The 56,240-nt window shown below is 37.0% G+C and overlaps 5 protein-coding genes across 8 annotated transcripts; 3 read left to right on the top strand and 2 right to left on the bottom strand.

Annotated features, from left to right (window-relative positions):
* Nucleotides 1-6,214: 6,214 nt before the first annotated feature.
* Nucleotides 6,215-7,229, top strand: LOC103440113 (probable F-box protein At1g44080). Its single transcript, XM_008378786.1, has 2 exons — nt 6,215-6,407; nt 6,559-7,229. The coding sequence occupies exons 1-2, from the start codon at nt 6,215-6,217 to the stop codon at nt 7,227-7,229; spliced, it is 864 nt and encodes a 287-aa protein (XP_008377008.1).
* A 1,899-nt stretch (nt 7,230-9,128) lies between these two features.
* LOC103439721 (probable transcriptional regulator SLK2) lies at nt 9,129-15,108 on the top strand. 4 transcript variants are annotated; one of them, XM_008378311.4, is made up of 11 exons: nt 9,129-9,254; nt 9,899-10,001; nt 10,156-11,168; nt 11,350-11,481; nt 11,675-11,723; nt 12,085-12,299; nt 12,388-12,456; nt 12,922-13,022; nt 13,121-13,214; nt 13,324-13,393; nt 13,946-15,108. In XM_008378311.4, the coding sequence occupies exons 3-11, from the start codon at nt 10,209-10,211 to the stop codon at nt 14,833-14,835; spliced, it is 2,580 nt and encodes an 859-aa protein (XP_008376533.1). In that variant the 5' UTR covers nt 9,129-9,254; nt 9,899-10,001; nt 10,156-10,208; the 3' UTR covers nt 14,836-15,108. The 4 variants fall into 4 exon arrangements, with proteins under 4 accessions (XP_008376533.1, XP_008376534.1, XP_008376532.1 ...); XM_008378312.4 differs by having other exon boundaries at nt 9,899-10,018; XM_008378310.4 differs by lacking the exon at nt 9,899-10,001 and having other exon boundaries at nt 9,132-9,254.
* Nucleotides 15,109-16,320: 1,212 nt separating this feature from the next.
* Nucleotides 16,321-18,325, bottom strand: LOC103439720 (dihydrodipicolinate reductase-like protein CRR1, chloroplastic). The gene is made up of 9 exons (XM_008378308.4): nt 18,084-18,325; nt 17,876-17,998; nt 17,723-17,797; nt 17,567-17,632; nt 17,380-17,475; nt 17,139-17,255; nt 16,834-16,926; nt 16,555-16,743; nt 16,321-16,441 (listed from the first exon to the last, which is right to left on the bottom strand). The coding sequence occupies exons 1-9, from the start codon at nt 18,195-18,197 to the stop codon at nt 16,409-16,411; spliced, it is 906 nt and encodes a 301-aa protein (XP_008376530.1). The 5' UTR covers nt 18,198-18,325; the 3' UTR covers nt 16,321-16,408.
* Nucleotides 18,326-32,525: 14,200 nt separating this feature from the next.
* On the top strand, nt 32,526-34,838 carry LOC103439719 (BAG family molecular chaperone regulator 1-like). Its single transcript, XM_008378307.4, has 4 exons — nt 32,526-33,407; nt 33,559-33,815; nt 33,902-34,048; nt 34,149-34,838. Exons 1-4 carry the CDS (start codon nt 33,170-33,172, stop codon nt 34,521-34,523), a joined length of 1,017 nt encoding a protein of 338 aa, XP_008376529.1. The 5' UTR covers nt 32,526-33,169; the 3' UTR covers nt 34,524-34,838.
* Nucleotides 34,839-37,990: 3,152 nt separating this feature from the next.
* On the bottom strand, nt 37,991-38,607 carry LOC103440111 (uncharacterized). Its single transcript, XM_008378785.1, has 2 exons — nt 38,319-38,607; nt 37,991-38,220 (listed from the first exon to the last, which is right to left on the bottom strand). The coding sequence occupies exons 1-2, from the start codon at nt 38,605-38,607 to the stop codon at nt 37,991-37,993; spliced, it is 519 nt and encodes a 172-aa protein (XP_008377007.1).
* Nucleotides 38,608-56,240: the final 17,633 nt, after the last annotated feature.

Here is a 56,240-nt window from a genome sequence, read left to right as displayed (position 1 = left end):
AAGAGAATGCTCTCTCATTTGCATCAACCATATGCAAATCGAACCGTTGTTCTTGACTCTTTAAGATTGCAACTACTTCCTGCAATTCCACAGTCTCTAAGCACTTTGTATTTTCTATAACCAAACAGATAGAATCATAAGGTTTGCTAAGACTTATCAGGACCTTCTGCACTAGTCTCTCATTCGACAAAGATTCACCAAATGTTCTCATCTGATTTATTAGATCATTCAACCGTGTAAGATAGCTAGACAAAGACTCATCATCTCGCATCCTAGCATATTCAAATTCTCTTCTAAGATTCTGCAATTTCACAGATCGTACCTGATCACCACCATGATACTCTCCATACAACAAATCCCATGCCATCTTCGCTGACTCGGCATTGGCGATTCGAGGGAAGATTTGATCCGAGACTGCATTCTGAATGATTCCCAAAGCCTTTGCGTCTTGCATCAACACAGCTGACATTTCTTCATCTCCATCATCCTCCGACGATCCTTCAGACTTCTTCTTCTTCGGATCCGACGTTTTAACTCCTTTCTCCACCAGATTCCACAACCCATGTGATTTGAAGATTGTCACCATTTTGATTCTCCAGAACTCGTAGTTCTCACCGGAGAAGATTGGAGTCCTCACTTCCGAGCCTCCAGATCCAGACATGGTTTTGATCTGAATCGACAACCTTCACAGAGTTTCAAGAGAGCTTCGATTGAGCTCGACAACTTCACAGATTTACGCCCAGATTGTTAAATCCAACCAGGCTCTGAGGCCATGTTAGTGTTTCTGAATTTTAAGAGATTTAAACTTAAGAAAGGAAGCTTAACTAAGAGCAAAAACAAACCGAAGAACACAATGGAAGATGAATAGTTTTCTTCTACTCTCTGTCAAATTGCAGAGGAATATCTTTCTATGTTAATGAAAAAACACGAAGCACATGCTTTTACATAACTGATGGCCTAGCACTTGGGACCACACATACACTACATTTCATCCTAGACACACATCTTTCTAATCTCATGGATCACTCAACACATGGCACTCATGGCCTTTTTACAAAACTAGACATTTACACTTTGCCTCATTTGCACAAGTGAATACACCAATTCAAAACAGAAACTTATTCTAAAAAACTTTTCAGCTCAAATACTTATAATTCAACACTCCCATCCCATATTTTTTCTTTGCGTGAATCAAGATTTTCTAACTTGGATTTGGTTTCCCGACTTGCTTTCATTTGTTTATCTTTCATCCCCATGATTAATTGTTAAAAGCTGGTGATGAATATAAACTCTGTACTTTCAGGAGGTCCCCATTTTCAGAGAAGTGAAAGCATCGATAGGAAGTCATACTTACGCTTATCAGCACTGCTCATGTCGTTCTCTTCCAACAATATTTGCATGTCGGGATCATCGATTATGGATGGGTCTTCTGCAGTGCAACTAAATTCTCAACATCCCCAGAACTCTAAAAAAGTTAAGCTAAAATCAATGACACAAGAACCAACGGCAGCAAGGGGAATTGAGTGCTACATACCCACGTTCCAAACTGGCCAAGTTTCCCTTCCCATTGGACCGATCATAGATGATGTTAATAGCATGAAAGACTTGCTGGACTTCTGCAGGAGAACAAAGTTGGGCCAATTGGTAGGCCTCCTCTTTTCCCATATATTTTTTAACTCTATGTTTTGCTGCTTTGCATGCATGCTTGATTGTGTTATTAGTAGCGTCCTCTGGCATTATTTGCTTGGCCAGCACTATCTTAGACAGCTTCTTAAGGCATGATTATACTACTGAATTGTGACGCTATTTTATCATCGTGTGGAAAGAAGCTTCAGTTTTGTAGCTAAATATGCTTCTTGAGTATTGTGCCTTTAGTTTTTATTGAGTTAACGTTTTAATTGTGACGCTATTTTATCTCTTGTTAAGTTAGAAGTTTAAATCCGATAGTTGGCCTCTTTTTGTCTCAGTTGCATTTTGGATATCTGAACTTGTTGTGCAGACTGTTTTCCTAATGATTTATCTTCTTGGTGAACTTGTGTTGATAATTGCAGAGAGCATGAAGTCTATCCTTGACATGCCTCTGCAGCCAAGCTCCAGATGCAAAAGATGCAGGAAATGGATCAATTAGCAAGTTCTCAGGGATTGCCTTGCCCACCGACACGAACACTCTCAATAAGCTACGGGTATTGCATCATGGACTGAATAACCAAAAGAACAACCACAATCAGATGGTGAGTCGTGGAACTATGAGCTATTGAGTTCCTTGTTTAATGCACTTAATTGGGCTTCTTTTTCTTTTTTTGTTCAATCCCTTCTCAGCTGGGATAATAAACATGGCTTCCTTTCTTTGAGAAATATGTATTGTTTAGACGTTCTTAATTATTATCCCTTATGTTACCCTTCTTGAATATGTCTTACTTTTTTGAACATGTCTTACTTAGTACAATTATCTTAATTAGTCTAGGTCTTTAAGATTAAATCACTAGAGGAGAGAAAGAGCGAGGAAAGTTTTACTGATCACAATCAATAAGTGGAGAATGACATCTCAGATTTTACTTTAATGATTTTAAGCATTGTTGCAGCAAGTCCCAACAAACATAAAAAGGGGTTAGTTAATCAGAACCTTGAACACTTCACTAGGGAGGGAGGGAAAGAGAAAGGAAAACTTAGGTGAAGAAATTTAATAGATAGAAAGTGACTTTGTTTATTACCTCTTGGCTGATTTCACTATATTGGTAAACAGATAAAGATCTTTCAAAAACCTTGAACACTTCACTGGACGACGGAGGGAGAGAGAGAAAGGAAAACTTAGATGAAGAAATTTAATAGATATAAAATGACTTTGTTTATTACCTCTTGGTTGAGTTCACTATATTGGTAAAAAGACAAAGATCTCTCATAAACCTTGAACACTTCACTGGACAGAGGGAAAAAGAGAGAGAAAGGAAAGCTTAGGTTAAGAAATTTAATAGATAGAAAGTGACTTTATTTATAACGTCTTGGCTGATTTCACTATATTGGTAAAAAGATAAAGATCTCTCAGAAACCTTAAACACTTCCTTAGACGATGGAGGGAGAGAGATAAAGGAAAGCTTAGGTGAAGAAATTTAATAGATAGAAAGTGACTTTATTTATTACTTCTTGGTTGATTTCACTATATTGGTAAAAAGATAAAGATCTCTTAGAAACCTTAAATACTTCACTAGACGACGGAGGGAGAGAGAGAGAAAGGAAATCTTCGGTGAAGAAATTTAATAGATAGAAAGTGACTTTGTTTATTAGCTCTTTGCTGATTTCACTATATTGGTAAAAAGATAAAGATCTCTCAGAAACCTTAAACACTTCACTAGACGGAGGGAGGGAGAGAGAAAGAAATGAAATCTTAGGTGAAGAAATTTAATAGATAAAAAGTGACTTTATTTATTACATCTTGGCTAATTTCACTATATTGGTAAAAAAATAAAAATCTCTCAGAAACCTTGAACACTTCACTGGATTGAGGGAGAGAGAGAAAGGAAAGCTTAGGTGAAGAAATTTAATAGATAGAAAGTGATTTTATTTATTACATCTTGGCTGATTTCACTATATTGGTAAAAATATAAAGATCTCTTAGAAACTTTGAACACTTCACTAAACGGAGGGAAAGAGAGAAAGGAAAACTTAGGTGAAGAAATTTAATAGATAGAAAGTGACTTTTTTATTACCTGTTGACTGATTTCACTATATTAGTAAAAATATAAAGATCTCTCAGAAATCTTGAACACTTCATTAGACGGAGGGGGAGAGAGAGAAAAAGAAATGAAATCTTATGTGATGAAATTTAATAGATAGAAAATGACTTTATTTATTACCTCTTGGTTGATTTCATTATCTTGGTAAAAAGATAAAGATTTCTCAGAAACTTTGAACACTTCACTTGACGGAGGGAGAGAGAGAAAGGAAAGCTTAGGTAAAGAAATTTAATAGATAGAAAGTGACTTTTTTTATTACCTTTTGACTTATTTCACTATATTGGTAAAATGATAAAGATCTCTCAGAAACCTTGAACATTTCACTAGACGGAGGGAGAGAGAGAGAGAAAGAAAGGAAATCTTATGTGAAGAAATTTAATAAATAGAAAATGACTTTGTTTATTAGCTCTTAGCTGATTTCACTATATTGGTAAAAAGAGAAAGATCTCTCAGAAACCTTGAACACTTCACTGGACGGAGGGAGAGGGAGAAAGAAAGAAAGTAAATTTTAGGTGAAGAAATTTAATAGATAGAAAATGATAGAAAATGACTTTGTTTATTACCTCTTGGCTGATTTCACTATCTTGGTAAAAAGATAAAGATCTCTCAAAAACCTTGAACACTTTACTGGACGAAGGGAGAGAGAAAGAGAAAGGAAAGCTTAGGTGAAAAAATTTAATAGATACAAAGTGACTTTGTTGATTACTTCTTGGCTGATTTCACTATATTGGTAAAAAGATAAAGATCTCTCAGAAACCTTGAACATTTCACTAGATGGAGGGAGAGAGAGAAAGAAATGAAATCTTAGGTGAATAAATTTAATAGATTGAAAGTGACTTTGTTTATTATCTCTTGGCTGATTCACTATATTGGTAAAAAAAATAAAGATTTCTTAGAAACCTTGAACACTTCACTAGACGAATGGAGAGAGAGAGAAAGAAAGGAAATCTTAGGTGAAGAAATTTAATAGATCGAAAATGACTTTGTTTATTACCTCTTAGCTGATTTCACTATATTGGTAAAAAGATAAAGATCTTTCAGAAACCTTGAACACTTCACTGGACGGAAGGAGAGAAAAATTTTATTTGAACTCATATAACCTTATTACACCCAACTTAAATTTTAAATGTTAATTGTCTTTTTTATCTTATTGCATAATTACTATTATTATTAAGTACAAGATGAAATTAATAATAAAACTAAAAGTTATCAATAAACCCATACTCAATAATCAAACTCTATCATCACTTAATCTTTATCATACGTTCATTTTGACTAATGGATGATGATTTTGAAGTTCTGAATCCTTCAACTAAGATATAAATCGATTTATCCACGTTTTTTTCATTTGATTTTAATTTTTTTTAGAGTTTAAAAGTATATTGCTTGCAAAGAAAGTCTTTGTTAGCCCGTTAATAAATTTCTTTATAGGACTCATATAACTCTTCCAAAAGGCATTGGGAATTCAATACTGCCACCAACCGAAACATAAAAATAATGAAGCTAAAACGCTAGTTGATAGCTGGGCTTATACATAACAAAACAAACAAGGTAAAAACAACTGAAGTGAAGAAATGTACTTTTTGAAGTTCTTGAAGGCAGCAGTGTCATCCATCAACCAATGCGAAAGGATTCATCTCCAAAAGTGAAGTCCAAATCTGGAACATATTTATAATTAGCAAAATTGTTCTTACTTCTAACAACTTGAAATACAACAAATACGGCTATGATAAAGTCCTTGAGTTCTGCTTTGATATATATTCAAGAATAATTTAAACCGATGAACATGAACTCAACAGATAGCATATGATTGATGCATTAAGCAAATATGGTTTTTGCGTGGCACTAAAATAGAAGAAGATTGGGACATTGATGATAACGATTATCATTCGTGGCACTAAAATAGAAGAAGATTGGGACATTGATGATAACGATTATCATTCGTCCTATACCGATGAGAATAATGTATATCATTGTGACTATATTTTCGACTCTAGCGAGAAAAAAGAGAAAAAGATCACCATCCTGCATGGGCACTTTCTTCCTAAGAAATATTGGAGTAAAAGGTTCACACACTTAAGAATCAGATATGAAAATAGTTTCAAAAACAAAGTTGTCTCCAACTGATTTTGGGTTTATTTTCTAAATGGGTGTAAAGATAAATTTATATATTAGATTGGGTTCGTGAGGGTAGTTTACGTAGATATTTGGGGTTTAAAGAGATATTGATAGTTTAATTGAAATTAATATGGGTGTAGTGAATTAGTTGAGTGTAGAAAAATGTTATATGAGTTTAAATAAAATTTCCCTTCGTCTTTTGTATGAATTTACCTGGTTTCGTCAAATTAGCGAGAGAAAAATGTGAACGTTAGTATTTCTCATACTCATCTCACCTCATATTTCTCATACTTAATCTTATACTCACATTTTGATTTGGATCAATTAAAAGATGTTAGATGTTCTTGTTTTCTAAAGCCAAAACTATGGCTTCGGTAGTTTGGCAGAATTTGCGTAAGCACCTTTTAGATTCCGTCTTTGAGAGATTGGAGTCGCCAGAAGATTATTTGCGTTTCAGCATTGTTTTTAAGTGGTTGTATTCAGTAGCAAAGCATAACTACTATGAACGCGCTAAGGTGACAACTCCAGTGCTCTTGATGATTCAGACTGCAAAAAGAGGCACATGGTCGTTGTGCGATGCCATGCAGAATAAGGTCCTTGATTTTCACGTACAGGTTCCGAACGTGCGATAATTCTGCGACTCTTCGAAGGGATGGTTGATATACGTGGACAAGGATTCTGTAGTAACCCTGGTTAATCCATTCTTTAGGGTTAATTAAAGGGACGAGAAAGAAAGAAAATTCCATCATTCGCCTTCCTCCACTCATCGGCGGTGTTCCACCATTGAAGAATTGGGATTCGTCTATCAGCTACTATTTTGCCTACAAGGCTATACTTTCAGCAGACCCTGTATTATGTGCAGACAATTACATTGTCGTGGTGATATGCGAGGTATACTGTCAATTGGCTTTTATTAGACCTGGTAAAGATACAACATGGACCTTTGTTGCCGATAGTCGGCATATAATTGAAGATGTTGTTCCAGTTGAAGATGAGTTTTACGGCGTTGATCAAAGCAGCCGCAATCTTGTGGCTTTTGATACTACTGCTCAGTACAAGTGCAATGTAATATTGGATCTAGGCTACACGGACGGAGCGCCAGCCAAGAAATACCTTGTGGATTTAAATGAGACAAGATTTTTAATGGTTGAAAGGTATGGGAATGTTATGGATGGGAGACGGATGACTTATCAATTCAGAATTTTTGAACTCAAGCATCACAAGTGTGAGCGGACTGAAATATACGACTTGGGTGATGTTGCTCTCTTCGTTGGTGATAACTCTTCGATAGCTTTGGCGGCTTCGAAATATTCAGGATGTCAGCCCAACTGCATATACTTCAACCATGATTACATGAGTCAAGACCTTTCCAACCCTTGAAATCACATGATTTTGGTGTGTATAACGTCAAGGATCAAAGCTTATCGCAACCTTACCCAGAAGATATTACGACCCTAATGCACATCACCAATCGACCTACAATTTGGATTGAGCGACCTTTTAAGCTCTGAAAGGGCTTTATCTAATTTGTTTCTCATGTTTGCCATATTATCTTCCTCCCGTCCACTGTATCTTAAGTCATGTTCTAGTCCTAAAAATGTCGCTGCATTTTTCTTTTCCTATTGTGGCTGTTGGCTCCGTCAATTTTAATGAGAAATGATATTCTTTTTTCTTTTTTCCTAATGAAATATGGTTATTCAATTTATGGAGAATCAACCAAAACGAGAAACGTAAAAATTTGTTCCAAAAATATTCTCAACTTGTGCTTCCGGTTTCAAATCTATTCAACATATACAATTTTGACGGAGGGTTCAAATTTTGCTTATACTATAACAAGTGATGTACTAGCTTGTTTTTCAAATAAAGATGAGTTCGTTACTATTACAGTATCAAAACATTTGTACCAACTTTTAGTACGAAAAAAAATCTAGTATCGTTGTCATATACTACCAAATATCTTTGGTTTAGTACGATTATCGTAGTATTATAGTTTGGCACAAAATCAATATGATATGGTATAATAATGGTACAGTACGGTAGAATGACAAAAAATTTCACACCTTCGAAACTCATAAAAAATTTCTCCTTATATCGGATTGGGCATATTCTATAACCAATGATTAGATAATAAGAACAAGTAAAGTTTGTTTGGCCGATATTAGGTGCGAGTCTCGACTTTGTTGGGCCTTTAAAAAAGGACACCGCACCTATACTGTTTGGTTTCATTATTTTTGCAATTACCATGATGTTGTGTAACGTTACTCAGTACTACGGTCTAGTAGTATTCATCTTCACTAGGAAGTAAGAAATCTTAGGTTTGAATATTGTGGATTGCGAATTCGATACCAAATTAGGCTTCCTACTATGTGGCTTAACCGAACTTCTCATTTCCTTAGTGTAAAAATATCAATGTATTAAAAAAATGATGTTGTGCAACAGAAACATCATCTTGAAACATCCTAAGATTTTTTGACACAAAAAAAAAAAAAATCCTAAGATTCTTCATCGCATGTATTTCTGTCCCCGGGGTTAAATTAGTCAAGCACAATTTTTAACGATTTTTTTTTTTTTTTTTTGGAAGAGCAATTTTTAACGAAATTAATCAGAACATAAGCCACACGAGGCCTTGTTCTATTGTGCGTGTCAGCCACACGTGGCAGAATCAGACGTTCTGTCTCTATCCGTTGAGAAATTTTTTATTATGATGGGAACACAGGTGGTACACCATATGTTTTTATGTAAGTTGTGAGAAATTTTATTTTTTAAGTTATTAAATTTTTAACACATATATCTCACAATTTATATAGCGATACGTGGTATATCATCCCGTGTGACGGTCACACTAAAAAATATCTAACATCCGTTAACCCAATATGGTAAAATCCCACACGACTAGAAACGGAAAGATCCACCCAATTCGATTCGCACACGTGTCCCCAATTCTTCAATTATCCTTTCGAATTGTCGCATTTGCCCTCGTTTCCGTTACCGAGAAGGACAAAGATCGTAGACAAACTCACGTACAACCGGGTGCACCGCATCGAAGCTCAACAGGCTAATCCAGGTAATATCCTCATTGCATCATATGCAACCTAGAAAACAACCAGTTGGGTTGCACCACGTGTCTTAATCCTCGGGTTGACATCGCCCGATCTCTCACCGACTACAATTCTCAACCGATCACGAAACACGTGTTCCTTGATTCACCGAGCGTAGCCGGTGATGTAGGGCAGGACACCGATGCAGCCGGTCACTACTCCTCTGCAATTCCCGCTAGGTATATAAACAGCGTCCCTCCGACTGCTTTCCTCTCTCTATCTCTCTCTAAAATTTCTCTGCAAATTTCGGGTTTTTGTTTCCAAATTAAGGCAGCGTTGCGGATTTTTACAGCTCCCGATTCCTGAGGTCCGTAGGTGCCGTGCATTTATCTAATTCGATTACTTGTTCAATTTTTTGGTTTGATTTTTGCTGCTAGTTCAGATTAATTAATTTGGTTAATTAAATTATGCTCTGATCGATCTCTGGACTGGAAAAAGCTCACTGATTTTTTGTTCTACTTAGTCTTCGAAATTTCGTTTTTGCTGCTCGATCTTCTGTTTTTCTGCTTAATTACGAGTTTTACTAGTTTAATTTTGTTCAAAATTTGAGCTGGAGCTGCTTTAAGTTCGATCTTTAGTCTGTAATTATCAGTTTAATTGATAAAGATTGAGCTAAATGTTTGATTGTTTCAATTGTGTTTTGGTAATTTTCGGTTCGGTTGAACTGGGTTGGGTTTAGATCATCTAGAAATTGCTGGGTTCGGGGCTGATAAGCTTATGTCATTGTTTCATGGGTAGCTTGGTTGGAAATTAGGGTTTTTGTGGGGCTCACTAAAAAATCAACATTTTGGAACCCCAGGGGGCTTTAGTTTGGGTTGGATTTCGTGTTTCTTGCTTGTTGTAAGTGTTTAATTTACTTATCTGGATGGTATTGGTTTGGAATTTAGTTTGGTTTATGTTTTTAGTTCTTGTTCTACTGCTGATAGTGTTGTTTCCTCTTGTTTATCTTAGATCCCATAAGAAATTGTTGAAAGGTCATACAGAAAATAAATATTGTGCACCTTTTTGGGTCGCATATTTATTGGATAACTGGTGAAATTAGTGACACAGTGAGGTGAGGGTTCTGAAATTGTATGTATTTGTATTGTTGACCCTGCCCGTATTGTATTTTTGAGATTTTTTTTTTTTTAAGAGGAGTTCCTTGTTTATTTTGTTTTTGTATCTATTGAGTGGGCTGAGCATATTAATTATTGTAAAAATATTGTCAGGCCTGGCTCTGGAGAGCTACTTAGACTCTGGCCACCAAAGTGCGGTGCCTCCTATGGTGCCTTCTCGTGTGGCTGGAGGATTAGCTCAGTCTTCACCAAGTTCTGGAATTTTCTTCCAAGGGGATGGGCAGTCTCAGCTTGCAGTTAACTCACACTTGAGCTCATCTTTTGGGAACTCTTCTAATTCCTTTCTTGGAACTGGGCGTTCAAATCTCAGACCGGTTTCTGGGGACATGAATAATGCAGTTTTGAGTGGTGTGGCGAACTCAGGTCCGAGTGTTGGCGCAAGTTCTTTGGTCACAGATGCAAACTCTGTATTTTCTGGAGGTCCCCATTTGCAAAGAAGTGCAAGCATCAATAACGAGTCATACATGCGCTTACCAGCATCGCCCATGTCATTCTCTTCCAACAATATTAGCATGTCAGGGTCATCAATTATGGATGGGTCTTCTGTAGTGCAACAGAATTCTCAGCATGACCAGAATTCTCAACAAATGCAGCAGAATCAGCAGCACCAAAACCAACGGCAGCAAGGGGCTTCAAGTGCTACTTCTTTACCAACGTCCCAAACTGGCCAGGTTTCCCTTCCCATGGGAGCGCGAGTACCTGGAACTTTTATTCAGGATCCAAACAATTTGTCCCATGTCCAGAAAAAACCCCGTCTGGATATCAAGCAGGAAGATATTCTGCAGCAGCAAGTGATACAACAGTTACTGCAAAGACAGGATCCAATGCAATTCCAAGGCCGGAATCCCCAGTTACAAGCCATACTTCACCAGCAGAGATTACGGCAACAGCAACAGCAACAGATTTTGCAGTCAATGCCTCAACTGCAGAGAGCCCAGTTGCAGCAGCAGCAACAGCAACAACAGCAACAACAACAGCAGCAGTTGAGACAACAGCAATTTCAACAACCAATGCAGCCAGTATCTTCCATTAAGCGTCCCTATGATGGTGGTGTATGTGCTCGTAGGCTGATGCAATATTTATATCATCAGCGGCAACGGCCTGCTGTGAGTTCCCTTGTTTATGCACTTCATTGTGCTGTTTCTTTTCTCTCTTCAGTTCCATTTCAACTGGGTTTGTAGATATGCTTTTCTTTTCGTTACAAATATCTTATTTAGACGTTTCTATCCTTTTGAGTATCTATCCGTCAGCGTTGTTTATCTAATGATGTGTGAATTTTGTTGACAGGACAATAGTATTGCTTATTGGAGGAAGTTTGTTACAGAGTATTACTCTCCTCGTGCTAAGAAAAGATGGTGCTTGTCATTATATGATAATGTTGGCCATCACGCACTTGGTGTTTTCCCTCAGGCTGCTATGGTTAGTATACGTGTTAATTAACTCTTCTGTCCAGTTATTTAAATTGTTTCTCATATAATCATAAGTGACTGTGTCCCTACAATTGATACTCCTATTTTTATAACTTCATAGTTCATTTGTGTTTATATTATCTGCCTGATTGAACATATGTCAACGGTTCGTACATGTGAATATTTGCTTTCTTTTTGGTCAGGACGCGTGGCAATGCGACATTTGTGGTTCTAAATCTGGAAGGGGTTTTGGTAAGAAAATCTGAAGCTTTATTGATTTGTGCTTTGTTAAGGGTTACAACTTACAACACTAGACCAACGGTCTTGAGGGGACAATTAGTTTTTGCTTTTTATTTGTCTTAAGGTGCTTCTTTCTCCAAGTTTTATGCTTTTTCCGCATAGTTGGACATTACCATCATTTTATTTTGAGGTTTCTACCCTCTAATGCCCCTTACAGTCTATCATTTTTTTTATCAATAGTCTGCTGATAAACTTTTTTGTGCCAAAGTAACTTAGAAATATATAGAAATCTCTGTGGCGTTACCTCCAATGTTTGATATATTTATATTTGGTAAACTGAATCTAACCAACTAGTTCCTTTTCATGGTTACAGAGGCAACATTTGAAGTGCTTCCTAGACTTAATGAAATCAAATTTGGCAGTGGAGTCATCGATGAGCTTTTATTCTTGGACTTGCCACGTGAAGGTAGATTTCCTTCTGGTGTGATGATGTTGGAGTATGGGAAAGCAGTTCAAGAGAGTGTATATGAGCAACTTCGTGTTGTTCGGGAGGGTCAGCTTCGTATCATATTTACGCAAGATTTAAAGGTAAGAGAACAAATTCTCAATTTTGGCTTTTAGTTTTTGTGCCTTGGAAAATAACCTGCTTCTAACCTTCTACTTTATGCTTTACCAGATATTGTCTTGGGAATTCTGTGCAAGACGACATGAAGAACTTCTTCCTCGTAGGTTGGTTGCTCCACAGGTACTGGTTTATATGTGCCTTAATTTAAGTTTTCCTCTTATTTGGTTGGTTGACTTATGCATTACCTTACCTCTCAGTTTTAAGTTCGGTAATTGTGAGAATATGATGACTGGTAGTGATATCCAGTGATTTAATTGATTAATTCATGTGTTATGAGAAATGTGCAATTCTGGAACCTAGAAAGACAGTTTAACTCTTAGACTGTTATGTTTGTATAAAGGTTTCTTGGGAATCTACTAAGACACGTTAAATTGGTTGTACTGGTGTTATTCCTTGATCTGATTGTTTTCCAGTGAGCCATCTTAGTTTGATTTTAGTAGTAGTGCTAACATTCCTAATATCTTTGTGGTCTTTTGGTCAGTGATTCAATTTAATTAAACAGACCAAAATTTTAGCAGAAAATAAAAGTAGGTTAAATTGGGCAGACTTTATCCCTTGCACTTATGAAGCATACTTTTTCTCCAGGTGAATCAGTTGGTTCAAGTTGCTCAGAAATGCCAAAGCACAATAGCTGAAAGTGGATCTGATGGGATTTCTCAGCAGGATCTCCAAACAAACAGCAATATGTGAGTTTATGAATCTATCAGTGAACTGCTTTTGTTGAATTATTGGGTATTAGACTTCGATTCTGAAGGGCTGCACTGATGTTGATTGCTTTCTCCAGGGTGCTGACAGCTGGACGGCAGCTCGCAAAGAGTTTGGAGTTGCAGTCGTTGAATGACTTAGGTTTTTCTAAGAGATATGTGAGGTGTTTGCAGGTATATGCTATTGCATTTATGGACATGATTTTTGACCTAAGAAGTAAATTTAAGTTATATTCTCTTATTCCGAGTTCTGTCTTAGTTGCTGACTCTGTACTTTTGACAGATCTCAGAGGTTGTCAATAGCATGAAGGACTTGGTTGACTTCTGCAGGGAGAACAAAGTTGGGCCAATTGGTAAGTTTCCCTTTTTCCCATATTGTTATTTTCTAACTCTATGCTGCTGCTTTGCATGGATAGTTGATTGTTAGTACCATCTTCTGACTTACATCCCATCACCACCTTTAGACAGCTTCTTAAACAAACCATGACATGATTACCCAACTGATCTCCTACTTGCTACTGTTTGTATCTTTAACGAGTCATTCACGGAGTAAAGCATTATCTTGTGGAAGCTTCAGTTTTGGGCTAATATGCATCGAATATTATGGCTGATTGTATTCATGGAGATGCAGCCTCTAACATTCTCCTGTCACTGGACCTGTCTGCTCCTACCTATTTTTCCTGTAGGAAGTAGTTTCGTCATTGTTTCTTTAGTTCAGTATGGCCTTTATTTTTTTAATTCAAGTCAATCTTTAATGCGGTGAAGAATTGGGTACTTGGCTTGTTTTTTGTTTTCTCGGTTGTTTCTCATCCATCCATTGATGCATATTAAATTATCTAGCAACTATTGTGACACAGTTTTTATAATGATTTGTTTTCTTGGTGAACTTATGTTGACAATTGCAGAGGGCTTGAAGGTTTATCCTCGGCATGCCACCGCAGCCAAGCTCCAGATGCAAAAGATGCAGGAAATGGAGCAGTTAGCAAGTGCTCAGGGTTTGCCCACTGACAGGAACACACTCAATAAGCTAATGGCATTGCATCCTGGACTGAATAACCAAATGAACAACCACCATCAGATGGTCAGTCGTGGAGCTATGAGTGGTTCAGCGCAAGCCGCTTACCAGAATCTGCTTTTGAGACAGAACTCTATGAATTCAAATGCAAACTCTCTTCAACAGGAGGCATCTTCTTCCTTCAATAATTCCAACCACAGCCCATCATCAACATTCCAAGGTGCCGCCGCATTGATACCGGGATCCATGCAGAACTTACCTGGTAGTGCCTTGTCAAGTCCCCATCTACCCTCACGACAGCCACAGCAGCTGCAGCAGCGGTCACTTAGTTCCAATAGCTTGCTACAACAAACTCATTCAACTGGCTCCCAGGGTAACCAGGCCTTGCAGCAACAGATGATCCAGCAACTGCTACAGGAGATGTCCAATAACAGCGGGGGAGGAGGACAACAATCTCTTCCCAGTCCAAGTGCAAATGGGAGTGTTGGGAGGAATGGAGTGAGTTTTGGAGGCAACAATCCAGCGGCAGCACCATCCACCTCCAATGTGTCTGGTAGTCACGGCCCTGCTCCAAGCAGGAATAACAGCTTCAAAGCCACTGCAAACAGCGACAATTCCACAGGTGGTGGTGGTAACAACACATACAACCAAAGAGCCCCGGATTTACCCTCAAACCTTCACTTGCAAGAGGATCTGGTACAAGACATTGCCCGTGAATTCACAGAGAACGGCTTTTTTAACAGCAGTCTTGATGATAACATGTATGGCTGGAAGGCGTGACGGTAACATAATTTGGCCTAAATTGGCTCCCATTGGGTATGTGACCGGCATTTATCTTTGTACAGGACAATTTAAAAGCTGTTTTCTTAACCCCCCCCCCCTCTTTTTCGCTTTGGTCTCATTATCGTTGTGACATTGTGCAACTTGTACTTTAGTAGTTCAGTTGAGTAGGAATTTTAGTGTTTCTTGAGGGTTTTATGTGTCTCCATGTCTTGCAAGTGTAATCTATTGGATTCAAAAGAAGTCTGAGAAGAGCTTTAAATTTCCCAGTTATATGATCTTTTACATGTTTTTCTTCTCGTTTCTCAAGTCTTCCGCCATTTACGTTATGCTGAAGCGGTTTTTCCAGTGTATTCGTTGACCCGTCACATTGTGCTACATCACTCCAGTAGACCGAATTGGTATTACTTTTAGTCACCCGTATGATCCTATTCAATGCATAATTTGGTGAACTTTGACGTGATGTCAAAAGATAGGATGATAACTTATATGAAAAAGATTCACTGTTTATGTGTTAGCGTCTTTACATGACATTATATTATTGATTTAGATCATCACTTAGCAAAGAGAATATGAAAAAGACAATTATACGCGTTATTTTGGGGAAGCCGTTCACATTTAAACACGAAAGAATATGGAAAAGACAAATGCACACTACTTTGCTTCAAATGTAAACATGTTATCTGACCCGCTTACCCACTAAATTAAGATGCCAAACACAACAAATTGCATGCTTTTGGTTAGGGTTGCTTCTCCAAATAAGATTTTTCAATGCGCTGGGATCGCGGAGCGGTTCACCATACGTTATTATATAAGTGAATTTTTTATTTTTATTTTAGGTACCCTCAACTTAAATAATGACATATAGGATATATGCCGGTCTTCAAGGTACAGTGAAAAATCTCTCCAAATATTAATTATTATATGTATGTATGTCGTTCTCTCGACTTGTTAGGGGTTATGAACACCGAGTCCAAGCAGAGACCACCTTTGGTGTGTGTACAATCAACCTGGACCTTTGAAAATTTGATCTTGATTGGCATTTTAGGCTTGTCGACAACAAAATCACCCCCATGGTAATTAACCCAGCTGCCTTGTTCATGCAAATAACATTCCGATAAAGCGTGCTGGCCGTCCGACGTCGATAACTGGAATCGGACAGGTTTGATGTGCCATCCGTGGGCTTGATCAACAGTGCATACTCGCTGGCCAAATCATTTTGGACAAGTTTTGCCTAGCTGAAGTCGGAAGTAGAGGCTGTAGCTCGATGGCAGCTTTGACTCCCATACAAAATCAGCTGGTCATTTTACCCTTTCACGTATTGGGCATTGCCTCGTGGTACTACGGTATCACACTATAACATCTCCGTCGTTCCAACTAGTTTTTATTTTTCTTGTCGATTTTGGCTAGTTTATAACATCTCCGTTAGTTGTTCATGCTGACAGTCCTGATTTCTATGAGCAATGGAGCATAACGCAATAAAGATAGTTAACAAAATCGATCTTCATTCTTTTCTAAGTTACAAGGGAGTCGAAAGTATGTGGTTGAGTTTAACATCAACGAGACCGAAGGTTCATAAAAATTTCTCCAAGCCATACACCAGGTTCTGCAGTAAAGAAACGAAGACAGAAGAGATATTAATCGGTATTGGTTGAAGCAGGATATGTACTTGAAAAATTTTAAGAGATGCGATGCGATAGAAATGTATAAATTGGTTACCTTAATGCGCACAATCTTTCTGATTGCTAAGAGGAGGCCTGGCATGAGACATTGCACATCTGTGATGTCATGTTTCAAAGAGTAAACCTCTCCGAGACGAGAAAAATGAACTGTTGTGCTAGCCGGGAGCCCGGGAAGGACTAAGCTATGCACTCGAACTCCGTCGTCTCCCAGAACTTGGCCCCTTGCCTTATGCACGTACGATAAAAATATAGTAATGAGTTCCAGTCCATGGGATAAAACTAGAACCGATAGACAAAAAATTGTACTTGAGCTTACTCGAACATCGGTTGAAATATCTTCTCTGTTGTAGATTTGGCCAAGGTTAGACAGATTGTTGGCTATTTGGGTTGCATCTGATGATGGAAAATCCTGTTTCCCAAAGGCAACTTTAGCATATTATTTTCATGTGTAGGATATCTAGGCTTCTGATGTTACATATTCAAGGGCAAACAGCTATCGGCACATTAAGATATATACATATGTCATATGTTACGGGTTATATAGGGCATACAATTATGTGGTTTCATACATATAAGATAGTGAGAGTTTGCCATTTTTTACGGATGAGGAACCAAATTTACCATTGCAGATGCTCTTGATTCCACAATTTCTACATTGTTGTAGTGGAAGGATGCTGAAATTGCAGCTTGTTGGAGGAGTATTGATCCAATTGACAGAGTCGGCGCAACAAGACAACCCTAAACACAGTTGCAGCTACATATCAGTGAGAAATGAATGGTTTAATTCTGTGATAAAGAAGGAAGAAAAGCAAAAGAACTTCTGAAAACTTATTGTATGAAGTACATCTCACCCTGTGCTCACCATGCTGGCTTTGTCACATAACGCAGATAATGCTGATACTGTATCTAATTTAATTTTCGGCACATAAACGACACTTCTCATGCCAAATGCTGTTGCCTGCTAGTGGAGAAATAATCGATCAAATTCGAAAGCAGAATCAGGGTTTTTAATGTATCAAGTATACTACTTGAATGTGGTTGAACATTACCTGTTTAACATTGTCATAGACTTTCGAAGGCTCAGTGAAATCAACAACTACTCCCAATGCTTTAGACTGCCAATTTTTACACAAGATTGAGAAGCATCGACAAAATAATCACACGGGTGTATATGCTTATTAATATTCAACCGTTGAGTTTGTTACCTGTGAAATGGAACCTAAGACCATCGTGAGATCGTTTGTTATCGGTATTTCCAGAGGCTCTTCCATGTCACACACCTAATTTTGTTACAAGGAAAGATCAAATATCCTCATATGTTTAAAAAGTACAATGTAGTAAGAAATGAATGAAAATACCTTTCCAATATCTTCTCCTACTAGATAATTGTCCACTGCACCAGCCACCTCCATTCCTCTAGCTCTGGTCACGGCAACTACAGCCGCCCTTCCAATTTCCTTCGCTGCTCCGTTTATAATTACCTATTTCAAGACATTGAGATCAGGTATTAGCAAAAAAACTTCATTTAATTTTCAATATAATCCAGATTAATATATAATTAAACACCTTGATGTTGTTTTGCGACGGCTGCATTGAGCAAAAGATGGAGGGTTTTGCTTTGGCATGTCTATAATTCTTGCAGACCATAGGGTGATGAAATTTGCAGCTCAGTGCTGCCATGGCTATTTTCTCAGTTCAGCAATTCCCACAGTAAAAGATAAGGATTTTGGCCTAGCCATTTTCTTTGGTTTCAAAGATAAGGTCTTATGTTTTGTTGGATTGGTTTTGTCTGGAGGGAAATGTGTGACAAAAATTGCCACATTGACAGGTATGCATGTTTCGATTTGTGCTTTTTTTTTGGGCCATGCATGTTTGCGCATGTGTCTCTGGAACCAAGCAACATTTTATTTTTTTTGGTTTCCACATGCTTCCGTTTTTATTTGCACATTTGCTGTATATTTGTCAAATTCTTTCCCCCTATTATTTATGGGGAATATTTTTGCTTGTGACCTTATTTATCACAATTTGATGAGTTTAAATATCAAAATTTGTACATAAATCTTAAAATTTAAATTCATCCGTAATAAATATGAGTGGTAAGCATTACCCACCACTTGAGGGCAGTGAGCAAAAATACACCCATTATTATGTGTGCTGAGTTTTCCCAATTGCTCTCACTAGCTTATGATGAATATATTGGATGGGGAGTGCTGACCTGTAATAAACTAAGAATGCAACCATAGGGTCAATGATGTCACTATACAGTAATTTTCAAACAGACTTATAAATTTGTAGGTTGAGTTGATTTGATTAACTTGAATACAACAATTAAGCAATAAGCTTTTACATGTTTTATTATTAATTTACATGTTATACTATAAACAGAAGACAATGGTGATATTTTATGAATTTAAGATTTTTTTAATAAATAAATAAAAATATATTATAACATTATTAAATTAACAACAATACTTAACAGTATGACAGTTTTACAAAAATTTACATTGCTTTGCATGTTGGTTTTCTTAAAAATATTAACCTAGACTTCCTAATTAATTTCTTGGCGTAGGATTAACTTATTAAGTTCTATTGATATTTACTAGAAATTCTTGTGATCCACTCCCACTGTAATAGATTAAAGAAAAAAAATGGCTCATTTGGTAATTCCAACCAGTAACTAAAGATAGTGACAGGTAATTCTTTCTTTTTTATTTTTTTACATTTTTATGAGATATTTTAAAGTTTTGACTTTTTAACTAGAAATTAACACGTAGAATTGAGTTGGGACGTGTGGATCAAAGATCCATCATAATTAACTTAATATTCAACCCAATTAAACAAAGAAGCAAATGATTATTATCCTAAAGGAGGTCTAATGAGGGACACAAGGCCATTGCCTAATTACACTTTCATTCTTCATTGATGATGTTCCTTAAAAAAAGATGACATTATACCAACATGATTATCTCCCACTTTACACTTTTTTATTTCATAACATAAAAAAAGTCAAATAAAATTATAGTTTAGTAGTATTTATTTTCACTTATAAATTACGAATGAGATATTTTAAGGTAATCCTAGAGAAACTAAATGTGTAGACTAAATTTTGTAAGCTAAATGACATGGAAGTTGATAATTGAATTATTACTTAAGTATTGTTCAACGTGCTTATTTCTTATTGGTGACACGTCATTTAATTTGCAAGTTTAGTCTACAAATTAATCTACATAACATTACACGAGATTTTAAGTTCAACTTTCATGAATAGTGAATTTGATACTAAATATTGTGGATGACTAACCTATCATATGGCTTGACCCAAATCTCAAACTTGTGTAAATATATCATTAAATTAAGAAAACACCCCCAAAAAAATGAGAATGTAGTCTTGAATTTTGAGGTGTTAGAATTTGATAGCTCACCACAAAACTTAACTTTCACGTCGTCAAAATCAGGCCAATATGAAAATTAGTCAAAACTGGCAACTCATTGCGTGTAGCATATCCAACAATATTAGCAAAAATTTAACTTTTTCTTTTCTCCTAACTAAATTTAGCTAGTTACTGTTTACAAAGTTAAACTAACTAATCATTTAGCTAGCATGTTGAAACTTGATTCATCTGCATTCTTTTGTTAAAGTAACCAAAAAACCCCATTTAACTAGACTTTTGGAGATGCTCAGTTGGCATGCAGGTAGGAGAGATTGCATTCTGTAGCAAGCATTTTAGGGCATGCCAATGCCAGCCTTTTTGCTTGCTTGCGAGTGAGGTGCGAATCCAGTGCCCCATCATTTTCCAACACAATGCCATTAAAGATGTTTCGAGCAGTCAATATAGAACAAGCCTGGCATTCAATTGTTTTATTTCTCAGTTGTTGGATTTTCGTTTTCAAATTAAGGCCTAACTAACCATTAAAGAGACCTTCCACCATCCTTCGATTTCCTAAAATCCTCTCTCTTCATATATAACACAATTAGGGATCAGATGCTCTTTCTTCATACAAAAACTATGTTTTTATATTTTAAAAAATGAACCCTTTAGTTAGTAGTACGAGAAATTTTTCAGTGGAACTATGGCGTACATCACATGTAATTATATGACTGGAGGAATTTTTTTTTTAAATGTCCCTTTAATTTATGTATCCCTCCGTGTCCAAAACACATTAAAAAAAATCTCTCAGGTAATAGGGTTTAAGAAAAATGGAACTGCACTTAAAACGTAAGATTTACTTTAACTTCTCGTATTGGTAGGGTTTTATGAAACCCAAATCATTCCAGTTAGTAAAAATGATGAGAGTTTAGACTTTAGACACATGCACTTTCCAGGTGCCTCCATCCAATTTGGAACACCACCAACCTAGGGTTTCATGCGAGACCTAATTTGGGCAGTTTGTTGCTGCTTGCACCTAGGTGTTTGAGTATGTCTTTTCGTGTCTTCATATTGAAGCTCTTGCGGCTCGTGAGGGGCTATTATTGTCAAACCATATGGGTCTACAAAATTTTATTCTTGACAACGATTCACTCTAAGATTATTTTAGCATTGCAAAAGGGTCCTACCAAAACGTCTCTGATCGGACGCACTGTGAAAGACTCGAAGGCCTTGCTGTTTGATATCATTGAAGCTACTGCTGCCCATGCATTGCCAGATTACGAGGCTGCTCACCGTCTCGCATGCTATACTTATTGGAGAATAAAGAGAGATGTGTTTGTATGAATAATAAGTTAGTTACGATGTAGGCTCTTGAGGTTCTGTAGCTGTTTATGCATTCTTATTTGTTTAATAATATGCGTACTCTGATATTCAACTATACCATTTCTTGTTCAATTGTGAGTGTGGTTTGAGGAATCTACTGACGTCCTCTTGATGTCTTGTTATCAGATTGTAGCGTTTAAGTTTGCTTTATCTTTTCTCAATGAATCTATGTTGTTGCTTTAAAAATGATTACTTGCTATATCATCCGAGCCACAGATTTATACAGGTCGAAATATATATATAGCTACTTAATATGTTGCAAAAAGTAATTAATTACATAAATAATAAATAATAAGTTTGTCGTTAAGTAGAATATTAAAGTAATGAATTGCATAAATAATAAATAATAAATTTAATAACTAGAGATTTACTGTCACTTCACGCTGATGTAAATTAAACACTCTTAGAGCAACTCCACCCTTGGAGCCCTCCCCCCTGACAATCCACTATTCAATCCCTTAATACAGTAATTGCCATTTGCATATCCACCCTTAGAACCCTCACCCCTGGCAATTGGTACTAAAATATTAATATTTTTTTCTCACCCAATCCATAAATTTTTTTTTTCCCTAATTTTGACCGGTCCCCCCCTCTCTCTCTCTCTCTCTCTCTCTCTCTCTCTCTCTCTCTCTCTCTCTCTCTCTCTCTCTCTCTCTCTCTCTCACAGCAGCAGCCATGGAAGCTTCACCAGCTCTGTCGCACATAGGCTTGGCAGGCCTCGCTGTCATAGGGCAAAATCTCGCCCTTAACATCGCCGAGAAAGGGTTTCCGATCTCCGTCTACAACCTTCGCGATTTTGTGCTCTCCATCGAACGGCCCAGATCCGTTATTATCCTCATCAAAGCTAGAGGGGAAGGAGGACGAAGAGGGGAAGGAGGACGAGGAGGAAGGAGGACGTAGAGAACACCGAGCGCATGCACCGATACCGCACATCAGCCATACATCACACAGCCCTCAGGCTCTCGGGCTGGCAATCCCCGTCGGGCCTATCGCTCGGGCCTGACCTGTCCCTCAAGCTCGCATATGCTGGAGCCCTATCCCCCAGCCGTCGGGCCCTTTCTCCTCGCCTGTCCCCCGAGCAACTTCACCCTTGGAGCCATCCCCCCAGGCAATTCACTATTCAATCCACCATGTGAACAGTAACTGCCCTAATGAACAGTAACTGCATTTTGCATCTCCACCCTTGCACTTGAATAGCCCTGACAATAGGCAATAAAATATTATTATTTTTTTTTTACAAAATAATACTAAATAAATTTATTTGTAATTTCGGATAAGATATTTTAATCGTTCTCGTTGCGCCACGTGTCATTTACCCAAAACGACTATTATTGGTCATAGATTTCGATAAGATTTTTATCCAGTGTCATCGTGCCACGTGTCGTTATCTTTTCAGAATATTTGAGGATAGATTTCGATCAAATTTTAAATCGTTCTCGTTGCGCCATGTGTCATTATCCGAAAATATAATTATTGGTGATGAATTTCAATAAGATTTTTATCCAATGCCGTCGTGTCACGTGTCGTTATCTTTTTAGAATCTTTTAGGATAGATTTCGATGAGATTTTTAACGAATGACGGCATGCCACGTGGCACTATCTACAACCTAATCATTTCAGAATCCTCCATATAATCCATCATCCATCCTGTTAAATCTTACACCAATTTTCTCAATATCTCTATCATTATTCATAGTTGCTACTTACAATGTCTTCTTCTTCAAGCATGATGTGGGAAATCGATCAAAAAGAGGAAGAATTGTTTAACCAATCTAAAGGAATGTTCAATCTCCATATAGCCCAAAATGAGAAGGAAGAGAATGAGGAGCGGAGAATGAGAGATGACGAAGCAAGAATGGCCAGAGACTCACCTTCTCGTCGAGTCATCCAAGCTGTGGGTCAAATATGCAGGCCCACCCGTTCTAGAAACCTTGATAGAAGCATGCAACAATGAGGTGAGGAGCTGTTGGACGATTATTTTGTCCATAATAGTGCATTTCCTGATACGTATTTCAGACATCATTTTAGAATGGAACGACATTTGTTTAACAAAATCATGATTGCTGTTTGCAACCATGATTCTTACTTTGTGCAAAAGAAGGATGCTTGTGGTGTTATGGGTCTCATTCCCAAGCAAAAAATTACTGCTGCGTTGCGGATGCTTGCGTATGGAGCATCTACAAACCAAGTGGATGAGATAGCGAGGATGGGGAAATCAACCATTCTTAAGTCCCTGATGAGGTTTTGCGGAGCAATCAAATTTATCTACACCGCAGAATACCTCCAGAAACCTACTCACATGGACTTGGAAAGGCTTCTGAAGAAGGCCCAGATGCGAGGTTTTCCTGGGATGATTGGGAGCATTGATTGTATGCATTAGACGTGGAAAAATTGTCTAAGTGCATGGCAAGACGCTTAGGGAGACAGAAAATGAGCAAAAAGTATCATTTTGGAGATGGTGGCATCCTTTGATACATGGATTTGGCACGCCTTTTTCGAGGTTTCGGGAGCTCAAAATGATCTCAACGTCCTTGCCCAATCCCCAGTGTTCAACGATGTCCTGCAAGGAAAGGCACCAAAAGTCACGTATGAGGTCAACGGACGTATGTATGACGGGTCATACTACCTAGCTGACGACATTTACCCAAGGTGGTCAACATTTGTCAAAACAGTGCCACGTCCGTGAAGTGCAAAGGAAAAACACTTTGCAAGGTGTCAAGAGGGGTGCATGAAGGATGTAGAGCGTTGTTTCGGTATCCTTCAAGCTCGCTGGGCGATCGTCAGGGGTGCTGCCAGATTGTTTGATGTAGAGTCGCTTCGATCCATCATGATGACGTGCATCATTCTTCACAATATGATTGTGGAAAATGAGTACGATTTTGAAGCCATTGATGAATATGAGTTAGACACGATGAACAATTCAAGAACACGTATATATTGTGCTCATGATGCCACCGATGAGCCCGTGCAACATGAGCCATTAGAAAGGGATGTACGTTACAATAAAAGGGTCATTCAACGATATATTGCATTTCAAAGGCCAGACATGCACAATGCCAGGCAAAATGACTTGATAGAGCACCAATGGATAATTGAAACAAGCTGAAGATAATTAAGTTCATTTAGTGAGGTTTTTTTTATTTGGTATGTTTATGTAATTTTATTTGGTGTTTTTTATTTTAGTTCATTTAGTGAGGTTTTTATTATTTGGTGTGTTTATGTAATTTTATTTGGTGTGTTTTATTTTAGTGAGGTTTTTATTATTTGGTGTGTTTATGTAATTTTATTTGGTACGTTTTATTTGGTGTTCAATACATTGGAAACAACATAAAATACTCAATTAAATAAATAATAAATTACAACCCAAGGTGATTGGAAAACTATGGGCTCCGATTACAAAAAGTACTATATTCATCATCACTTAACCAATTTTTCCTGCTAGGACCATCTCCTCTTGCTCTCACTTCTCTTGCACGCCTCCTACGCACCACATCCTCTTTCTCCGACTTCCAAAAATATTTAGAATTTGGAGACTTCCCTTCTAAAGGTGTGTTCATAATCTCACGATCTCGTTGAGCCATTCTTTCTTCTCTAACCAGTTCCCTTTCTTGCCTAAGTAGCTCTCTTTCTCTCTGATTAGCTTGAAATTCTCTCTCCATAGCTGCAGCTTTTGCCTCCTCTCTAGCCTTATCAGCCTCAAATTTCGCCATTTCTCGCGCTAAAGTCAATTCACCACGGCGAATAAGTTCTTCCATGTACTTTGCATAATCATGCTTGGAAGCACTTCCATTTCTCTTTGAAGCCTTCTTACCTTAAGGCCTAATTGGATAACGGGTCGAACCCGACGCTTGTTCAAGGATGGGCGTTTCGGGCACTTCTTTTGCATCATCTTCATGCGAGTCATTATCAGGTGTAGAGTATAGCGGGGTGCTGTTCATGACAACTTCTGGACCGACAGGCACAACTTTGAATTTAGGACAATCTTTGACAATGTTCCAACATTCCCACCGGTTGAATGATTTATTTTTGCTTTTGGTTTTGGCACCATACCAAGCTTGTGCTTGAATTAGCTACACAATGGGGGAGAAGAAGTAATTATAATCAAAGTAGGTAACAAATAAATAATACAAACAAATAAATATAATTAAAGTAGGTAACAAATAAATAATACAAACAAAAAATTATAATCAAAGTATGTAACAAATAAATAATACAAACAAATCATTATAACTAAAGTAGGTAACAAATAAATAATACAAACAAAAAATTATAATTAAAGTAGGAAACAAATAAATAATACAAACAAAAAATTATAATCAAAGTATGTAACAAATAAATAATACAAACAAATAATTATAATTAAAGTATGTAACAAATAAATAATACAAACAAATAATTACAATGTAAATTTGGGTATAGTACAAACAAATAAATAATATATTGTTACTTGATCCGTGTAATTTTCCCCACTTTGAAGATTACTACTTGCTTGTGTCAAGGCGTCTCTCCAAACACTAAACGATTGGCTAAGTAATTTCCAACGACTAGACATCGATTCTTTGGTTCTACTCCCACCCATTTTTTCAAGATAATTGGTATGAATAAGACTCCACATTTCTCGTAACTGCATCTGTGACATCCCACATCGCCCAGGGGAGTGATCCTTAAATGTATATTCCCATCTCTACCTAGCACGAGGCCTTTTGGGAGCTCACTGGTTTCGGGTTCCGTAGGAACTCCGAAGTTAAGCGAGAAGGAGGCCAGAGCACTTCCAGGATGGGTGACCCACTGAGAAGTTGCTCGTGAGTTCCCAAAAATAAAACCGTGAGGGAATGGTAAGCCCAAAACGGACAATATCGTGCTACGGTGGTGGAATGGGCCCGGGATGTGATGGACCCAGACCGGGATGTGACAATTGGTATCAGAGCCAATCCCTGGCCGGAAGTGTGCCGACGATGACGTCAGGCCCATAAGGGGGGTGGATTGTGACATCCCACATCGCCCAAGGGAGTGATCCTTAAATGTATATTCCCATCTCTACCTAGCACGAGGCATTTTGAGAGCTCACTGGCTTCGAGTTCCGTAGGAACTCCGAAGTTAAGCGAGAATGAGGCCAGAGCACTTCCAGGATGGGTGACCCACTGGGAAGTTGCTCGTGAGTTCCCAAAAACAAAACCGTGAGGGAATGGTAAGCCCAAAGCGGACAATATCGTGCTACGGTGGTGGAATGGGCCCGGGATGTGGTGGACCCGGGCCGGGATGTGACAACATCTCATTACCCGTACGCGAACTATGAGTAACTTCAACCCAGCTAATACACAATACAACATCTTTAAGAAGCGTCCAACCTGCATCAGTAGTCATTTTGTTGAAAAAAATTGGATTGAAGCTTTGAGAGAAAGATAGGAATGTGGTTGAAAGTAGTTGAGGAAATATGAAATTGTGGTGTAAAGTAGATGATAATGAGAAGGTATTTATAGAAAAGTAGAAACATTTTTTTTTAATTTTCAGATATTTTTTTGGATTTTTTACAATTTTTAAATTTTTTTTATTCAAATAATTAATCTCTACCGTTGGATTTAAAAAAAAATTGAATTCCAACACTCCAGATTGTGCCACGTGTCACAACGGTAACTTTTCTTAATTTTAAAACTATTTTTCTTTTATTTATAAGGCATATTAACATCGACCGTTGATCTCATATCGAACGGTTGATATTAAATAAGATTTTTTTTTATGTTTTTTTCCGTTGAGATCCAACGGTCCAAATTAAAGAGCCGTTGAGATCGAATGGACCGTGGGAAGCCACGTGGCTTCCCAACGGTAACTTTTCTGTCTGAAAAGTATACTGACTTTTCTGAAAACTGGTCGGGCGACGCACCCCCACACGCGAGTGGGTGCACACGCCTGACAGAAAAAAAATAAAAAAAGGATTAGACGCCAGGGTTGGCGTCAGCCTGGCGTCACACCCATTCGGGGGCTCGGGCTGTCAGCTCGTCACAGGCCTGGAGCTCAGGCCTCACCTCCTCTTGGGCTCCTTCAAGGCTGGAGCAAGTTCACAGGGCCTCGGGCCCTTTCCTCTCCCATGTCCCTCGAGCAATGTCTATGGGTGGACTTGCTCTTAGAATTAATAGTTTGATAACCATTTTGAATCTATAAGCTGACCAACTATTTCCTCAAGAAGATCCAAATATGGCCTCCCCATCTATCGAATTCTTCTAGGGTTGGTGTCACATCCCGGCTCGGGCCCTTACCACATCCGGCATCGACTCCGCCATAGCACGATATTGTCCGCTTTGAGCCCCGACCACGTCCTCATGGTTTTGTTTTTAGGAATTCACACGAGAACTTCCGAGTGAATCACCCATCTTGGGATTGCTCTCGCGCGAACTTACTTAACTTCGGAGTTTCGATGGAACCCGAAGCCAATGAGCTCCCAAAAGGCCAATGAGCTTCCAAAAGGCATCGTGCTAGGTAGAGATGAGAATATATATATAAGACTTACAGGATTCACTCCCGTGGACGATGTGGGATCTTACAGTTGGCTTCTGGTTACACATGTAACTGGGTGTTCTATGCTTTTAACTTTTTTATTAACATTTATCACTATTTAGGGTAGGTTTATGTTCTTTTGCCTTTGTCCCTACTATTTGTCTATCTGGTCAACTGTCAAGATAAACCCTCTTTTAATTTACTTATTAAATTATAAGGTAGAACGTATCAACACTCCAAACATAAATGGTTATGTTATTGATATTTTCAAATGTTGTAAGATAGTACAAACGATAGCCAAAGAAGCATTCAAACTCAAACATAAAAATTAAGAACAAGAGTATAATCTTAGTTAAATATTCACAACTTGAAATAATTACGGAGCACATAAAAGACAAAAAGTAAAGAATACCCCACGAAAACAAATTCTCATCATAAAATAAAAACTTCGACATATCCTAATGGAGAAATATTTTATGCTCAAATCTCACTCAATTATATTCTTCTTATGTTAAAATTTCTCAAATCAGTGGACATAAAATCTTTTTCTAACGAAGCCATGCACGTTAAAAATATAATTAACTCTTGTTTTAAAACACACACAAGCAACAATAACAAGAACAAGAAGTCTGTGTCTGTCTGGATGTCACGTGCCTCACAAGTTAACATCAGACCCACAGAAAGTCTATAGAACCACCGCGAGGCAGTGCAAAGGCAGTCCCCGACGGGCGATGACCCAAATTCTATACACCAAATGGTCGGTATCCAGTCCCCAATCAAGGACAAGACTATGAATTAAAATTGAGTTTATTTATATTAAAAATACTCATTGGAAAGTTTATTCATATTAAAAATACTCCTTATTGGATGCTACTTCCAAAACAAAAAAAATATAAAGAAAATTACAATAATTCAACTAATTATTATTTGTTTTAATTAGGATGGATGGTGTGGAAGAGTTTATGAGTATGTTGTGCGATTGTTGCATGGTACTAAAACTCAAGGAAATTTTTTTACAGGATGACAATAAGACCAATAATATTTTATGGCACATAATGTTAGGGGATCAAAAAGCAAGACATGGAGAAACCGATTGTATCCAAAATAAGAATGCTTTAATTGATGTGTGGGCACACGAGAAATGATAAGATTAAGAATGAGAATATCTGAGGTAAAGTAGAAGTGGCCGCTATTGAAGATAAGATGATAGAAAATCGGTTAAGATAGTTTGAACACGTGAACTGAAGGCCTACAGATGCTCCAGTTAAAATATGCGACTACGAGATGAAGACTCATGGCAAAAGAAGTAGATGAAGACTTGGGAAGAGACTACTATAAAAAAAGATATGATGTGCTTGAAGCTAACGAAAGATTTGACGCAAAACTGAGTAGATTTGAGATTCATATAACTGGCCTTACATAATAGAATAAGGTTTTGATAAAATAATAATAATAATAAATAAATAAATAAATAAAAACATAACATGATATCATAGGGTGCGTTTGGTACGTGGGACGGGACGGGACGGAACGGGACGAGGCGTTCCGTCCCGCGTTTGGTGCGTCAAAAATGGGTGGAACGGGCTGTTCCACGGGACAGATTTTGGGTGTTTTTGCGTCCCACCTCCTCCCCCTGGAACGGGTTTGTTCCATGTCTGTGGAACACAATGTTTTACCATTTTAAGACAAATATACCCCATGTCTTTTTCAAAAATTACACCTTCGTTCCGTCCCGTCCCGTCCCGTTCCGTCCCGTCTGCGTACCAAACGCACCCATAAGGCACAGTTGTTGTTTTTTGTTTTGGCTTTTTTATTTTTTATTTTTTTATTTTTTTGTTGTGCAGGGGCCGACAGATTAGTTAATGAGAGAGTTTTCAATCAGAAAAAAAAAGAGGAACAAAATTTAAGATAATCGTGTAATTAGAGGGAGGTAATATGTCGTAGGTTGCACCGTCCCCATCAAGCCACGCATGCGTAGACTCCCAACTTTAACAAATCGCACGATTCAGACTTGGCTTCGACTCTTTGTATGGCTTACAGTTCGCAACGTGTCAGATGACCCCCTCGTGTTGGCTTGCATGTAGGGGAGTGTCGGTGAGACGGTGGCATTTCATTGTGGCGTAAATTGTTTATTTTTTTTGAAGGTTTTTGTTGTGGTCTATTTTATCCAAGTTTAGGATGGCCGGCGGCAAGAAGAATAGAGAAAGATATGTGTTTGTAGAATTGTAAGGGAATATGTGTGTTGTTATCCCTTCTACATTGTGTCTTTATGTATAGTAGTAAAAGAAGAGAAGAATTCCTTCTTCCCTAAAGAATACAAGATACAATAGGAAATAATAATTAGAATCAAATCTAATCTAGAATTTATACATTTACACTTAAACTAGGAATGTTTACAACAATTTTACTATTTTTGAAACTTTTAAAATACAAAACATTTGCTCTTTAGTATTATGATTAATGATTTTTTTTTTTACTTGTGAGTGAGAAATTTTAGATTTAATTATCGTCAATGACGTATTTAAACCAAATTATTGTGGCCCATAATGAGACTCATCTCATTTTCACTCTCTTGATATATATAGTATCGTTGTTAAAAGAAATATACAACATTTAATATCCAACTTCTAGAAGAAAAATTTAGAAAAAGACTTTGACCTGGTCCGGTTTATTATTTTATGGTGATTATTCTTGTTCATTTTCTTCTAAAGTTATGTGGAATTAGGTGTTTTATTGGTTTCAAAATTAAAAATGGCAAAAGAGATGCCCAAAGACTATTATATATGAAATTATATATCACTCTGGGTTTCTCTATTTGCGTAATTAGTCATGTGTATTTGAGTTGTTCTCACAAGTTCTCATATGAATTTGTTTTAGCTTTTACTCTGCTTAAAACTAGTTAACTCAAATAACACTAGCAACAATTAAATTATATTTGTAATCAACTAAAGATTTTTCCAAGAAATGCCCCGAAATCTTTGTTTAATAACCTAAAATCACGTCTGGGTTGAAATCCAAGTAAAATATGACAAAGGAACCAATATCAATATTTACACATCCTACTTCACACGGATTTTTCATTAAAAAGGTTGTACCCAGTGCACAAGGCTCCCGCTTTACGCAGGGTCTGGGAGAGGTGAATGTCGGCTAGCCTTACCCCCATTTATGGAGAAGCTGCTCCCAAGTTTCGAACCCGAGACCTACCGCTCATGGGCGAAGGCACACGGATTTTTCATTCATGGAAAAAAAAATATGGAGATGTAAAAGGTAATTTACGTGTTGTGGAAAATGCATGCTAAGGTTATATATCTTGATTGATACCATAATTAGGAGCATGACCCAACCTAGTTATGAAATGAGCATGATCCAAGCTAGTTATAGTGCTATGAAAGCAATCTATACTCCGAAAATCGTAAACTAGTACCCTAAACTTCCGTTTGTTCGGATAAACTATCTTATACTGGACTAGCTATATAAATTAAACTGAACTGACTTAGTTTGGACTCATCAATATAAAAATTATGCAATATTTGATGCATTGTCGAACAAAGTCACAAATTACTATTTATTTTTCCTTTTTAAATTATTTTACCTTTAAAAACATATTAAAAAACCTCAATCCCTCCCCCTGCCAGCCACCACGATCACTTCTCTCTCACACAAATCACAACCACCTATGAAAAGGAAAGGGGTTTTTGTGGCTTAATTAGAGGAATTCTAATCCATTACATTAACAATCTGAAGATGATTAAAAAACTCATGGCTTTCTAAAGCAAATCACACCTGAGTTGTAGAGAAATTGAAACCCAAAATACAAATACCCATTTTGCGATGATAGTGAGATAGGTAACGATGAGCTTCGATTTGAACACGAGCTCCAAAAATACTATATCGTAAAGCTGCACGATTTCCTCTATGTTGGCGGGTGGTAGAAACACGAAGACGTCGGAGACAGAGAAAAAAATTCGTTTAGATTCTGGTCCAACTCAAAAATTGACTAATTTGGTGATTGGAGAATGGGAGCCACAAATGCCGCTGATGTGCGAAGGGGAAGGAGAAGGTGGGATTTGAGGGCTCGTTAGCAATCCTACGGTGACCAACAAGATTGTTAGCACCGTGTCAACGACGTTCTTAGTTCGTGCAAGTCCTGTTTAATCTCATAAAACGTTAGTTCAGAAAAACAAAAACATATTTCAAAGGGGAATTGTTATTAGCATTCTAAAAATCTTATTTGACATTCTAAACTTTCTATAATTAGAAAGAAAAATACACGAAGTGTAGAATATGATTTTTAGAATGCTAATAATAATTCCCTTTCATAATTCCACAACCAAAAATACAAAAATAAATAAACGTAAAGGTTGAAACACGTGTGCTGCAACCCTTAATTACTACCCACCCACGGTTTAACCCCAAAGTTAGCGCCGACCCTCCAAGTTAATCTTCTACTTGTTGACCTCAAACCCACCGTAATTAGCAACACAATGATTACGTCGCCATTTAATTCCCAAAGTACCCCGATCCAGACACGTGTCGAAACATAAAACAAGGTACGACTATTTTTTTATCCGAAGTGCGCAGGTACAGGAACACAACCCAGTTCGCTGTACGACCCAAATTTCGTTGCCGTGTTTTATTTTTACAGGAACTTTGGCGGCTTTTTTCACTTTCTTTTTTCGTATTTATTTTCTTACATTTATTTTTGTAAAATAAATTAAGTAAATTATTATTTACGCATAATTATATGTGCCTATGATTTGATCATATATACATGCAGATGTAGAATAATGTGGTTCCAATTCCAACAGCTCAGTAGGCTAGCTGGCTTCCCACTTGTTTCTTTTACTCTTTTTATTTTTTTATTTATTTTTCCTCCTCTTCCTCTTCCTCTTCCTCCTCCGCGAGTTCTCCAGAACAAGGAGAAAAAAAAAGGAGAACCAAAATTATCAGATTGTTAGGTTCTGATTTCGCATTGATTTTCCCGGCACCACTTTGGGAAATCTCGGGGTTCAGCTTACTTGGTTCATTTTGTTTTCTCGGGAAAATTACTGTTTTTTTTTTCCGGGAGAAATTTCTCCTGTGTTTGAGTTTAGTCTGCATTTTTTGGCCGAAGATCCGGGTCCTGGTGGGTTCTGTGTCGGACCCGGTTCAGTAAACCTTTCCTTGTTTCTATCTTCTAGCGCAAGGCTTGAACTTTAGAGGTGAATGACTTGTTGGGTTTATTTCTTTCTCAAGACGCCATTAAAGCTGTGGCTTTTCAGCGGTTGGTGTGACGCTTCTGGGGTCAGAGCCTGAGAATTCTGAAACAAGGGTTTTGTTCTACAAGCCTTTCTCTCAATTGGGTTGTTTCTAATTTTGTGAAGCAGATAAAAATCTGAGAGATCTTTCGTGGAAAATTAGAGAGTAAAAATGATGAGGATGAAGACGAAGACTACAGGGGTGTCACTGGCCGAGTTGAATGGAAGGTCAGGCGGCGGCGGAGCTGACTCGGGGCAGGGAGAGTGGGAGCTCAGACCGGGAGGAATGCTGGTTCAGAAACGGAATCCGGACTCTGATCGGAACTCGGTGCCTCCACCGACAATTCGGGTTCGGGTCAAATATGGGTCAATTTACCATGAAATCAGCATCAGCGCTCAATCTTCTTTTGGTAAATTTTATTCTCAATTTGCGCTTCTAAAATGGTATTTTTAGCATCATTCAAATTACACTTTGGAATTGGAATTGGAATTGAGAAATTTATGTTTGAGTGGTTGTTAATTACTTATGGTGTGTAAAATTGTGTAATTTTTGTTGTGCAGGGGATTTGAAGAAAATGTTGGTTGGACCGACTGGTTTGCACCATCAAGATCAGAAATTGATATTCAAAGACAAGGAGAGGGACTCGAAGGCTTTTCTCGACATGTCTGGGGTGAAGGACCGGTCGAAGATGGTGTTAGTTGAGGACCCTATTAGCCAAGAAAAGCGATACCTTGAGATGCGACGCAATGCCAAGATGGAAAAGGCTTCGAAGTCCATCTCCGAAATCAGCTTGGAAGTAGACAGGCTTGCTGGCCAGGTATTGTTAAAGAAGTGTATGCAAAGATTTTGTGTAATTTAGAATTTTGTGTTTTGGAAATTGAAATTTGGCTTTGGGAACTCTAGGTGTCGGCTCTTGAATCAATTATCAGTAAAGGTAAAAAAGTTGCAGAGCAAGATGTGCTTGTTCTGATTGATCAGTTGATGAACCAGTTGCTTAAATTAGACGGAATCATGGGAGACGGTGATGTGAAACTACAGAGGAAAATGCAGGTAATTTCGATTACTAGTCATGTTAGTGATCACATTCCATGGATTTTGCTCCACAATTTGAAGCACAACTTTAAAATGCGATCACAAATTTGTTTTGAAGGTAAAACGCGTGCAGAAGTATGTCGAAACTCTAGATGTATTGAAAGTTAAAAACTCCTTGCCTAGCAGCAACGGAAGTCAGATTCCAAAGCAAGTTCAGCAGAGGCATTCAAATGGTCATTCCAATGGGAATGGACATAGACTAGCACCGATTCAAGAGCATCAACCAAGGCGTTCAGTTGGCTATTCACCTACGCATAATCAGCAACTGCAACAGCAAGAACAACCGTCAGGGCAGTCGGCATCAGGGCCGGTAGTTGTGACCACACAGTGGGAGACATTCGATTCTGCCCCGGCATTGATCCCAGCCTCTTCGACATCCAAGGCCGCCAATCAATCTCCCTACCCTAGGTTTAATTGGGAATCGTTTGAGTAAGCCGCCATATACCATGTATTGTTTGTGTGTGGATGTGTTTTGATATGGTCGTCTCCGATGGGTTTGCTATATCTTGTACATTCTTTTCTGTACTTAGAAAATGTTTTCAACCCCTTTTAATCTGCCATTCAGGTCATCAGAAATAAATGGGGTTTACTACAATAGGGATTTATTATCAGTATGTTCTTTCTCGAATTCTGTTGTCCTCGAATTCGTTTTCCATTTTCTGTGGTTCTGGTTTTTCTTATACTCCATAAATTTGGCTCTCTGTATATTTGTTACTAGAGGAATTTAGTGTCCAAACTTTCAGATGTAGATCTCTGTCTCTTAATCCAATGATTTAAATTTGTGTCTCTCACAAGTCACAACTCACTCTCCCTCCCCATCCCTTAATGGCGGAGAAACTAACCTACACTTCTGATGCTGTGATTGGTTTGAGATACTAAACACGGGGAACGAAGTTCTTTTTCCCTAACAAGGCCCAAAAGCATTTAAGATACTTCCTACGAGAAACAGTAGTTATGTGTTTCTTGCATGAAGCAAGAAAATGCTTTTTCAAAATTCACTTGCCAGTTTATCAAGAATTGATTTCAAAAGCATTTTCATCAAAAACTCTTTCAGCCTTTTAAAAATACTTCCAAACGAATCCTACCACTATCGATTGCTTCCAAACGAAGCTAATGCAGAAGCTCCACTTTAACTACACCACAGCCACTCCTGCAACTAAAATGAAAACCAAGAATTCAATGATGATGGATGAGTTAAAAAATAATTCAATATATTGTCGGTCACTTTCCAGTGGATTCTCTTTGTTTTGCTTTTGGTGTCGGAAAAGGATCGTCGCTGGATCAATTTATTGGGAATCTTAAAGATTTCGTGCTCATGATCATTTCACCATTTATCGTACATTGTGTAGTCATAAATTATTTTAAAATTAAGATTTAAAATTAAATATAAATAATAGTTAACGAAAATTGATTGCACGATCGAGGGATTTCTAGAATTCCTATAAAAAGGATTCAGCGAAGATCATTTTCCTTTGGTGTCAACCCCTGTCGATTCACTTTAGTTGCAAGTCGTACAAAAGGAGAAGTGGTTGCAATTTGGCAGTACTACATATCATGGAATTAACATAAACGTTTCCAAGAGAACTCTGGGATGCAATTGTCCAAGTAGAACAATAATTGCTCACTAATAATGTATCTAATCAACTGTAAACTATTAACCAGACACGAGATAAGCCAGTTGACTAAAGCAGTATGCATGCTTCCTTCACTCGTGTCCAAAGGATCACTTGATAACAACGAAAAGAATCACTTGGCCAAGTTGATAAGAGGGCACATGCTTCATTCATTTCGTATAAATTCTAGAAGCAATTTTGTCTATGACTCATCTGAATGAATGAACAAAACAACATGCATGTATTCGACGCTCAGGCTTTTACCAGAACACAGTTGGCATCAAGCAGAACAATTCCCTTACCCGAATTTTGAAGGCATCAATCGAGTAGTGGAAGAAACGCATTGAGGCTTTTGTGGGAGCCCAAAATGACTCCTCCACTAAATAAGTCATTAGCACACCAAACATGAGGAGTGGAGCTACAATCAAGCAACATAAAACCCACTCCATTGAACATGGAGAAATAGAAGGTGAGTGGAACTTGGAGCCCAAGACTTGAATGCCTATAAAAGGGCAATAATCCCATCAACATGGGGGAGAGAGGTATGAGATCGTTTTATATTTTACAAGCATCTTGAACCATGACTAACTTGAGCGTCGGAGTGTTTTCTTGCAGGTCTTCCTCCTCTCTTATTGATAGTGAGCGAAGATGATATCTAAAGCTTCTCAACATGATTATAAGATTTACTTGTTAGAGGATTGGAGGAACCGAAATTTTCCGCTCCAACAGTTTCTCAGTTGATTTGGTTGGCATCGTTTGTAACGGAGGGGGAGGGAGAGAGCGTTTCGGATCTTGTGGGAGGAAGGAGGCTGAATGAATGTAAAACGTGGAAGGCATAGGCATGGGTTTCTATCATTTTCTGCGGAGGAAACAGTAACTGACATATTTCAGAGTTCAAATTCTTCCAAAAGTTGGGTTCCCATAAGTTCTTGGACTCCTTCGGCTGTGTGTGTTTGGGCTCAAGAAGGAAATTTTACGTGTTAATCTGCCAACTAGAAGACAGAAGTCATTAAAAAGAGTCTGTATTGGTTATGGCCTAGTCCATATTGATCGGCAAATTGGCCTTGGAAACATGGGCCTCAACTGAAAATGATGACACTGCCTCCAATAGTCCAACCAAGCTCGTTTGAGAATGTTTCTATAAAAAAAAGTGCTTCTGTTTATAAACATGTTTGCGTCTGTGCTTGCTTCTGAAATAAATAAAATAATCTTTTACCAGATAAAAGCGCTTCTATCTAAATTTGACAGCAAAATTTAGAAATGCAGAAGCGTTTTTTGAAAAAGTGTATGTCAAATGCTTTTATGTAGCATTTTCAAATTGCAACAAGTTTATAATAAAAATACTTTTAGCCAAATTTTACACAAACAGATCCAAGTGCTTTTTACAAAAGCATTTAAAAGTGCTTTCTGTAGTTATTCTCGCCTACGTATGATCAAAAGAATTTTTTATTTATCAGAAGCACTTTCAACTCTTTCAAACGCAATTCCCAACGCGCCTACGCATTACTCCAATTGTTAAGGGTTTCCATATATTTTTACCCACGCTCCCTAAAGCTTGATTTTGATCTCACTTTGCTCCTGTAACTTAAAAGTCACCGCTTTACTTCTTGAAACTCAAAATTCGTTCCACTTTAACTTGTGGACTCTCTCTTATTCTTTGAAACCCATAGGTCGTATGTGGGACCCAACACTTAATAAGCTCATGCCACATGTGCAGTAAATTCGATTATAAATCTCCATTATGCGTTAACATTCAACAATAAGAAAATATTAGTTTAAAAGAAATTGAAGAGGTGAAAAAAATAAAAATAAATAATTAGCATGGTACACCCAAATCAAACCCATATGAGAAGTTAATAGATTTAAGTCAATGTGGAGCGAATTTTGAGTTTTATAGAAACGACTTTTGAGTTTTAGGGGGTAAAATGGGATCAAAATCAAGTTCCAGGTGACAAAGTGGAGCAAATTTTGAGTTTCAAAGAGTAAAATGACGGCTTTTGAATTACAGGAAGTAAATTGATATTGAAATCAAATTCTGGGGAACGAAGCTAAAAATAAGCTTAAGCCAAATAAGCCTAACTCTCGCATAAGAAGAATGTATGGTTTGGGGTTGAGGTGATTTAAAAAAAAAAGCTAGTATGAAAAAAAGCTGGGAGAGTTTTTGGTGTTTGGTAAACACCCCAAACCAGCTTTTTTTTCAAAGTTTCAGATGAAAAAAAGCTAAAAAGTGGAAGCTGCAAAAAGTGGCTTAAAAAAGTGGCTTATTTTCAAAGTTTCTCCTAATTCCTCACACTTTCAGGAGGAAGAACAACGCCACCACGTCCCGGCAACCCAGCTCCAATCCGTTGATTAAGAATTGCAAATCGACGACCCGATCATCCATTTCTTCATCGCCACCTTTCTCTTCCCCTTCATTGCTTTCTCCGTTGCCATCTCTGCCTCTAGCTCTGTCATCAGAAATGGTGTTTCTCAGCCTTGAATGTGAGGCTGACGCGCACAATTTCAGAAACCCTAGTCCTGTAAGTTCCATTAAACCCTAATTTAAAGGTGGAGTGAGAGGAGGAGGAGAAAATGAGGATTGGGGCCGAAGAGGGAGCGAGCGTCGTCGTCCTTGCCGGAGAAGAAATCGTCGTCTAAGGTTCCGACGTGGGTGAGGTGAAGGAATAGGCGGTGTCGGTGGCGAAGAGAGAACGGAGAAGGGGACTTGGCTGGACATCTGAGAGAGCGGTGGTTGGTATTGCCGACGCCAACTAGGTCGAGGCAGGAGAGGAAGGATTTGAGAAAAAGGTCGCGGTCAACAAAGGAGGTGAGGAGGTGGGTCCCATTTTCGACGACCATGCGGAAGGAGAAGATGAGGAGGGAGAGGAAGATGAAGGTGAAAAGGTTGCCAACGAACGACGTCATGGCTTGTCATAGCATATCTAGTATTATACCATTTTGGTAATTTCACACAGTCACAACTGTTTTACATAAAAATTTACCAAACACTATCATATTGTTTTTTTTTTTTCCAAAAGCATTTTTACAAAAAAGTTTACCAAACACTCTGCTATTTTATTTAACAGCTGCTTATTCTCACAGCACAGCAGAAACAGTTTTTTTTCAAAGCACAGCAATACCAAACCAACCCGAAGAAAAACAAAAAAAACCCAACCCTTGTTGGGTGTCCCTTTTTGGACTTGGAAATGCACAGAGACCGTGTTGAGAGAGAGAGAGAGAGAGAGAGAGAGAGAGAGAGAGAGAGAGAGAGAGGATATTTTAGTTGGTGGGTGTCCATTTTTGGACTTAAGCGTGCATGAAGCTAACTTTAACTCACAGTCAAATTAATATATTTTTTTTAATATTTTAAAATCAACCTCGTGAACATTGTTAGCATAGCTAATTAACTGTAGTTTTGTCTATTTTAAAATTAAATTAACATGATCGTGATAGAATCTGATAGATCCATGCACTATCTCTTCGGTTTAAGATGGTGGTTTTGTCAGTAGCTGGGAACAATGACGTTTGGATAAGGTATACATGTATGTCTGCGCGGTTGATCTAGTAAAATTTAACGGAAAGTGAATGAACTTATCTTACTCAACGCAAACATATGTTGACACTTGTATGTCCCCAAATCTCCATGCAAATCCAGTTTCTCCCTCTCTTTTGTACAACTTATACATGAGTGTGACAATTACATGGTTCGACCTTTTGTCTTTAAAATAATGAATAAAACTAAATTAGGGTTTGGTCTTTACATGTACATAACACAATACATTTATTGTACTGATTAATTGAAAAGAATTGTTATTGTCACCAGTGGCGAAGTCATGATTTGCCAAGGGAAGGGACGAAATTCAAAAGAGTGCAATGTCCAATCGAAGCGGTTGCTTTCACATTAGAAAGTGCAAAGTTTTGAGTCATTATTCATAACAGAAAACAATCTCTTCACCAAAGCGGTTGTAAGCGGTAATATCAAAGTCATGTAAGAAGTTTAAATTGGTTAGGATTAGATTCTAAAAAACATTAGGCGCTAGTCAGGCAGCGGATTGAGGCCTAGCAGCTAGGCACCTAGGCGAGATTAGGCAGGAGCCTATATGGATTTAAATAATTTTTTTTATTGTAAAATAAGCATTAAACAATATTTACATTATTTTTTAAAAATTAATACAATTTTTATAGATAATGTGATAGTTTAAGATAAATACGCTAGGGGTCTTAAAAAGAGGGAAAAATACACACAAGAATAATAATAAAAAATAAAAAAGAAGAAAATGAAATGAACCACAAAAAAAGGTGGGGTCATAAGAGAAAAAAAAAAGGATGGGAAAGGACCATACTTGGGTACTCCCAATTTACTCACTTTATTATGTGGCCCAATAAGATTGTAACATTTGTCCATTTATACTTTCTCATATCAATGTAACCAAATACAAATTTTCCTTTAAACATGTGACCAAACATAACCTTTCTTCTTCCTCCCTTCCTCCCTTCCTGCCAACGCCAGAGATCTCAACCCCTAGTCCCTTTCTCCTTCGTCAAGCACACACACTCCTTCCTCCAACGTTTCCATCGATTATAGTCCAAATCGAATATGACCTTATCACCACCAGCTTATCTATGCGGCAAATCTCAATGCCCTAGTATTTTCTAGACTTATCCTATGTGACTCAATATCCAAATTCAATTGAAGATAATGTTTAATCGAGAGTGGATGGGCTGAACTAGCGCTCCTAGGCATGTTTTCCTATGAAGGGAGGGGCGGCCGCCACTACTCGCCCTCATGTAGCTTCACCACTGATTGTCACCCCAAAAATCTCATTTCGCACTCCAAACTTTTTATAATTAGAAAGAAAAATACACATGTGAAGATGGTATGATGAAATTTTGGAATGCTAATAACAATTCTCTTAATTAAATTGACATATTGATTAGGCCAACATATGATTCTTGTAATTTGCGCAAAGTTCCATTTTAGTTATGTAGTCTATTGTAATTTAACTCATTCTTTTTAGTAATGTTTTCGTTTTACTATTTAGTTTTTGTGATAAAAAAAATGGTTCATTCCTTCACAAAAGAATTGAACAAATACAGGGCGACACATGAGTACATATTCTCTAGTAACCAATTTTTTGACCAGAAGCACACACAACACCACCGCTAAAAGCAAGGCCGCATCAAACCACCATTGAAACAAAAAAGCCACAACAAACTCATTGGAGTGACACAACCCCATTACAAAGCAGCATAACACAACACAACACAACACAAAATAAAATACAACCTAAAACAAAAAAATTACCTAATCCGAGGAAGGACTACCAATCAACTTCATCTTCATCTTGAAGACTATACTACCAGAAAGATCCATAACCTCCGCCAGAAATAAAATATTGCTCTAAAAACTAAATACCTAGGGCGACAAAATCAATTGATCCAGTCGCCCAAGGCGGCCAAAATGCCAGTTCTCATTGCTTAGGGCACGCATCTGTCAGATCCAGTCACCTAAGACAGTCATCCACCAAATATGGAGCCACATAGTAGCAGAGCAACTATTCGTGGCTAGAATTTCCGTCGGGGATATCTTCTAGCCGACGAGCACACAGCTCCCCGAGAGGTTGGCGCCGGTTGATGTTTTCTGTCGGGCTTCTGCTTCACTGGCGGGCTTATCGGGCAAGGCTTGTCGGGCAAAGCTGAAAGAGAAGGACAAAGTTAACTTTGAAATGTGCCTTCGTGGGGCCTTAGGTGTAAGCCTTGAGGCTCACAATCAAGATTAACTTTTAAGTGCTCAGGCGTGCCACTGCCATCTTCAGCATGGCAGATGTAAAACGGATGTTGAGTTTTAATTGTATATATACCCGAGAGACTATGTTAGTTATGACAGGTGCCTTTGTGGGGCCTTAGGTGTAGGCCTTGAGGCTTCCAGTCAATAACTAACTCAGTACTCGAACATATAACGTTCGTTTCATTGATTGTATGCGTCTTATAACCATTATACTTCTGATTACCTGAGCCCGAAGAACAGAATGAATCCAAATAGGTGCCTTTGTAGGGCCTTAGATATAGGCCTTGAGACTTCCCATCAGAATTCCTTCTATACTCAAACGTTCTAGCCCGAGGAATAGAATGAATCCAAATAGGTACCTTTGTAGGGCCTTAGGTGTAGACCTTGAGGCTTCCTATCATAATTCATTCCATACTCAAACGTTCTATGGTAATCATAATATAATAGAAATAAAACTAAGGGATAGGTCGATTATTTGCGCCTCAAGTAACTTCGGACTTCTTGTTATCAAAGCTTGTCATGGATGGGTTAAGTCCACATAAGGTTCTTTTTTATGCCTTGAGGCCAAGGACTTTTAAGTGATCAAATCTTACATGCCCGAGGGCTTAGAACTTAGATCTGGTTTGAACTGTGAAGACATATTCAAATCGGATTCAAGCACTGAAAGAGTCTTTTAATAGTCATCTTACTAGAAATAACTTGAATACAACTTGAAGTATACAACATATTGCTAGGTTAATGAATGAAAAGACAGAAACAAAGAGGGTCGGGCAAGGTTTAACCTTGTCGGGCAAGGCTGATCGTCTTGCAACTTCCTATCTTTGTGGTTTATCAAGGGGGTTGAGAGCTTTAGAAAAGGGGTAGGGAGATGAGTTTACAGAAAGAAATCGATACTACAGCAGGTTCTTGACAAGGTAGCAGAGCTATTACAAAGGGTTTATCTCGAGAGGGATGAAGGCTTGGGCTGAATACAACTTCGTTTTGAAGGCAAATATGGCTTTGAGCAGAGTTTGTACTTGTATTTGTTTGTTTGATTGAGTGTGGTTAACTCTGATTTCTCTTTCTTCTTTTATAGACACTTTGGCTTGGCATTCTGTAGCAGTAATCTTGCCCGAATGCAGTTTGAAGGATAGTGACTCATCAGTTATTTACTTGTACTGCCACTGTAAAGTACTTTTGGGCTGATTAGCTGGCTGGTCTATACCACTTGATCTTTGGGTAGGTGAGCAAGTGGTACAAATGATCTGCACAAATGCCTTTTCTGCCTTTTGGGCTTGGGCTGGACTTCAGGCTTCTCTCCTCTTTTTGGGCCAACTCCCTTTTGAGCCCAAAGTTTAAGTTTTAACCCAAACAGCAACCATATCAGAACTCCTAATGCGGTGGATTTAACCAATGTCGTTGCCCATGACAGCGTGAACCCCATATCCCAATGCTCGGGACAACGTGGCTATCAAATTTGATCCCTAATACGGCTTTGATTGTCAGATCTTGGCCATACGAAGCGGTGCAAGTGGTAGATCCTTTACTTGGGTTTCCATGACCATCGAAATTCGTCTAGAGGTATCCCATCTAATCTAGCTGCAACGAGGAAGCTGCCGCAATGTTGAACCAACATGTCGATTCGACCCAGTAATATCTATTGAAGTCGCTCACAAAACAGTGGGGAGAAAAGAAGAAATTGGATAAGGGTCAGGCTGGAACATTGAAGAAAAGTTGAACTGAAAAGAAAAGGAAGAGATTGGGGCAGAAGGTGGAGTGGAGAGGACATCGAGGGGAACAGAGAAACACATAAGTGATGGGTGGGAAGAGGACAAAGAGGTGGAAGAAGGGAAGAAAGAAACAGAGGTATGGGGAAGTAGGAGAGATGGCAGAAGGAGAGAAAGAGGGAAGAAGCAGAGAGAGAAGCAGAGAGAGATGATCGGGTGAAAGGGCGAATGAAAGTAGGCAGAGAGGTCTGCCACCAGTCCCATCTTAGAGCAAGGGGCCGGTGGCTGAATGGAACCTAGATCTATTGTTTTTTGGCAAAAAGTTTTTTGCTCGGAATTATACAAGTATTAAGTATAGAGTTTTACATTTCCAAAGATCCCCACTAATGAAAATATACCATTAAATCTTCTAAGATTTCTTTAGGTGTTCTAACGGTATAGTTTCACTATTGGAGATCTTTACATGTCAATCCTTTTTTCTTTAGTGATTAATTTCTATCTATTACGATGGAGATAAGATTCACATTGTAATACTTAAATTAGATTTTCTTATTTTAATGTCATCTGTTGAATTCTTATCTACAATTTTATTCTTTTATCTATAAATCCAACATTTAAAAGTATAGGGATCAAAACGGAACTTCATATAATTCAAACCTTTTAAGTCTAGTCTAAGAAGAGAGTCAGGAAGCCCTAGTTCCAACTCCAATGCAAGTTGCGAGGGAATGATGGGCCGTGAGAGCTGAATTTGCCTGGGATTACATGAATGGCGACAGAGCCTCAACCTGGATCTCGGAGCCTTGGGATCGAGTTGCTTCGCTTGCTGAGCCTACGGGATCGTTCCGTACGGTGTTCAATTGTCTCCATGAAGGGTGCCACGACCTTGTTGTCATATCACCGTAATTAAGTATAATATTCTTTTCTTTATCTTTTTTGGTGTCTCGTCTTCTCGGCACTTTATCATTTAGTCCACTCTCTGACGTCGTCAGTGATAGCTAGTGACAATTATCTTTGATTCTCTATTACTGCTCTTTTCCCCGAGCAAATCTTAAGCTCTGTACGTGCTTTACAATTCACTCCTCCATCTTTTTCCCTGTGATTATCAATCAAACATCGATAAAGATAAAGGATAAAGATGCAGGATTTGGGTTGATCTTTGTGTCTTTTGGGAGAAAGAATTCGGCTCCCAATTGTTCTCCTTAGTGGAAGCAAATCATGTGACAGATTCCTAGATTTGATGCCAACTGATCGAGAGAGAACTGATCCGTCATCTTAAAAATTTGGAGACATTAATGTTTTAATTAATTTCCCAATTCCCATGATAATGATCACCCTCATTAGTGTGTATAGAGTATATACACTCTGTGCTTCGTATGCATAGACCATAGTTGTGATTTTATGCTTGAATTGAATAGCCTCATATTTACAAACCCTAATTATTTTCAGTCTCTATTTACAAACGGATAATTCCATGAAGACTAAATTTGTAAATAAAATTTGTAAATTAAAGAACATGAAAGTTGTGATTGGATTATTACTTAAGAGTTGATAAATGTGCTCATGATCTATTACTGACATATCATTTGGTTTGCAAATTTTGTCTGTAAATTTAATCTCCCTAACATTATCCTTTACAAACCCTAGTTGTTGTAAGCATTGCAAAAGATATGTTGGAATTCTTATATATATTAATATTATTATTTTGAATATAAATTAAAGATTTATACAACAGGACACCTCATCTTCTAGTAATAATATATATATTTATTTATTTATTTATTTATTTATCGATCAATTAAACCCATACCAACTGCATGGAAGTAGTAATGGTAAATAATATATAATCTAAGCTAGCAGGTAGCAATGCACTTGGGTTAAAGCACTGCATGAAACCTGATAAGCTAATCCTTGGTTATTATAAATATATTGATGAACAAATCCAAATTCTGTCGTACACATCTGTCTAATTAGAAAAGCCGATGAGTGTTGCTGTTGCTAAGGTGTAAAATTAACACTAGTTATGTATTAAACAATTAAACCCATCATCTTTTTTACCTCAATCTATAAAGTAAATCATTTGTCACCTTTTCATAATTATTAATTTGATCAAGAAATAAAAAATTAAGCACTGTAGCTAGCTGCTTTCTACCTTTATTAGTCATTTGTCTCAATATATGCTTTGGAGTTTCAAAGGTCCAAAGTAATTATTAAATTAGTCTTGATTAGTATGTTAATCAATTATCTCCCCAGGTTCTCCTGCGTGCTGATGTAAGTTAGTGTGTCAGCAGCTGGGTTTGCTTCACTTTACAATTTAAAATCATTCGATACGAGATATATGTTTTACTTTGTTTGATTAACATATAGGATTAGGGGACATTGAGTTGTTCATCACTACTTCATCTAACTGAGGGTCCTTTCGCTCGTAGAAAAGGATACATATAGACTTATAGATCGTATATTTTATGAGATCAATGAAGACTTTGACAACAATATTTTCGATGATACAATTTTAAAAAATATAAAAGGTGATACAAGTCAAATTGCAATCGATATTTCTTTTCATGCACAATTGTTTTAATTAATTTATTTCTTAGTGTAAATTAAGTACATGAGGATTAATAGTGCCATACGAGTCACCATTTGATATATAATACATTTTAAACATTTTAAAAATGACATTAGGCATCAGGCAGTAACACACCCCAGTTTCCACATTTGATATTAGCCCTTGAAACTATATTTTCCTCTACTAAAACCCATATTTTTTTTGTTTTTTTGAATAAAGCCCATTGACTAGCCTCAAACTAAAGAAATTCTTTAATTAAGTTTGACTTTTTAAATTGTGTATTTTTTGAATGCCTAAACTACCCCTATTAATACTTGGATGGGGTTTTTGGATCAGTTACTTGTTTTATCTATTTAATTAATTTTATATATTTTACAAAATAATTCATGCCATTCATTGTATATTCAATGTATTAACTTTCAAATTGTTATAACGTGCCAATTGAAAAATAATAATACTAATTTCATAATTTTGTGCATTAAATATATAAGTTAATTTACCTACCAACACACGAATAAACCTAAAACAGCTTCGGCTAATACTCCAATCCCTAATACACAAAACAAAAGCGATATGTTCCGCGCAATTTTTACCTACAAAATAGTCTAATTTACCTATTCCATCAAGCCAAAATTTAAAGGGTCTAATTTACTTCCAAAATGGTCTAATGTAGGTTAATTAGTATAATATTTTATAAGTAGGTAAATTAATTTAAATGTAGGTAAATTAGTATAATATTTGTATGCAGGTAATTACATGATTCAAAATGCAAGTAAATTAGTATAATATTTTATAAATAGGTAAATTAATTTAAATGTAGGTAAATTAGTATAATATTTGTATGTAGGTAATTACATGATTCAAAATGCAGGTAAATTAGTATAATATTTTATAAGTAGCTAAATTAATTTGTATGTAGGTAATTACATGATTAAAACAATATTATTTTTTCCGTACAAGATATGTCTTTTCTTTTTTAATTTGGTAAATTAATTTATATATGTTGCTAATATTTTTTATACAAGAAAGGTAAAATATCCATATGGATTTAATTGCTCATCATAATTAGGATGAGTAATAACATTTATTGACCAAATTAGGATTTTGTGGCATAAGTTGTAAATGTATTGTAATAGTTGGTCATATATTTATCTACATGGTAGGCTATTTGAAATTTGAATTTTATTTGAATGTTTAAATTTAGGTGAATTTTTATTTAAAAAATAGAAATTTCAAGGGCCTTTATCTAAAGAACCCTATTTATAATTAAAATATGCATCTTTTGTGAAGCCATTTAATTTGCTAGCTCCTCCACTTTCTCCTCCAAATTAGAAAACCCCATAATAGAAAAAAAGGTGGCAGAATCCACTAACTTATGATATTTCTATAATTTATAAATGATTATAATGTGCACAGCTTTTCTAATACACTAAATAAAGAAAGATTTTCCAAAAAAAAAAAGAGTAGGGAATCTGAAATTAGTCTAAAGAGGGAGGGAGAAGATTTGAAGATGGCCTTTGCCTTTTCATGGCCTCCAAGAGAGCTCCAAGTTGAAGTTGACACGGACTGTGCCCATTCAGATTTATCAAGAAATACTTATACACTAAATATTTATAATTAAGATACACCATGGGACATTAATTAATCAAGGTGAATACTCTTTCCAGGGAGCCATGCCTATATATTACCTGAAACCCGGGTTTAACTGTCGATTCCCGAAACCTTACAAGTTTGAGCTGTGCTCCGACTTCTCTGCTCTGGAGGGTGCCACCACCTTCTCTTCTGATCCCATGCATCTTCCACTCCACTCGGTCGCGTGACAACATTGACTCCTTCAAAACTGTTACATCGTTTACTTTTATTCGGAAGCTATTTTAAAGTAATCTAAAATACAGAGAATGAGTTTAGAACATGATGCAGAAGGGTCACCTTCTCATTCATTAATTTCGTCTTAGTAGTGATTGAAGTGACAAAACTTTTAGTTGTTTAGACATTAATTTAGAGCAGTTTGATAGTCATTTCTTTTTTAATTTTTAGTTTCTTTGAAAATTGAAAATTAAAAGTCAAATTTTGAAAAGTCAAGAAAGTAGTTTTCACTTTTTAAATTTAATTATGTCTCATTTGTTTGAAAACTAAGAACAAGAAGTAGTGACCAAATGAGTTTCTAGTTTAAAAAATATATGAATTACAAACGAAATGGTTATTAAAAGGTCTGACGTGACTCGAGGCTTGATCTGCCCCTTTGATTATGAAGATAGATAGAGTCATCATGAAGATAGATAGAGTCATCGTTACATGGAAATGGGCAATGTTCATATTATACAATAATAATTGGAGGAAATAATGAAGTAAGCAGTTGATTCCACAACATGCCCACAATGACCTTACAGTAGGATGTTGGGACAACTTGGCGTGGATAGATACTAAATATGGAATCCATTAAACTTTAAGCTTTATGCTAATCGCTATAGCATGCATGGTTTTTATATGTAAAATATGTCAGCTGATTAAAGATCGATAGGACTTTAGTAGTGAGAGTCTCAATCGATCTTAAAAGTTGAATATATGACATAAACTTTGAGCTTAATCAGTTAATTAATATCCCTTCGTAATGGACATCTCACATACATTATCCCTCACAAATTCACAATGGATATATATATTATCCCTTCGTAATGGACATCTTATCCCTCACAATGGAGTATTAATCAGTGATTATTACGTCAAATGAAGCCAGCTAAACTATATATATGTATATATTCAAGCTAACTGTTCACGGGATGGGATTAGCACATGCAAGTATATATGCAACTACAAGTGGTTGCATCAAGTAAAGGATTCCACGTACAACAATTCTCTTATTTTTAGTGTCATTCTAAATTGGTCTCAATTTTTTTAAGCATTTCAAACAAGCACTCAACCCATTAAAGATGTCACATCCATTAAGTCCCAATTAATTTTTCAAACGTAGATTATATTCAAAATCCACCAACTGGGTACATCATGAACAATATTAATATTAGGTGCCTCAAAAATTAAATTTTAAACATAGATTATATAATATGAACCCAATGATCAAACATATATTGAACTGAATCGAAAATGGACCAATTACATCAAGAGGACAATCTCTTAACAAAGAAGAGGGTTAAGAATTCAAATACGGTTTCAATGAGTTTGTTTCTGCTCATGTGATCTCCTCATTCACCAATTCTCGGCTCGTACAGTTTCCAGTTCTTCTTTGTGGGCGGTGAAGATGGTGGTAGCCGCATTATGGCAATCCATACCATTTTAACAACTGACCTTCTTCTCGATGTTCATAGCTTGAGTTGTAGGGTGGAGTTGGTGGTTTTGCGTTGAGTTTAGAAGTGATGGCATGATGAGGGTGATGGTAACCGTTAGTTGGTGGAAGCTATGCTTCCATGACCTTCTATTGATTTTGGAGACAAAGTAAACCTAGTTAATTAAACAGATTTTTAACTGAGGCTTAACGAATGTGACATTTTCAATAGATTGGGTGCTTGTTTGGAATACTTAAAAAGGTTGAGACCAATTTGGAATGACATTGGAGTTTTAGGTACCATCCTACTTTTTATTTTTTGGTTAAAAATGGTTTCTCTCATAAACGTCAGCTTTTATTGTTTTTATTTAAATTTCGATGATAATCTCACTGATAGGGTAAATTCAGTTAATTTGGATTTTTTTTTTTTTTTTGTAGTTGCTTTCTTATTTGCTCGATTTTCTACCAATATAACTATATATGTTGATGAGTGTACGATTGCACAATCTTAGCTTTAGAATTTGAATATTACAGAGTATTCTCTGATAATAAATCGGGAATTAATGTGGAGAATGACATGGAATTCAATTCTGAAATTTACAAGCTTTTGAGTCACACATATGATCACACTCACGATAGCTTTTTTCTACTTCGATTTGTTCATTATGGTGTATTAATTGTTAACTCAATTACTCAATAATGTGTTTATTTTAGTGTATGATTACATTTTTTTTTAATTAGTGGCTAAAATGAGTGTAATTTTCCATTCAGCAAAAACCTAGTCATAGTTTTCCAATCACATCACAGGCTATTAAAGCCCAAAACTGGTCAAAACCTGGTCAAAGAATTCAATTTTTACGTAGTATTTTTTTAAAGATAAAATAACAATGTCAGTTTCACTCCACCTTTGCTATGATAAAAAAAGACATTATTGTGAAAATATTGAAGAAGAAAAAAAAATGTAATAAGTTAGAGGGGACATGAAGCCATATCCTAACAAAAATTGGAAAACAATAAGAAACAAAAATCAATTAAGGCAACTCCTAATAGGAAAAAAAAATTTGAAAGCCCCAAAAGATTATGAGCAAAAGCCACAAGTGCACACGGCGGAAAAATCCCACCAATGAACCCCAACATGATCAACACCATAGTTTGCCAAACAATCTACAACTTGATTTCCTTCACGATAAATGTGAGAAAATCGAATATTCATGGAAGAGAGAATGGTACTACAATTTGCCCAATCACCTAAGAAGATCCATTAGAAAGGAAAAGCATTGCCAAAGAAGAATCACACTCAATCCAAAGAGAATGCCAATCCCACTCCAAAGCCGTATAAAATAGCATGAATAATAGCTTTAAGTTCCGTCTTCAAGACAATAGCAATGCCAAAAGATCCTACAAAGCATCTAGGACAATGACCCAAGTGGTCACGGAAAATACCACCAAAACAAGTTATGCCTAGAGAAAAACGAGCTGCACCTTGAGTGTTAACTTTAACTTGAAAAGCACAACGAGAAAGCCAAGGATCGAACCTCATGAATTCTAGGCACTCTTGAAGGCATTCGATGCACTCCAAGCGCTCTGAGAATGCAAAATTCATCAACTGAGTTTAACATAGAACCCATACCCAAAGATTTCACTCACAAACTTGCAAACGAATGCCACTAACCAACTTATCAATTGTAAACATTTTTCCTTCAAAATAAATTAAATTTCAAGCTTGCCAAAGTAAGTAAAAACTGCACCAATCACACCCCATCATAGTAATTGAAATTGATTACCAAAACCACGCCTCAAATGATAGAAAAAAAGGAGAAGATGTGACATCAGAGACTAAAGTAGAAACTTGAATATAAGGCTAAAATTCTACGCCAAACTGCCATAGAAAATGAGCTCTACAAAAATAAATGATGAGCAGATTCAATAGCCTTACAATACAAAGCACATCAATGCAAAAGAGAACTCCTGGTAAAGTAATAAATCATTAGTTAAAAGCTTATCATGAAGAAAACTTCATAATAAAATAGAATTACGTGATCAATATAATAGTGCACTAATTCGGCAATGCATGTAGATCTAGCAAGATGCGTGGTGATATTATACAGCATGATTAAGTAGCTAGCCAGCTTGTTTGCATTGAGTTGGGCCAGCTTGTCAGCATCATTATTCTTCATGTTTTTTTTCGAAAATAAACCTTAAACATTAGCACATGCATGCATGCATGGTCATGTACTACTCCGTTCTTGAATCATGCATGACACATGTGAGAATTATACGTAAGGAGTGAGCGGTCAACCAACTGATCATTGAGATACTGATGAATATAATCTGTTGGCATTTCTCGTACTTTATGATAAATATAATCTGTTTACTAATAATAACAGGCCAAGTGATGTCAGGATCGACGTCAGGAAATATATACGAGGTCTCTTACTATATATATATATACACTCGACACGAATCTAGTCCTTCATCCAAACCAAACTCACATTAATAGACTAGGATTCTCTCACATTCTCTTTTCATCCTCTTCTCTTCTATCTTCTTACATTCTCTATTTTGTCGTTATCTTTCTATATAAAATTAATAAAAGATGTTGACGTGGCTTAACCGTGACCGTTCAAATAGGAGGGGAGGGAAGGGGAGCGATGGCAGAGAAATGATTTCTTATGAGGAGGGGCCACACACAAGTATAGAAGGAGAAAAAACGAATAGTAGTTATAAAATTACTAACGCAAAACATCATAATATGTATCCAAATAATTAAGTATTCAAATTTAACATATGCATAGATAATTTTATCTATTCATAGTAATCATAAGTATTCTCGACGAATTTTATATTTTAAAACAGTTGCATGATGTCATCTATACTATTGAAAGAATTATTAAACTCAATAGAGAGAGTTACAAAAGAATTTGCAAACCCTAAAACTCAAGTGACAGGTGGGATAGAATAGAAACAAATGTTTTATATTGAATAATAGAGTATTACAAACCTTTTTGTTCTTTATTCAATAAACTTGGGATTTGGATTGGCTAAATATATGAAATTCAATAAGAATAGGGGATAACTTTGCCCCTTCATAAGCGAAATACGATTTTTGTAATCAAAAGTAAATAACAACAACAACAACAACAATAAAGCCTTTTCCCACTAAGTGGGGTCGGCTATATGAATCCTAGAACGCCATTGCGCTCGGTTTTGTGTCATGTCCTCCGTTAGATCCAAATACTCTAAGTCTTTTCTTAGGGTCTCTTCCAAAGTTTTCCTAGGTCTTCCTCTACCCCTTCGGCCTTGAACCTCTGTCCCATAGTCACATCTTCGAACCGGAGCGTCAGTAGGCCTTCTTTGCACATGTCCAAACCATAATCAAAAGTAAATGATGGGTTTTAATTTAAATGTTATTGATTTGTGATAAGGTGGTGTTATCTACAAACTTCTTTTCACCTTCCGCACAATCCTCTCAATTTTCGGTCGTCAAATCGAATGAATTAAAAAAAAATCAAATAACATAAATTAACAGGGGGTGTGTGGAAAGTAAAAAAATGGTATTGGATAGCACCACCCTTTGTGATAAATGACCATTTAAAATATATACTTAATTTTTTTTATAGGAGCTGTTGGTTGAAAAATAGATAATGATTGAATTTCTTTTAGTTGTTGAGGAGGGTTGCAAAGCAATAGAAATATGTGTAATACTAATCTTATTTTTATATGTTAAGATAGGCCTAGGACTATTGTAGTCCTTACCTGCCTCTGCCAGTGAAGAGAAGGAAAAAAAAAGAGATGAGTGAATCCTACTCTCAGGTCAATATAGAAGGAGCTGCGTGCTTGTTGCATGTCAAATTAAAAATTTAGTAATAATTATCAGGAGATCGCATGTTTGGACAGTCATAACTGTTAAGTGTAAATAATGTAAGGCTGTGACTAAAACGTCTGTCAACAGATTAGAGGAAGTGATCGTGACCTCTGTTATAACAGCTACAGTGGCTTAAATTTTAAGAAACGATTATGTTACAAGCATTCCTATATAGTTGCAGAGATCAATTGTAACAATAACTCCGTGTTTCCTCCATGAGGAATTCATTCATCTCCAACTTATAATTAACGTATTTTTATTATGCAAATATTAAAATTTGGATTTATTCTTTTTATTTTTTTATGATTATCTAAAGATTATATATGCAGAAAAATCTTCAATTTGGATTTTTTTTTTAATCATTCGTATGTATTCAACAAATGGACAATTCATCATGATGGTACTACTTGTTATCAAATTCATTGATTGGTGTGACAAGCAAGCATGGCCAAAGATGTCCAAATGAATTTTTGCATACATGATCTTTAAATGATAAGAAGAATGAACAAATCCGATTATAATATTTGTACGGTGAAAATAAGTTAATCATAAATGAAGGGCAAATAGGTTCCCCAATGGAATGGTTACAACATAATCGTTTATTAAAAACAAATAGACACTTTAAAAAAAATAGCTAGCTAGATGCCATAGACCAGGGCGGCAGCCCGTAGCCAGTAAGCTCTCAATTTATCATTTCGGCAGGCATATATTCGTTTGGTCAATTTTATATTCTCTTAATTTTTAAATTTTTTCTTCTTCAACTATTTAAATAATAAATATCTAGAATTTTCTGTAAAATATGTGCATGTATTCACTAAGCTTCAGCCACGAGGAAATAAAAATGCCAATTAGTTTTAGTTTTTATCATCTTCTTTGGACTCAAATATTGAATCGTAGGCAGAGGTGGATCCACAGTGGGGTCAATGGGGTCACACGACCCCTTGGAAGCCATGGAAACTACCTTAGAGACCCCTTGGAGATGGTGGAACGACCCCTTGGAGCTGACTGGTGCGACCCCTTGGCTGCACACCAACTGTTCGACGAAAGGCTCCTCGGCGGCTGGGCAAAACGAAGACGAAGGAGAAGGCGCTGCGCGCCTGTTTTTTTTTAAAAGCAACCTGGGCAAAACGAGTGCAGTGTTCTGGAATTTCTAAATTTTTCAGGTTCTGTTCTTGCGACGAAAGGAGGAAGAAGATGAGTTTCTCTCTCATCCTTTCCTTCTCACGTGACCATCTCAAACTTTCCCATAAAATTTATTTTATAATTTTGTCCAATCACATTTGGATAGCTAGCATTAAGTTGATGTTTTCAAAAAGGAAAAATGGGCTGTCAATACCCAGGTTTAAATTTTTATATTCAAGATGGGGAAAAGCAAAGAATAAAAAAGAATAAAATATGGTCTCTGTTTGTGAGTCTCTTGCTAATGTGAGTGATGGAAGGTGTTTGCAATGCTTTTCTGACCGTTGGAGGTGTTTGCATTGCTATCATCAAAGCAATGCCAGACATTTACAAATGTAAGCCACCCATATAACTTGACAGCACGTTAAGCGCGTTAAGCCACGTGTGTTTGGTTAGGGGATTTCTTTGATGATAGCAATGTACGTAGTTTGGGGATGTCTGGCATTGCTTTCTAGTTTTTTTATTATGAAACCATCCAATTCATTACATGAGATTTTTATTTTTATTTTTATTTTTGAAAAATTAGATATAATTATTCAAAATATCTTAAGTTATATGGCATATATGCTTAATGTGTTTCTAAATTTTAGACTTCTTAGATATTTTTTTTGTACGTTCAGGACCTTTGAACAAGGATTTTGGAGTAGCTAGTCGCGCTATCCCAATGAAATGACGATATGCATGCCGTTTCTGTTAAAAAAAAATTTCGCGCTACGCGCGCTATCCTTATTGAACTTTTACACTGCGACCCCTTGGGGTAAGATTTCTGGATCCGCCACTGATCGTAGGGTTTGTTTTCCATGCATTCAACGCAGCAAAGAATGCCGGCCTTAACTAAATTGTTCGTTACAGAGTGGGAAAAGGGAAGGTATGATTGTTTAGTATAAATCCCCATGCCCCATGAAAATATATTCCGAGGTCTAACAAACCATGCAGATCATGTGCAATCATGCATTAATCTTAAATTATAGGACACTTGTTGCATTGCACGCCTTTACCAACAGGATCCTCTCCGGATCCTTTTGTTGAGGATTCTGAGGATTCATAAATCATGTCTGTTCATCGTATATTGTGCGATCAATTTTTGTCAAGTACTGTTTGTGTTTAATTTAAATAAAAATATTTAAAATGATTTTTGACCGCATGATGTACAATGAACGAACACGATTCACTGATCATCAGGATCCTCACAAAGTGGATTCGGCGAGGATCCGGATTCACTCCTTTATACACGAGGACAAATGTCCTTCGTGCCTTTTAAGAGTTGCTCCCAAGTTTGAAACTCTTTTCGCATATAAGTTCTAATCATTTTAATAATTTAAATAAGGGGTATTTTAATTTTAATTCTTCAAGAATATTGAAATTTAAATTAAACCTGGTGTTAGATTACATATTGATTATAGTCTCTTGATGTGTTCTTAATTCAAAATAATTAATGTGTATTTTATTTAATTACACACCCCGACCCGGAATGCCCACTTGGACTCCGAATCGAGTTGTGTTGGCCGACACCTGAAAGGTGACGAAGTTATAAAGTGTAGTGTAGTGGAAAAATGTGAATAAATTTAAACCTAAAAGTGCCTAATTTGAAGAGTGCACTGTGAGCGGGAATGAACCCATTTCACACATGATGACATAGCATAAATAAAGTACAGTAAAGTGGAATGAGAATTATACCATCGAAGGTAACCACGTATACCAATATTTGCCAAGAATCATCGTTGATACGAAAGCTCAGCTACTAAAACCTCGAGGGGCTAAAAACAAGGGTGAGTGGGCCTGAAAATAAATTTTTATAAAAACCTTTCTGAAAACATTGTAACCCCTCGCCGTAAAACAAATATAATTTCCAAAAAATCATACTACATATAAGTATGAAATAAAATGCATGCCAATAGTAAATCCAAAAATATGCAACATCACAATATCTCAATGGCAATATCAATATAATCATGTGCACGTAAGTCGGAGTCACCTAATGTGACCTGTACAACTGCACCTATTGCTAATCAATCTATTCTAGCACACGAGTCGAAGTCACCTAATGTGACCTATACGACAGGGCTAGATGTAATAATAGACGCTCTATTGCTATAATCACGTGAAGGCTAGCGCTATTCATTGTCAGATACGAGTTGGAATTGCCTAATGCAATTTGTACAACACGGCTAGCA

The sequence above is a fragment of the Malus domestica genome, chromosome 07 (genome assembly GCF_042453785.1).
Source record: "Malus domestica chromosome 07, GDT2T_hap1".
Lineage (NCBI taxonomy): Eukaryota > Viridiplantae > Streptophyta > Magnoliopsida > Rosales > Rosaceae > Malus > Malus domestica.
The sequence above is the reverse complement of the archived record's forward strand: the minus strand, read 5'-3'. Positions and strand labels throughout refer to the sequence as shown.

Excerpts from the sequence above, each read along its gene's own strand:
- LOC103440113 (XM_008378786.1), top strand. The coding sequence starts at position 6,215 with ATGGCTTCGGTAGTTTGGCAGAATTTGCGTAAGCACCTTTTAGATTCC. Across the intron at positions 6,408-6,558 it reads GATTCAGACTGCAAAAAGAG|GGTTAATTAAAGGGACGAGA; the intron begins GCACATGGTCGT and ends TCCATTCTTTAG.
- LOC103439721 (XM_008378311.4), top strand. The coding sequence starts at position 10,209 with ATGGTGCCTTCTCGTGTGGCTGGAGGATTAGCTCAGTCTTCACCAAGT. Across the intron at positions 12,300-12,387 it reads TATTTACGCAAGATTTAAAG|ATATTGTCTTGGGAATTCTG; the intron begins GTAAGAGAACAA and ends ATGCTTTACCAG. Across the intron at positions 13,023-13,120 it reads CTCCAAACAAACAGCAATAT|GGTGCTGACAGCTGGACGGC; the intron begins GTGAGTTTATGA and ends TGCTTTCTCCAG.
- LOC103439720 (XM_008378308.4), bottom strand. The coding sequence starts at position 18,197 with ATGGCAGCACTGAGCTGCAAATTTCATCACCCTATGGTCTGCAAGAAT. Across the intron at positions 17,476-17,566 it reads TCTATGACAATGTTAAACAG|GCAACAGCATTTGGCATGAG; the intron begins GTAATGTTCAAC and ends CTCCACTAGCAG. Across the intron at positions 16,927-17,138 it reads AATCAAGAGCATCTGCAATG|GATTTTCCATCATCAGATGC; the intron begins GTAAATTTGGTT and ends TTTGGGAAACAG.
- LOC103439719 (XM_008378307.4), top strand. The coding sequence starts at position 33,170 with ATGATGAGGATGAAGACGAAGACTACAGGGGTGTCACTGGCCGAGTTG. Across the intron at positions 33,408-33,558 it reads CAGCGCTCAATCTTCTTTTG|GGGATTTGAAGAAAATGTTG; the intron begins GTAAATTTTATT and ends TTTGTTGTGCAG. Across the intron at positions 34,049-34,148 it reads AACTACAGAGGAAAATGCAG|GTAAAACGCGTGCAGAAGTA; the intron begins GTAATTTCGATT and ends TTTGTTTTGAAG.
- LOC103440111 (XM_008378785.1), bottom strand. The coding sequence starts at position 38,607 with ATGACGTCGTTCGTTGGCAACCTTTTCACCTTCATCTTCCTCTCCCTC. Across the intron at positions 38,221-38,318 it reads AGACGACGATTTCTTCTCCG|GACTAGGGTTTCTGAAATTG; the intron begins GCAAGGACGACG and ends TGGAACTTACAG.